The following is a 72,089-nucleotide window of genomic DNA, read 5'->3' on the forward strand; positions in this document are numbered from 1 at the left end:
TCACCTGCGCTAAAATATAAACAGAAATATATTACTCTGAAATATATATATTTTTTTTAGTACCGCTTACAGTTCTGGTACGTTTAGAGTTCTCAGTAAAGGATCATGGCTAGAAGCCGGGCACGTACGTACACTTAAGCATGTGGTTACAGAAATACTTGTTAAGTCCACCAGGCACTTTTCTTCAACATTGCTGAAACCTGTAAACAACAAGAACACTTCGCACAAAGTCAGTCTCACGACTTATTAGTACAGTTAGCAGACAGACTCTTCAGCCTGGGTATTTGCCATCCCAGCCACGCCTGTTGGACTGCTTCCAAGGCTGGGACATGTAGAGGGGTCCATGGGACTGTGTCCCCTTCAATGTACTCACTCGGGTGTTCCAATTTACTTGGGATAATGGTGGGGCTGATAGTAACCACCATTTGTATGGCAGCCGCTTGCACCACTGGGGGAATAGTAGTTGGTGCCTGTTGGTCCGGCCAAACCTCCTCTGCGGGAGTAGGCCGAGGCACTTTAGTTGGTACCTGCTGATTAGGCCCAACTTCCTCGCCAACAGGAGTAGGCCTGGACACTTTAGTTGGTGCCCGCCGAAACTTTGGTGCCATGACAGGTGCCTCGGGCAAATAGACCTCTTCTTCCTGGACGGTACCTCGGACTTTAGGTGGTAGCTAACCGAAGGGATCTGCGTCCCAGTCGTCCGATGGAAAGTAGGCAAACGGAATCTGAGTTGGGTTTCTCCGCAGCCGCCCACTCTCCTCTCATGCTTTGTACAGGAGTATACTCGACGATCTCCCCGCTCTCTAGAGAATGCAATGATGGGGGGAGATAGCTTCTCTGCACTGCCCGACGATTGACCAAGATGGTCCCACCATGACGACAGTCTATGAGGGTGCCAAACCCCCGCACTTTGTTGAATTTTACAACTGTGGCTCTGTGGCGTTCCAGAGGTGGCTCTCCTTCTCAGGGATGGTCCAACATCCTGATGTACAGGGCCTCTAATACTTTGGTGTCTTGTTGCTTGTCTTGTCGCACCTCATATGGCAGCAGCTTCGGCCCATATTCCTTCAATTTCAACCCTCCTACAATTTCGGCCACTTGGGCTTCTCTCTTAGCCCTCTTGGACTGGGCCGTCGGAACTGGGGGATAGGGCTTCCCTGGCAAGGGAAATAAGGAGCTTCCTCATGTATTGCATAAATGCGGGCTCATCGTCCAATAGCCACTGCGATAATTTGGGGAACAGGGCGTACAGCAGACTTCTGGACCTGGGGGGTTGGCTCTGGGCTAGACGGAGGGCTAGAGAAAGCAGCCTCAGCCGGGGTACTCACTTCTGACTCCTCTGTATGGATTTTGGCCCAGGACCCCCAGGTCCGGTGGTGAGGGGACAGCCTCAGTGGCGATGATCTGCAGGAAGATGCCAGCGTTCCCTCCACCAGGGTTGCTGGCCAGTCTCCATCGTCCTCGGGCAGCCGGACTTGGTAGCAGGCCTCTTCGGCCCTGATGGAGATGCGCTGTAGATGATCTGCCAGCTCCTGAAACATTTGCGCCGTGGCAACTTTCCGGGTCTCAGGCACCATTTTGGGACTCTCCGATCTCGTGCTTGCCTGTTCCGCCATGTTGCTCCACTTGCAGACTTCCGGCAAACTGAGAGGATCCGATGCAGTGCTGACTTCTGCTTTCCTGGCAACAAGGGGCGGATCTTCACAGTTCCACTTACAGCAACATGGTTTCCACGCCCAGGGGGCGTGACGTTGACCAGCGCGAGACATTTTCGCACACTTCTCTGGCAAATTTTTAACCCTTGCAAGTACAGACATCACTTTACAACATAACATAGCTTCAGACCTGATTTTGCACATGGTCGGTACAGTACTTAAACACTTCACAATGGCAGACACAGTCATTTCTTTACCTTCCCCTCTATTTCACAAGCGCCTCGGGTTAAACAATTTTTACAGACCAAGTCCCGTACAGTTGCTGGCACAAATTTTATCCACATCGGAGTGCGGTTTTCTGACAATTCTGGACACAATTCAGACTGGGGTGGGTACTTTAGGCATCAGGCGCATAGGGTCAGATGTTATTAACCCTAAGGGGCAGATGGCATTAACCCCTTGTGTTCGTGATGCCAGGGCGTGGTTTAACCTCTTCACCACCCGAAGGTATACCGCTGGATCCTGGGCTTCCCACAGGGGCAATAATGACTCCGACGCCAAGTTACGGAACAAGGTAGCTTTACTGAGTTAGACAGGTGTAACAGTCTATACAGCTTGGCTAGGCCCACGGAGGGGGCAAGGTACTTGAGAGGCCTTAGGGCTTGCTGGGACTTATAGTGGACTTGGACCATTTGTATGCAGGCCACGCTGACTTGAGACAGGATGCCTTGGACTGACTTGACTATGACAGACTATGACTGACTTCACCCCATTTGTAGCTTACCAGGCCTTGACTTGACCCGTGGGGCAATGGACTGACTTTAGGCCTCCTCTGGACTCCAGACACATTCTGACAGGACTTGACCGCACTGTTCCTCAGCAAAGACTTGATCTAATCTGCTAGCTAACTCCTCCCAGGGCTTATATGGGGGAGACTAGGAGGGGTCCCATTGGTCACCCTTAGGTCACATGGTCACTGGTACCTCACTGGCTCACAATCACATGACAACAGGTTAATTACATGTCAACTGTTCTTAAAGCTATAACACATTTTAAATATAACACATTATATAAGACACTTATACCATAGAACAAGTGCAGGGGGGGCCCAGGGGACACAGCATGGAGGCTGCCTGACAGATAAGGTAGCGGTAATTTTATTGAAGAGTGGGCGGAGTATAAAAACCGGGAAAGTGTGAAATAAATATGGCAACCTTGGGAGGGCGTTCATTTTGATAACATTTACTCTACCAACCATGCGCCATTTTTCAAAATCCCTAGTAATCACAGAGGGGAGCGGGAGGAAGTTAAGAGAGAAAGTATCCAATAGAACAGCAGGGACCTGAATACCCAGATATTTAATGGACCTACTCACCCATTTAAAAGGGAAATTTCTCTTCAACAGTTCCAACGTGACCTGAGGTCACATTCAAGGCTACACTCTTGTCGACATTTCTCTTAAAAGGGTACTCCGGTGGAAAACTTTTTTTTTCAATCAACTGGTGCCAGAAAGTTAAACAGATTTGTAAATTACTTCTATTAAAAATTCTTAAATAGGCACGGTCAGATATAAAAACTTTTGATATATTGTAAAGCATGCAAAATCAATAGGTTTTGCCATTGCTTTCATTAGAAAATTTTCAGTATTTCATAGTGAAAAAGCCAGTCAAACAACTGCCCCTCCTGCCTCCTGGAATGCATTCAGTGCTTCTGTGAACACTGCTTCGTCCTGGACTCCAGGACGTTTTGGAGGGGCTGTACACACTGCAGAGACTCATGGGAAGAGAAGGGGAGGGGGGCAGGAAGACTGCTGCCGGGATCTCACACAGCAGACATCAATGAGAGAGGCAGAAACATGCATTGTAGACGAAAATTAAGTGTCCAAGCATGTGTGTGTGTGTGTGTGTGTGTGTGTGTATATATATATATATATATATATATATATACATATATATATATGTGTGTGTGTGTATGTGTGTATATCAGTGTGTCTATCTAATGTGTATGTGTAAGAATATATGAAGCCTGTGTGTGTGTGTGTGAGAGAGAGAGAGATAAAGGGGGGCTACCTCCAGCTGTTGCAAAACTACAGCTCCCAGGAGTTTTAGTTTTGCAACAGCTGGAGGCACCCTGGTTGGGAAGCACTGGACTGAGGAGAGGGAGGGGGAGTGGCTATCACAGTGAGTACCCGCCCCCCTGCTTCTGGGGGATAAAATTAAGGTATTTCAGAAATAAAGCTAATTCTGAGAGAAATGTAGGTCACAGACACATACAAAGTACATGTACATGATCAGGATGAGATACTGAGCAACATATAACAGTTTTGTTTCTTTGAGTGATCTGACGGGTACGCTTTAAAGGAAAACTGTCAGTAAGCTTCCCCATACTAACCAGAGGTACTGGCTGGTAGTGCAGGGGACGCTGATGAATATGCTGCCTACCTTGCTCAGTCCTGCCGGTCGCCCGTTATCTTCATTCTTCTGTTTATGCAAATGAGCTGCTTACTGTCACAGGCAGGGTTACCAAGCATCTTCGGGCTTCTATTGATAAGCTGGGTGGCGCTGCGGACGAGCAGCGTTGACGCCAGAGTGCCCGAAGATACGTTTGTGTATATGTATGAAGACTTAAAGGGGTACTCCGTCCCTAGACGTCTTATCCCCTGTTAAAAGGATAGGGGATAAGATGTCTAATTGTGGGGGTCCCACTGCTGGGATCCCCATAATCCCCCTGCAGCACCCGGGATTTTAAAACAGTGTGTTTAGGAATTCTGGGTTCCTGCGGTGGGGGTTGTCACGTCACGCCCCCTGTGATGTCAGGCCACGCCCCTCCGTTCATGTCTATGAGAGGGGCGTGTCACCACGTGGTGTGACATCACGAGGGACGTGGTCATAATGTCACAATCATGGCCGCCATAAAGTTCAAAATGCTGGGGCATGGGAGTACCCCTTTAAGGGGAACATTGATAAAAGAAGTGAGTATAATTAAATAAAAAAATACCAGAAAAAAAATAAAAGAAGAGAGAGAACAAGAATTGAGTAGAAGTGAGGAAGTTTATGTAAAAGATCCAAATAGTATAAATCCACAGGAATGGATAAATACCCAAGATAGACTAAATTAACATCATATTAAAGGGGCTGAAAACAAAAGATTATTTCAAAAACAGAAGGATTATGAGGATGGGGAAAAAGCGGGAAATCTTAGCAGAGATTAGTAGAACACAACAAGGGATAGGCCATATTGGGGATCTTAGAACGTCACGTCCCCTAATGCAAGTCTATGGGAGGGGGCTTGACGGCTGTCACGCCCCCTCCCATAGACTTGCATTAAGGGGGCGGGGTGTTACCTCATGATAGGGTGGGGTCGTGGCGTCAAGAGCCCTGCCGCCGGCTCTAAGCGTTTGGAACATTTTGTTCCAAACGCTCAGCAGCGGAGTACCCCTTTAAGATAAGCACTAGACCAGATGGCAAATGACAAAGCCCCAGGTATAGATGGGATTCCAGATGAAATATATAAAAATTATGAGGAAACATTACACCCAAAATTGTTAGATATCTTCTTAGAGGCTAGTGAGCTGAGAACCCTACCTGCATCAATGTGGGAACTGTAGTGGTGATGACTCTGAAAGCAGATAAAGATCCTCAATTACTTGAATCCTATAGACCAATTTCATTATTGACAGCCAATGTTAAAGGGGTATTACGGTGGAAAACAAAATTTTTCCAATCAACTGGTGCCAGAAAGTTAAACAGATATGTAAATTACTTCTATTTAATAATATTAAACTTTCTGGTGCTTATCAGCTGGTGTATGCTCCACAGGAAGTTGTGTATTTCTTTTCTGTCTGACCACAGTGCTCTCTGCTGACACCTCTGTCCATGTCAGGAACTGTCCAGAGCAGGATAGGTTTGCTATGGGGATTTGTTCCTGCTCTGGACAGTTCCTGACATGGACAGAGGTGTCAGCAGAGAGCACTGTGGTCAGACTGGAAAGAACTACACAACTTCCTCTGGAGCATACAGCAGCTGATAAGTACTGGAATTTTAAAATAAAAGTAATTTACAAATCTGTATAACTTTTTGGATCCAGTTGATTTAAAAAAAAAAAAAAAAATTGTTTTCCACCAGAGTACCCCTTTAACCCCTTAACGACGCAGGAAGTATATTTACGTCCTGCGCTGGCTCCCGCGATATGAAGCGGGGTCGTGCTGCAACCCCGCATCACATCGCGTCGGTCCCAGCGCTCATCAACAGCCGGGACCCGCAGCTAATACCACACATCGCCAATCGCGGCAATGTGCGGTATTAACCCTTTAGAAGCGGCGGTCAAAGCTGACCGCCGCTTCTAAAGTGAAAGTGGAACTATCCCGGCTAGTCAGTCGGGCTGTTCGGGACCACCACGGTGAAATCGCGGTGTCCCGAACAGCTTACAGGACCCAGAATGACTGCTCCGTGCCCGAGATCCAGGCAGGAGCAGTCAAGCGTCGATAACACTGATCACAGGCGTTTTAATACACGCCAGTGATCAGCATGAGAGATCAGTGTGTGCAGTGTTAGGTCCCTATGGGACCTATAACACTGCAAAACAAAAAGTAAAAAAAAAGTGTTAATAAAGGTAATTTAACCCCTTCCCTAATAAAAGTTTGAATCACCCCCCTTTTCCCACAAAAAAATAAAACAGTGTAAATAAAAAAAATTATAAACATATGTGGTATTGCCGCGTGCGTAAATGTCCGAACTATAAAAATATATCACTAATTAAACCGCACGGTCAATGGCGTATGCGCAAAAAAATTCCAAAGTCCAAAAAAGCGTATTTTTGGTCACTTTTTATACCATTAAAAAATGAATAAAAAGTGATCAAAAAGTCCGATCAAAACAAAAATCGTACCGATGACGGCGCAAAAAATTAGTCCTCATGCCGCCCTGTACGTGGAAAAATAAAAAAGTTATAGGGGTCAGAAGATTACATTTTTAAACGTATAAATTTTCCTGCATGTAGTTATGATTTTTTCCAAGTACGACAAAATCAAACCTATATAAGTAGGGTATCATTTTAACCGTATGGACCTACAGAATAATGATAAGGTGTAATTTTTACCGAAATATACACTGCGTAGAAACGGAAGCCCCCAAAAGTTACAAAATGGCGTTTTCTCTTCGATTTTGTCGCACAATGATTTTTTTTTCCGTTTCGCCGTGAGTTTTTGGGTAAAATGACTAATGTCACTGCAAAGTAGAATTGGTGACGCCAAAAATAAGCCATAATATGGATTTTTAGGTGGAAAATTGAAAGGGCTATGATTTTTAAAAGGTAAGGAGGAAAAAATTAAAGACTGAAAAACCCTGAGTCCTTAAGGGGTTAAGCTATAAGGTATTGGCAAATCGATTGGAAGTTATCACCACTATAGTTCATGGAGATCAAACAGGCTTTATCCTCAATAGATTAGCCTCTAGGACAGTGATTTCCAACAGGGGTGCCGTGACGCTCCGGTGGGAAAGATGGCGCAGACAATTTTTTTAATTTTTTTTTAATCTCCTGCCCCGATCTGCTCGCCTGTGACTCACGTTGCCTCGGGGGGGGGGGGGGGGGGGGAGGGAAGACGGGAAGGGGATGAATGCACCAAGGGGGATTCTTCACGGCCCCCCCGCAGAAGGGCATAGAGATGGAGAAATAGCTCAGCTTAAAGCGCAACTGTCATGAAATTTTGGTGCAATAACCTGCACACAGCCTTTGTACTGTGTGCAGGTGGTGGGTATAGCAATATTTTTACCTAATATTTGCTGGCTTTCAGGACTGCAAAAAAGGCTTTTATTCAAAGCCACTGACGGTCGGATAGGAGTGGCGCGAGGTACGCGATGCCCCACCACGCCCACCCCCACGTCTACCCTGTATGTCCGCGCTGGGACCTATGTCTGATTGACACACAGATCCCAGCGCATGCGCCCTTCAGCTAACCTAACCTGCGCGCCGCTGTGCGTCATCCAGCAAGCGCTCGCTCTCGCCGCCGTCTTCCTCCTCAGTCCACCTGCGCAGTGCTAGGTGCAGAGAGCGCGCTTCCTCTCTGCACCTAGTATAGAGAACTAACCTGATTGCACACTGCTCTGCGCAGGCGCACTGAGGAGGAAGACGGCGGCGGGAGCGAGCGCTTGCTGGATGACACAGCGGTGCACAGGTTAGATTAACTAAAGGGCGCATGCGCTGGGACCTGTGTGTCAATCACACAGAGGTCCCAGCGCGGACATACGTGGTGGGGTGGGCGTGGCATCGTGTGCCTCGCACCACGCCTATCCGACCGTCAGTGGCTTTGAATAAAAGCATTTTTTGCAGTCATGAAAGCCAGCAAATATTAGGTAAAAATATTGCTATACCCACCACCTGCACAGAGTACAAAGGCTGTGTGTAGGTTATTGCACCAAAATTTCATGACAGTTGCACTTTAAATAAGGTCCTCCACCCTCTTACCCCTTTCACCCTTGTCTGCCCCCTGTCCACCCCTCTGCCACCCATGTACACTCCTCTATACCCCTCTGTCACCCTCCCCCCCCCCCACACCCATGTACACTCCTCTACACCCCTCTGTTACCCATCTATACGCCCCTGTATTCCTCTTCACTTGTAAAAGGTGAATCTGGAGGCTAATGCTGGTCAAGTGCGGAGCCTAATATATTTGTTTTGCAGTTTTAATGGTAAAGAATTGTGGCTGGAAGAAATGGTGATGATGGCCTGGACCAGAGTAGACGCTGATTAGACAAGACGTCATTTGTGAGTTGCTGTATAAAGCAGCACTGTAATCTACATACCCACAGATATATAGGTATTATGCATTGTAGATTGTTTTTGAATATACAAATAGCACAGAATAGGAATTGGTGGTCGGTGGCGGTCGCTTCCTTTGGCAAAGCCTTTGATTTGGTGGAATGGTCCTACTTATGGGATACATTGAGTAAATTTGGCTTTGGGTTGTCATTTATAACATGGATACAATTATTATATACAGTACCACAGGTGAGATGAAAGAATAAATGGTAAAATCTCGGATACATTTCCACTCTTTAGGGGCACAAGGCAGAAGATGTCCTCTGTCACCGCTCATTTGCAATAAGAATCGATAATTGAGGGGCTCCGATACGGAGACATGAAGGATAGTGTGGCATTATAAGCAGACAATCTGCTTGTAGTTTCTTGATTGGCAAGAGTCCTTACCGGACGCAATACGACTTATTGATAAATTTTACATGGCCTCGGGCATAAAGATTAATTGGCAGAAATCGCAAAAACGTCCTCAAAATCATAGTTTGGCGTTTTTATTGGGAAAATCTTGGCGTTTTCCTCCCATAGAAGTCTATGGGAGTGAAAAAACGCCAAAAAAAACGCCATGGGGGTTTTAACTTTGGCATTTTTGCTGGCGGTTTTTATTTTTTTTGGACTTTAGCGATCCCAAAAAGTGATGGAGATACCTTTTTTTTAAATAAAATTTCGTAGGGTACCATTAAAATATATATTTTTTTTAACCCCTTAACGACGCAGGACGTATATTTACGTCCTGCGCCGGCTCCCGCGATATGAAGCGGGATCGCGCCGCGATCCCGCATCATATCGCGTGGGTCCCGGCGCTAATCAACGGCCGGGACCCGCGGCTAATACCACACATCGCCGATCGTGGCGATGTGCGGTATTAACCCTTTAGAAGCGGCGGTCAAAGCTGACCGCCGCTTCTAAAGTGAAACTGAAAGTATCCCGGCTGCTCAGTCGGGCTGTTCGGGACCGCCGCGGTGAAATCGCGGCGTCCCGAACAGCTGATCGGACACCGGGAGGGCTCTTACCTGCCTCCTCGGTGTCCGATCGACGAATGACTGCTCCGTGCCTGAGATCCAGGCAGGAGCAGTCAAGCGCCGATAATGCTGATCACAGGCGTGTTAATACACGCCAGTGATCAGCATAGGAGATCAGTGTGTGCAGTGTTATAGGTCCCTATGGGATAACAATGATCAGGATGAGAGATCAGTGTGTGCAGTGTTATAGGTCCCTATGGGATAACAATGATCAGGATGAGAGATCAGTGTGTGCAGTGTTATAGGTCCCTATGGGACCTATAACACTGCAAAAAAAAAGTAAAAAAAAAGTGTTAATAAAGGTCATTTAACCCCTTCCCTAATAAAAGTTTGAATCACCCCCCTTTTCCCATAAGAAAAATAAAACAGTGTAAAAAAAAATAAAAATAAACATATGTGGTATCGCCGCGTGCGTAAATGTCCGAACTATAAAAATATATAATTAATTAAGCCGTACGGTCAATGGCGTACGCGCAATAAAATTCCAAAACTTTTTATAACATTAAAAAATGAATAAAAAGTGATCAAAAAGTAAGATCAAAACAAAAATCATACCAATAAAAACTTCAGATCACGGCGCAAAAAATGAGTCCTCATACCGCCCCGTAAGTGGAAAAATAAAGTTATAGGGGTCAGAAGATGACATTTTTAAACGTATAAATTTTCCTGCATGTAGTTATGATTTTTTCCAGAAGTGCGACAAAATCAAACCTATATAAGTAGGGTATCATTTTAACCGTATAAACCTACAGAATAATGATAAGGTGTAATTTTTACCGAAATATGCACTGCGTAGAAACGGAAGCCCCCAAAAGTTACAAAATGGCGTTTTTTTTTCGATTTTGTCGCACAATGATTTTTTTTTCCGTTTCGCCGTGCATTTTTGGGTAAAATGACTAATGTCACTGCAAAGTAGAATTGGCGACGCAAAAAATAAGCCATAATATGGATTTTTAGGTGGAAAATTGAAAGGGTTATGATTTTTTAAAGGTAAGGAGGAAAAAACGAAAGTGCAAAAACGGAAAAACCCTGAGTCCTTAAGGGGTTAAACAGGGATCAATTTATGTGTGCGGGCAGGGAACTAAAAATGTAGCCGACAATAATAAAAGTGTATTGTGTGTTTGTTTTTCACATTTTTAAGGTAGTACTACTACTCCCAGCATGGAACACACTCTTCCATGATGGGAGTAGTAGTACCTGTACAAAATTGACAGATCGCCCCGAGTCCGTTGCAATTCTTCTGTATAATTTATAGATGCGTCCGGCCGCTCTTCTATGGTCTCCTGCACTGACGTTTATATACACCTATTCATACTTCCCGCAGAGAGCTGTGATTGGCTGGAACCATCTGGCAAATCACAACTCTGTGGTAAATATAAATATGTGTATATATACGTCGGTGCAGGGGATCAGAAGAGCGGCCGCCACATCTATATATTATACAGGATGATCACAACGAGTGTCAGGAGTGACACTCACTGCGATCTTTACTTAATGCAGGTACTACAGCTCCCAGCATTTAGCAGAGTGTGCTCCATGTTTGGGGCAGTAGTACCTGCATTTAATAGACAGATCACAACAGGTGTTAGAAGGGACACTCGCTGTGGTCTATTAATGCAGGTACTACAGCTCCCAGCATGGAGCAGAGTGCGCTCCATGTTGGGAGTAGTAGTACCTGCAGTTAAGGAAAGATCACAGTGGGTGTCATTCCTGACACCCGATGCGATCATCCTATCTATTGCAGAGGTGCGGAGCAGCTTTCTTCTGCGCTCCGCATCTCTGCACTATACTCCGGCCGGACAGTGATATGAAGAGAACATCACTCATTCATATTTCCCTCTGATAGCTGTGATTGGCTGCAACCATCCGGCCAATCCCCACTCGGAAAACATGAGTAATGTGATTTTCTATTCTAGTACAGAGCAGAGATGAGAGCGTTGTATAGAGCCACTCCGCATCTCTGCTATATTATGGACGATCGCATCAGGTGTCAGGAGTGACACCCAGGGCAATATGTCTATTAGTACAGGTACTACTACTCCCATTCATGGAACAATCTATTCCATGCTGGGAGTAGTAGTACAACCAAAAAAAAAAAAAAGTGAAACACACACACACACTATTAAAATTTACAAAAGTTTTGTTATGAAAATGTTGTTAAATTATTTCCATCCCTACTGTATCCTTTTTTTCCCCCTTCTTTTGGTACCCAACAAAAAAAAAAACGCCAAAAAGGGGCCAAAAAATAAAAAATGGCAAATTACACACAAAAAGGTAAAAACGCCAGTAAAAAAAAAAAAAAACGAGGGAAAAACAGGGTTTTTCTGGCGTTTGGAAGACTAAAAAAAAAAAAAAAACCTCAGTGGAATCCTAGCCTAAAGAAGACCAAATAAAGGAAGTATGGGTGGGACAGGAAGGGCTCTGTGCAGGCTCCTGACTGGTCAATCATCCTGATGTGCGAGCTGGAAGAATGTCACAGAGCCTCACTGCTCGTCCTGGGCGCACAGGGCCCCGCTTGTATTACAAATATACATATAACTGTATTATCTACATTGCATAAAAAGTTTTTGTTAAAAGGGGTACTCCAGTGGAATTTTTAATTTTTTTTTTATCAACTGGTACCAGAAAGTTAAACAGATTTGTAAATTACTTCTATAAAAAAAATCTTTATCCTTCCAGTACTTATTAGCAGCTGTATGCTACAGAGGAAATTATTTTCTTTTTGAATTTCTTTTTTGTCTTGTCCACAGGTGAGATGAAAGAATAAATGGTAAAATCTCGGATACATTTCCACTCTTTAGGGGCACAAGGCAGAAGATGTCCTCTGTCACCGCTCATTTGCAATAAGAATCGATAATTGAGGGGCTCCGATACGGAGACATGAAGGATAGTGTGGCATTATAAGCAGACAATCTGCTTGTAGTTTCTTGATTGGCAAGAGTCCTTACCGGACGCAATACGACTTATTGATAAATTTTACATGGCCTCGGGCATAAAGATTAATTGGCAGAAATCGCAAAAACGTCCTCAAAATCATAGTTTGGCGTTTTTATTGGGAAAATCTTGGCGTTTTCCTCCCATAGAAGTCTATGGGAGTGAAAAAACGCCAAAAAAAACGCCATGGGGGTTTTAACTTTGGCATTTTTGCTGGCGGTTTTTATTTTTTTTGGACTTTAGCGATCCCAAAAAGTGATGGAGATACCTTTTTTTTAAATAAAATTTCGTAGGGTACCATTAAAATATATATTTTTTTTAACCCCTTAACGACGCAGGACGTATATTTACGTCCTGCGCCGGCTCCCGCGATATGAAGCGGGATCGCGCCGCGATCCCGCATCATATCGCGTGGGTCCCGGCGCTAATCAACGGCCGGGACCCGCGGCTAATACCACACATCGCCGATCGTGGCGATGTGCGGTATTAACCCTTTAGAAGCGGCGGTCAAAGCTGACCGCCGCTTCTAAAGTGAAACTGAAAGTATCCCGGCTGCTCAGTCGGGCTGTTCGGGACCGCCGCGGTGAAATCGCGGCGTCCCGAACAGCTGATCGGACACCGGGAGGGCTCTTACCTGCCTCCTCGGTGTCCGATCGACGAATGACTGCTCCGTGCCTGAGATCCAGGCAGGAGCAGTCAAGCGCCGATAATGCTGATCACAGGCGTGTTAATACACGCCAGTGATCAGCATAGGAGATCAGTGTGTGCAGTGTTATAGGTCCCTATGGGATAACAATGATCAGGATGAGAGATCAGTGTGTGCAGTGTTATAGGTCCCTATGGGATAACAATGATCAGGATGAGAGATCAGTGTGTGCAGTGTTATAGGTCCCTATGGGACCTATAACACTGCAAAAAAAAAGTAAAAAAAAAGTGTTAATAAAGGTCATTTAACCCCTTCCCTAATAAAAGTTTGAATCACCCCCCTTTTCCCATAAGAAAAATAAAACAGTGTAAAAAAAAATAAAAATAAACATATGTGGTATCGCCGCGTGCGTAAATGTCCGAACTATAAAAATATATAATTAATTAAGCCGTACGGTCAATGGCGTACGCGCAATAAAATTCCAAAACTTTTTATAACATTAAAAAATGAATAAAAAGTGATCAAAAAGTAAGATCAAAACAAAAATCATACCAATAAAAACTTCAGATCACGGCGCAAAAAATGAGTCCTCATACCGCCCCGTAAGTGGAAAAATAAAGTTATAGGGGTCAGAAGATGACATTTTTAAACGTATAAATTTTCCTGCATGTAGTTATGATTTTTTCCAGAAGTGCGACAAAATCAAACCTATATAAGTAGGGTATCATTTTAACCGTATAAACCTACAGAATAATGATAAGGTGTAATTTTTACCGAAATATGCACTGCGTAGAAACGGAAGCCCCCAAAAGTTACAAAATGGCGTTTTTTTTTCGATTTTGTCGCACAATGATTTTTTTTTCCGTTTCGCCGTGCATTTTTGGGTAAAATGACTAATGTCACTGCAAAGTAGAATTGGCGACGCAAAAAATAAGCCATAATATGGATTTTTAGGTGGAAAATTGAAAGGGTTATGATTTTTTAAAGGTAAGGAGGAAAAAACGAAAGTGCAAAAACGGAAAAACCCTGAGTCCTTAAGGGGTTAAACAGGGATCAATTTATGTGTGCGGGCAGGGAACTAAAAATGTAGCCGACAATAATAAAAGTGTATTGTGTGTTTGTTTTTCACATTTTTAAGGTAGTACTACTACTCCCAGCATGGAACACACTCTTCCATGATGGGAGTAGTAGTACCTGTACAAAATTGACAGATCGCCCCGAGTCCGTTGCAATTCTTCTGTATAATTTATAGATGCGTCCGGCCGCTCTTCTATGGTCTCCTGCACTGACGTTTATATACACCTATTCATACTTCCCGCAGAGAGCTGTGATTGGCTGGAACCATCTGGCAAATCACAACTCTGTGGTAAATATAAATATGTGTATATATACGTCGGTGCAGGGGATCAGAAGAGCGGCCGCCACATCTATATATTATACAGGATGATCACAACGAGTGTCAGGAGTGACACTCACTGCGATCTTTACTTAATGCAGGTACTACAGCTCCCAGCATTTAGCAGAGTGTGCTCCATGTTTGGGGCAGTAGTACCTGCATTTAATAGACAGATCACAACAGGTGTTAGAAGGGACACTCGCTGTGGTCTATTAATGCAGGTACTACAGCTCCCAGCATGGAGCAGAGTGCGCTCCATGTTGGGAGTAGTAGTACCTGCAGTTAAGGAAAGATCACAGTGGGTGTCATTCCTGACACCCGATGCGATCATCCTATCTATTGCAGAGGTGCGGAGCAGCTTTCTTCTGCGCTCCGCATCTCTGCACTATACTCCGGCCGGACAGTGATATGAAGAGAACATCACTCATTCATATTTCCCTCTGATAGCTGTGATTGGCTGCAACCATCCGGCCAATCCCCACTCGGAAAACATGAGTAATGTGATTTTCTATTCTAGTACAGAGCAGAGATGAGAGCGTTGTATAGAGCCACTCCGCATCTCTGCTATATTATGGACGATCGCATCAGGTGTCAGGAGTGACACCCAGGGCAATATGTCTATTAGTACAGGTACTACTACTCCCATTCATGGAACAATCTATTCCATGCTGGGAGTAGTAGTACAACCAAAAAAAAAAAAAAAGTGAAACACACACACACACTATTAAAATTTACAAAAGTTTTGTTATGAAAATGTTGTTAAATTATTTCCATCCCTACTGTATCCTTTTTTTCCCCCTTCTTTTGGTACCCAACAAAAAAAAAAACGCCAAAAAGGGGCCAAAAAATAAAAAATGGCAAATTACACACAAAAAGGTAAAAACGCCAGTAAAAAAAAAAAAAAACGAGGGAAAAACAGGGTTTTTCTGGCGTTTGGAAGACTAAAAAAAAAAAAAAAAACCTCAGTGGAATCCTAGCCTAAAGAAGACCAAATAAAGGAAGTATGGGTGGGACAGGAAGGGCTCTGTGCAGGCTCCTGACTGGTCAATCATCCTGATGTGCGAGCTGGAAGAATGTCACAGAGCCTCACTGCTCGTCCTGGGCGCACAGGGCCCCGCTTGTATTACAAATATACATATAACTGTATTATCTACATTGCATAAAAAGTTTTTGTTAAAAGGGGTACTCCAGTGGAATTTTTAATTTTTTTTTTATCAACTGGTACCAGAAAGTTAAACAGATTTGTAAATTACTTCTATAAAAAAAATCTTTATCCTTCCAGTACTTATTAGCAGCTGTATGCTACAGAGGAAATTATTTTCTTTTTGAATTTCTTTTTTGTCTTGTCCACAGTGCTCTCTGCTGACACCTAATGCCCGTATCAGATACTGTCCAGAGCAGGAGAAAATCCCCATAGCAAACCTATGCTGCTCTGGACAGTTCCTGACATGGACAGAGGTGTCAGCAGAGAGCACTGTGGACAAGACAAAAAGAAATTAAAAAAATTTCCTCGGTAGCATACAGCTGCTAATAAGTGCTGGAAGGATAAAGATTTTTTTTATTTTTTATATATAAGTAATTTACAAATCTGTTTAACGGATGTGCTGCTGCCTGTTCCCAGAGTGTGCCTCCAGCTGTTTCCCCGTGTCCTGCTCGCAGCAGCAATCTGCCACTACGAGCTGACAGAGGGAGCTGCGTGTTTCAGTGTACTCCAGACATTGCAGTCATTTTTGGCCTAACTCAGGGAGCAGAGGGATCGGACATGATGTCTGGAGAGATGCGTATCCACGCACGACTCCCTTTGTGTCTGTTCGTAGTGGCAGATTGCTGCTGGGAGCAGGACACGGGGAAAACAGCTGGAGGCACACTTTAGGGACAGGCAGTAGAGCATCTGCACAGTCGAATATGCGTTGGATGTGCTACGTGTGACCCTACTCTTCATGTGAACTGTCATCTGCACATCCACCTCTGGTCTTTTTCAACACGATGCACATAAAACACAAAAACAAGAACTGTAAATAATAATAATAAAAAAAAAAGTTTATTTAAAAGAAACACAAGTAATATTTTTTACATCTGAGTGAATCAAAGATTCAGTGACACACAAGGCAACCCTTGGTGACCAGGAAGAATAATACTTTGACGCATTAAGGACAGCAAATGACGGGCCATCCGCTACTCTTTAGCAAAGATAATAAAACATGGGCAGCTAATACTTGGGTGAAGTGCGGCTTACAATTTGTCCACATATCCAAACTCTCTGACCCATCACTTTGTAACCTTAAAACAACATAGCTTTAGAGTGCACCTGTTGCTTTAAAAAAAAAAAATTATAAAAAAAAAAAAAACAACTGAAGAGGTATTCGTGATTAAGGCTTATTCAATTGTATGATACAGAAAAATACACATTGCAAAAGTGTATGATTCTGCATTCAAGTTTCCAAAATCTGCTTGCTGTCAGTGAATGGAAATTGGGACTATTTGCTTCTTAACCACTTAAGGACCTAGGGCGTATGGATACGCCTTGACGTCCTGGTACTTAAGGACCCAGGGCGTATCCATACGCCCGTGGGAATTTCGGTCCCCGCCGCGCGCCGGGCGGGGACCGGGCCGGGGTGACTGCTGATATCAATCAGCAGGCACCCCGTGCAAATGCCCAGGGGGGTCATCTGACCCCCCCCCGTCGGCGATCGGCGCAAATCGCAAGTGAATTCACACTTGCGATTTGCGCCGATTCCGGGTCATACGGGTCTATTGTGACCCGGTGACCCGGAATAGAAGGGGGATCGCGGTTGTCTAAGACACCCACGACCCCCCTGTAGGCATAGGAGTAAGGTGGCAGGGTTGCCACCCCTCCTATCCCTGCTATTGGTCTGCTATTGATCGTCAGAGGCGACGACCAATAGCAGACCGGGGGCGGGGGGGTTAACTTTCGTTTTCCCCGTCCTGCCCACCCACAATAGGCGGGGCAGAACGGGGAACCGAAGGGGAACGGGCGCCGACGTCCACTTACCCGTCCGGAGGCTGCGGCGACGTTGATCGGCGGGCGACGTCACGTGCGTCTGAAGAGGACGGCTGCCGGGATCCTACGGAAGCCGGTAAGTAGATCTGGAGGGCTACAGTCTGAGACCGTGGTCTCTAACTGTAGCCCTCCAGATGTTGCAAAACTACAACTCCCAGCATGCCCAGACAGCTGTTTGGGCATGCTGGAATATGTAGTTTTGCAACAGCTGGAGGGCTGCAGTTTGAGACCACTATACAGTGGTCTCTAAACTATATCCCTCCAGATGTTGCAAAACTACAACTCCTAGCATGCCCACATAGCTGTTTGTTGTCTGGACATGCTGGGAGTTGTAGTTTTGCAACATCTGGAGGTCCACAGTTTGGAGATCACTGTGCTGTGGTCTAAAAACTGTAGCTCTCCAGATGTTGCAAAACTGCAATTCCCAGCATGCCCAGAAAGCAAACAGCTGTCTCGGCATGCTGGGAGTTGTAGTTGGGTACCTCCAGCTATTGCATAACTACATCTCCCAGCATGCCCTTCGGTGATTAGTACATGCTGGGAGTTGTAGTTTTGCAACAGCTGGAGGCACACTGGTTGGAAAATATCGAGTTAGGTAACAGAACCTAACTGAAGGTTTTCCAACCAGTGTGCCTCCAGCTGTTGCAAAACTACAACTCCCAGCATGCACGGTCTGTCAGTACATGCTGGGAGTTGTAGTTTTGAAACAGCTGGAGGTTTGCCCCCCCTTGTGAACGTACAGGGTACATTCACATAGGCGGGTTTACAGTAAATTTCCTGCTTCAAGTTTGGGCTGCGGCAAATTCTTTGCCGCAGTGCAAACTCCTAGCGGGAAATTCACCGTAACCCGCCAGTGTGAATGTACCCTAAAAATACTACACTACACTAACACCTAATAAAGGGTAAAACACTACATATACAGCCCTTACACTGCCCCCCCCCCCCAATAAACAATTTAAAACGTCTTGTACGGCAGGGTTTCCAAAACGGAGCCTCCAGCTGTTGCAAAACAACAACTCCCAGCATTTCTGGACAGCCACTGACTGTCCAGGCATGCTGGGAGTTTAGCAACAGCTGGAGGCACCCTGTTTGGGAATCACTGGCGTAGAATACCCCTATGTCCACCCCTATGCAATCCCTAATTTAGTCCTCAAATGCGCATGGTGCTCTCTTACTTCGGAGCCCTGTCGTATTTCAAGGCAACAGTTTAGGGTCACATATGGGGTATCTCCGTACTCGGGAGAAATTACACTACAAATTTTGGGGGGCTTTTTTTCCTTTTACCGCTTGTGAAAAGGAAAAGTTGGGGGCTACACCAGCCTGTTAGTGTAAATTTTTTTTATTTTTTTACACTAACATGCTGGTGTTGCCCCATACTTTTTATTTCCACAAGCGGTAAAAGGAAAAAAAGACCCCCAAAATTTGTAACGCAATTTCTCCTGAGTACAGAAATACCCCAGATGTGGGCGTAAAATGCTCTGCGGGCACACAACAAGGCTCAGGAGTGAGAGTGCACCATGTACATTTGAGGCCTAAATTGGTGATTTGCACAGGGGTGGCTGATTTTACAGCGGTTCTGACAAACGCAAAAAAAAAAAAATACCCACATGTGACCCCATTTTGGAAACTACACCCCTCACCGAACGTGACAAGGGGTATAGTGAGCCTGAACACCCCACAGGTGTTTGACGAATTTTCATTAAAGTTGGATGGGAAAATGAAAAAAATTATATTTTTTCACTAAAATGCTGGTGTTACCCTAAATTTTTCATTTTCACATCCTGAAATAGGAAAAAAGCCCCCCCAAATTTGTAAACCCATCTCTTCTGAGTAAGAACATACCCCATATGTAAATTTAAAGTGCTCTGCGGGCGAACTACAATGCTCAGAAGAGAAGGAGCGCCATTGGGATTTTGTAGAGAAAATTTGTCCGGAATTGAAGGCCACATGTGTTTACAAAGCCCCCATAGTGCCAGAACAATGGACCCCCGACACATGTGACCCCATTTTGGAAACTACACCCCTCACGTAATATAATAAGGGGTACATTGAGAATTTACGCCCCACAGATGTCTGACAGATTTTTGGAACAGTGGTCCGTAAAAATGAAAAATAAACTTTTTCATTTGCACAGCCCACTGTTCCAAAGTTCTGTGGGGTGTAAATACTCACTGCACCCCTTATTAAATTCTGTGAGGGGTGTAGTTTCCAAAATGGGGTCACATGTGGGGGGTTCCACTGTTCTGGCACCACGGGGGGCTTTGTAAACGCACATGGCCCCTGACTACCATTCCAAACTAATTCTCTTTCCAAAAGCTCAATGGCGCTCCTCCTCTTCTGAGCTTGTAGTTCGCCAGCAGAGCATTTTACGTCCTAACATGGGGTATTTCCATACTCAGAAGAAATGGGGTTACACATTTTGGGGGTCATTTTCTCCTATTACCCCTTGTAAAAATGTAAAATTTTGGGGAAAAACTGCATTTTAGTAAAAAAAAAAAAATTTTTCATTTACACATCCAACTTTAACGAAAAGTCGTCAAAAACCTGTGGGGTGTTAAGGCTCAGCGGACCCCTTGTTACGTTCCTTGAGGGGTGTAGTTTCCAAAATAGTATGCCATGTGGGTATTTTTTGCTGTTCTGGCACCACAGGGGCTTCCTAAATGCGACATGCCCCCAAAAAACCATTTCAGCAAAAGTTGCTTTCAAAAAGCCAAATGTGACTCCTTCTCTTCTGAGCATTGTAGTTTGCCCGCAAAGCATTTTACATCCTAACATGGGGTATTTCCATACTCAGAAGAGATGGGGTTACAAATTTGGGGGGGCATTTTCTCCCATTACCCTTTGTAAAAATGGTAAATTTGGGGGAAAAACTGCACTTTAAGTGAAAAAAATTTTTTTTTCATTTACACATCCGACTTTAACGAAAAGTCGTCAAACACCTGTGGGGTGTTAAGGCTCACTGGACCCCTTGTTACGTGCCTTGAGGGGTCTAGTTTCCAAAATGGTATGCCATGTTGGGGTTTTCTGCTGTTCTGGCACCATAGGGGCTTCCTAAATGTGACATGCCCCCCAAAAACCATTTCAGCAAAATTCCCTCTCCAAAATCCTATTGTCGCTCCTTCCCTTCTGAGCCCTCTTGTGCACCCGCCGAACACTTGACATACACATATGAGGTATTTCCTTACTCGAGAGAAATTGGGTTACACATTTTGGGGGGATTTTTCATCTATTACCCCTTGTAAAAATTCAAAAACTGGGTCTACAAGAACATGCGAGTGTAAAAAATGAAGATTTTGAATTTTCTCCTTCACTTTGCTGCTATTCCTGTGAAACACCTAAAGGGTTAACACACTTACTGAATGTCATTTTGAATACTTTGAGGGGTGCAGTTTTTATAATGGGGTCATTTGTGGGGTATTTCTAATATGAAGGCCCTTCAAATCCACTTCAAAACTGAACTGGTCCCTGAAAAATTCCGATTTTGAAAATTTTGTGAAAAATTGGAAAATTGCTGCTGAACTTTGAAGCCCTCTGATGTCTTCCAAAAGTAAAAACACGTCAATTTTATGATGCAAACATAAAGTAGACATATTATATATGTGAATCAATGTATAATTTATTTGGAATATCCATTTTCCTTACAAGCAGAGAGCTTCAAAGTTAAAAAAAATGCAAAATTTTCATTTTTTTCATCAAATTTTGGAATTTTTCACCAAGAAATGATGCAAGTATCGACAAAATTTTACCACTAACATAAAGTAGAATATGTCACGAAAAAACAATCTTGGAATCAGAATGAAAGGTAAAAGCATCCCAGAGTTATTAATGTTTAAAGTGACAGTGGTCAGATGTTCAAAAAATGGCCGGGTCCTTAAGGTATATTTGGGCTGGGTCCTTAAGGGGTTAAAGGGGTACTCTGCCCCTAGACATCATATCCCCTATCCAGATGATGGGGGATAAGATGTCTGATCATGGGGGTCCCGCCGCTGGGGACCCCTGCAATCTCCGTGCTGCATCGGCGTTCGTTTAGAGCCCTGCTTGTGATGTCATGGCCACGCCCCCTCAATGCAAGTCAATGGGAGGGGGGCATGAGGCAGTCACGAGTTTCCACCCCGCATCACCAGTCATCCAGCATGGAATGATGTTTGCTCTGTGCACCGGATGTCTGGGGTGCCGCAGCAGAGATCATGGGGGTCCCCAGCGACGGGACCCCCCAGATCAGACATCTTATCCCTTATCCTTTGGATAGGGGAAAAGGTGTCTAGGGGCAGAGTACCCCTTTAAGTCCTTAGGTCAGTTTCACTTGAACATAATACAGACACAGTTTTTGCTTATGTATTACTGCTAAAAGTCCCAGTTTGACTGTAATTCTGATATAAACCAGTGCGCCTCCAGCTGTTGCAAAACTACAACTCCGAGTATGCTGGGAGTTGATTAGCAACACCTGGAGGCACATTGGTTGGGGAACACTGAACAAAGTTCATCGGACTTGCAGTCAGTCAGGGCGTAATTTCGAAGGAAAAATGCATCTGTGTAATGGAAGAATGGGGCACTTGCCCACAGCAACCATCAATCAGATTGCTTCTTTCATTCTTAAAGAGGCCTGTGGAAAATGAAAGAAGTGATCTGATTGGTTGCTATGGGCAACTGCTCCACTCTTCCTCTGCACAGGTTTTGATAAATCTCCCCCTTAATGTACATTAACATTAAACAATGAATAACCTTTATAGAGGGAGGGAATGAAGGCTAACAAAAAAACAACCCACAAATATATAAAAAAACTAATGTTAAGGCTCCCATGGAGGACTCTTTCGGCCATCAACTTCAGTTTCTACGTGGTAAAGAACGTCCGCTAGTGTGTGCTCGGTCACCGCCTTCCAGGCCATGTCACTCATCTGAAGGAATAAAATGAGAATAACACACACTTAAAAGGAAGCCAATTTCAGTCAGCACATTATAATGCAAAGATTTATTCAGATGGGCACAGTCATTAAAACTAATTTCTGCTATTGTACTCCTTATGGTAAATGAAAAATATTTAAAAGTTTTCTATGTTTTATTTGTGTTTAAAAAAGCTGCCACTAGGTGTCTCCTGCTAGCCTGGCACAAGTCCAAAATCAGGAAATGCTGAGGGGTGTGTGCAGCCTTATCCAATCATAGCTCATTTCACACTGTGAACTGCTCTGGGCTGTGTGTAGCAGAGAGAGGGAGGAAGTTCTCCTCTGTATGGCTTCAGATGATGTCATGCCTGCTGTGAATCTGAGCTGAAAATACAGAGCAATATCAAGGTAGAAAACTAAAAAAAAATAAAATAAAAAAAATAAAGACATGATGGGGGCAGTGAATTGGGAGGATGATAAAACTTAAGATCATGACAGGTACTCTTACCTAAAAAAAAAAAAAATTATTATTGTACATTTTGGACTAAAATTATCATTGGTTAAAGAAAAAGATCAAAAAGTAGCATGCATCACAAAAATTGTACCAATAAAAAAATTAAAAAAGTATAGCTCGTCCCACAAAAAATAAACCCTCACAAAAGGCGTTGGACGAACAAAAAAAAAATAAAAAAAAGTTATGACTGTTAGAATATGGCCACAGAAAAAAAAAAAAAAAAAAAAAAAAAGAGAGAAAAAAAGCTATATAAAATTGGATATCACCCTAATCGTACCGACCCAACGAATTAAGATATCATCATTTTTACCCCCAGTAACAACCAAAAATAAAAAATGCCCGAAAAGTTCCACTTTTTCAACATTTTTTCACAAACAAATCTGCATGCATCAACAAAGATTTACTACTAATATAAAGTACAATATGTAATGAAAAAACTATTTCAGAATCGCTTTGCATAGTAAAAGCTTTCCAAAGTTATTACAACTTAAAGAGACACATCAGATTTGAAAAATTGGGCCTGATCATTTAGTTAAAAACCGGAGGCGTCCTTAACCTGTTAAGGCGTCCTAGTACTTAAGGACCAAGTTTTCCACTCACAAATAATTTTTTGGTTTTGCGACATATTTTATGGTAAAATAAAAGATGTCATTACAAAGTACAATTGGTCACGCAAAAAACAAGCCCTCATGGGTCTGTAGATGAAAAAATAATAAGAGTTATGCCTCTTAAAAGGAGAGGAAGAAAAAACAAAAACGCAAAAATGGCTGTGTCCTTAAGGGGTTAAAAGAAACCTGTAACATAGAAAGTTTAGTCCAATCTGCAGGCATCATGTTATAGAGCAGATTCATATACAGTATCTTCTAAAGGGAGTCCACCCCTGCGCATAAGGGAGTCCACCCCTGTCCACTCACATTTTTTGTAAATATTTTCATGTGAAAACACTAAAGAAATAACCCTCTGCTACAATGTAAAGTAGTGAGTGCACAGCCTGTATAACAAACCTTAAAAGGGGTTCTCCGGCCCCAAGACATTTTATCCCCTATCCAAAGGATAGGGGATAATATGTGTGACCGCGGTGGTCGCAACACTGTGGACCCCAGCAATCTTGCATTCGGCACGCACCGCGCTGTCAGCTCACAAACTGCCGGGTGCGACCACGGGGCCGGAGTATCGTGACGTCACAAATGCAAGATTGCGGGGGTCCCCAGCGGCGGGACCCCCGCGGTCACACATCTTATCCTCTATCCTTTGGATAGGGGATAAGATGTCTTAGGGCCGGAGTACCCCTTTAAACAGAGCAACAACATGCATGCTCGATCCATTCAGGACCTCAGTTCTGGATATCACGGGGGTCCCAAAGATCAGGCACTTCTCACATATTCTGTGAATAGGGGGATACATGTTGATTGTGGGAAAATCCCTTTGAATAAATATTTAGTAAATAAACTCTTACCGGATGGAAAGACAGATCCTTTGGTGGATACTTGAAATGAGGTCCAAAATTTACAGAAACCTATAAAAAGAAATAGAAGTAAATGATTTCACATACGCTATTATTTTGCATTGATAAAAGTTGAATTTACTGTGTACTTACTGTGCAGCCTTTGTAGAGGGATATAGCCGGGTAATATACACCTTCAAATACATCTTTGTAGGCCACTCCCTGACTGACTCCATTCTTATAAAATATGATCTATATTGGGGGGGAAAGCAGAAGAAATCACAAAGAGTTAAAAGGGGTACTCCGGTGGAAAATAATATTTTTTAATTTTACTTATTTATTTTTTAATCTACTGGTGCCAGAAAGTTAACCAGATTTGTAAATGACTTCTATTTAAAAAGTCTTAATCCTTCCAGTACTTACCTGCTGCGGTATACTACACAGGATGTTCTTTACTTTTCGTTCCTTTTCTGTCTGACCACAGTGCTCTCTGCTGACGCCTCCGTCCATGTCAGGAACTGTCCAGAGCAGGAGAGGTTTGCTATGGGGATTTTCTCCTGCTCTGGACAGTTCTTGATATGGACAGAGGTGTCAGCAGAGAGAACAGTGTTCAGACAGAAAATAAATTCAAAAAGAAAAGATCTTCCTCTGGAGCATACAGCAGCTGGTAAGTACTGGAAGGGTTAAGATTTTTAAATCACAGTAATTTACAAATCTGGTTAACTTTCTTGCAGCAGTCGATTTAAAATAAATAAATTAAAAGGAACTCTAAACCTAGAAATGAGCAGCAGGTAATGTTTCTTGGTCAGTAAGATTTTCTGTGTTTTTCTAAAACAGTTCAGAAATCCTGCAGAGAACACGGGGGCAGATTTTCTGCTGATCTGTTCCCTTTTTGGCTGGGAAGCGACATAGTGGGCGGAGCTTCACCATCTTTGTGTCTTACTGAAGACAGGGCAGAGGCGAGAGGCTCCTGCTGCAGTTAGTGGTCTTTAAAGCTGCCTGTACACATGGGATAACCTTCATTCAGCCGACACCTTTCTCAACCGATAGCCTTCTATACACGTGAGCGTTTGGCACGACTTATCTCTCTGACAACAATAGAATCAAGCAGTTGAATTACAACATGCCCAATCCTGTTCTCCCCCAAATCTGTCGGGAAGCCTCATACACAGCCAGCTGGCCAGTCTGGGCAAACAAAAAAACATTAAATCAGTGGGTTCAGACGGCTTTTTTTTGGGAGACACTGGCTGATCTTCTGTGACACTTTTTTTTATCTGTATTGTTAAAGGGAGGAATAAAATGGGATCAAAGGGAGAAAAGATTAACCGTTTAACGCATTCTGCCATACATGTACAGTGGGAATGTGCTGGGGAAGTATGGAGCAGGCTGAAGAGTTGCTCCACATGTGGTGGCTGTGTATTACAGCTGACAACGGCCATCAGTGGCCAGGTTGGGAGTCTTCTTAGCTGTTTAACCCCATAGATGCTGTGGACAACAGAGACCATGGCATCTAGGCATTAGACAGAGAAGGGGGGGCTGTCACCGGATTTGATTGCTGTGAAAACCCAATTGTACTCGCCCTACAGTCAGGGGCCTAGTGACGGTCACCAGGCCTGCCATGATTGTACTCCTATTACCCTATTACACCCCGTACTGGGAGTGTTGCCATAAGGGAGAAAAGGGAAAGGTACAGTACATCAATGCTGCAAACCCCCCCCCCCCCCCCCCCCCCCCCCCGATTATAAAGTGATGGAAGAGCCTAGTGTAAAGGAATCACTTTAACCCCTTAAGGACCAAGTATTTTTCTGTTTTTGCACTTTTGTTTTTTCCTCATTACTTTTTAAAAATCATAACCCTTTCAATTTTGCACCAAAAAAACCATATGAGGGCTTTTTTTTGGAGCCACCAATTCTACTTTGTAATGACATCAGTCATTTTACCCAAAAACCTACGGCGAAACGTAAAATGAAATCATTGTACAACAAAATTTAAGGAAAAAAAACCCCGCCATTTTGTCAATTTTGGGGGCTTCCGTCTCTACGCCGTACCTTTTTCGGTAAAAATGACCCCTTATTATTCTGTAGGTCCATACGATTAAAATGATGCCCTACTTATATAGGTTTGATTTTTGCAGGACTTCTGGAAACTACATGCACGAAAATTAATACATTTAAAATTGTCCTCTTCTGACCCCTATAACTTTATTTTTCAGCGTATGGGGCAGTAGGAGGGCTTGTATTTCGCACAGTGATCTGAAGTTTTTATCGGTACCATTTATGTTTTGATCTGACTTTTTGATCGCTTTTTATTCATTTTTTTTATGGTATAAAAAGTTACCAAAAATACGCTATTTTGGACTTTGGATTTTTTTTTTTTAAGCGTACACCATTGACTGTGCGGTTTAATTAACAATATATTTTTATAGTTCAGACATTTACGCACACGGCAATACCATATATGTTTATTTTTATTATGTTTATATATTTTTTTTATATGGAATTTGGGAAAAGGGGGGGGGATTTAAACTTTAAATAAGGAAGGGGTTAATGTGTGTTTTTAAACTTTTATTTTTTTATTATAAATTTTTTAACACTTTTAGGACTTTTAGGAGGAATCATTAGATTCCTCATACAGATCAGTGTGGTTCCATAAAACCACATTGATCTGTGTGCTCTGCGCTTGATTGATAAGGCTTGGTCCTGCCAGGCTTTATCACTCTCAGTGCAGGAGCAGACATGAAAGGAGAGGTAAGCTCTCCGGCAACCTCAGAAGTGGATCGCCCCCCCGCGATCGCGCTGTGGGGGGGGGGGGAATAAAGGCACCTTTAGACGTCACTGTCAGCTTTGACAGCAGCGATCTAAAGGGTTAATAGCCGCCCGCGGCGATCGCCGCATGTCGGCTATTAACGCCAGCCCCCAGCTACAAGAATCAGCTGGGGGCCGGACGGTATGACGCGTGCTCGAGTTGGGAGCCTGAGTCATGCCCAGATAACGGCACAAGGACTAGTATAGACGTCCATGGTCACTAACAGGTTAAAAGATTGGGAAACCCTCTTATAACCAAAGAAACAAAAAAAAAAAACTCACCTCACTGCCTGGGGTTTGCTTCAAGTTCTTTTCTGCTTTATCTACAAAGTCCTTCTCTTCAAAGTACAGATAACTCTTGAATTTAATCAAGGCCTAAGAGAGAGAAAACAGATGTAGGAAAATAATGATTTACACCGTCCATACCACGTGGTAATGTGCTATACTAGATCTGTGTTCCAGCTGTTGCAAAACTTCAACTCCCAGCATGCCCGGACAGCCAACGGCTGTCCGGGCATGCTGGGAGTTGAAGTTTTGCAACAGCTGGAGGGCCACAGTTTGAGACCACTGCTTTACCTTGTCTTTGTAAGTGTCAGGAAGAGCCAGTGCAGTCTCTGTGTCATCCGGGAGGCTGATATAGAACCCCAGCGTGTCTCCCTGTCCATAGGAATCAGAATAGTGTTTTCCAATTGACTGATGGAATTTGGTTCCTTTCTTGCTGCGCCAGGAATAGCTGAACTTGTCATAACCTAATGGAGCCTGAAGATTACCTATGGAAAGAAAAAGTAGGGTTATCCCATTCCATACCTTTACCTTACCGGCTTCCAATATTAGGCATCATTTAAATGGGCACTGTCAGATACCAAAACTTTTGATATGTTGTAAAGCATGTATAACCAATAGGTTGTGCAATTGCTTTCATTAGAAAATGTTCAGTATTTAATATTGAAAAATCCAGTCAAACAACTGCCCCCCTGCCTACTTGGACACATACTAGTCCTGCTGTGTCCATGCGTCATCACCTATGTCATGGACACACTTCCTTGATTGACAGCTGTAAGCGCAGGGCTCAGAGCTGGAGGGAAAATCCTCCCACTGTCAGCTTGTGTCCCGCTACTGTCAGTGAGGACAAGCTGGGAGTTGTAGTTTTGCTAATGATAGGGGAGATGTGAGCAGACAGCATACTGAGGGAGGGGGGCGGGACTCCGCTCGGTGCCGGATGACTGCTGACTACAGACACCACGCCCCCTCCATTCATGTCTATGGGAAGAGGAGTGACTGCTACCCCCTCCTATAGACATGAATGGGGGGGGGGGCTTGACATTAGAGGGCAGAAGCTCCAAGCTTTCGTGTTCTGGACGCCGCCACTATGGGCCCAAATATTTTTTGGTGGAGTGCCCCTTTAAATAATGGGAAAAAAAAATGGAAGTCCAGAGCAGTCCGTGATATTTACTTACATGATGCACACAGTACAACAAAGTTGCATGGTGGTGACGCGTTTCGGCCGGTCATGCCTGACCTTACTCATAGTACCTACCCCTTACTCATCATACCTACCCCTTTAAATATAGTTTGTTTCCAGGCCTATTCATTCTTGGACAGTGTTCACACTCTGCGGGTTAGAATTATATGTTTGCATTTATCCTCAGCAGTCTAGCTTGGATAGTTTGTTTCCAGACTTGCAATTTATAACTGAGTCAATATAGCGTGTCACAACCTCTGCATTATTATTTTATTTATTTTTTCTCCAGGTTTTTGCTATTAGTAATTGTATTGGTTTAAGGTGGTAATATTTTAATCGGGCAATGCATTTGTAGGATTTACACTCCGGGTAAAAGGCAATTCCGAATATACAAACCAGGTTTTCTGTATGGTTTTTGGACTTTTTAGTATTACGTCATCATCATGTGACCAGTAACTTAAAAGGGGCACTCCGGTGGAAAACACATTTATTTAAATCAACTGGTGCCAGAAAGTTAAACAGATTTGAAAATTATTTCCATTTATAAAACCTTCCAGTACTTAGCTGCTGTATGTTCCACAGGAAGTTGTAATTCTTTCTGCAGTTCCTTTCTGTCTGACCACAGTGCTCTCTGCTGACACCTCTGTCAGTGTCAGAAACAGTCCAGAACAGGAGAGGTTTGCTATGGGAATTTGCTCCTGCACTGGACAGAGGTGGCAGTAGAGAGCACTGTGGTCAGACTAAAAAGAATAACTCAACTTCCCGTGGAGCATACAGCAGCTGATAAGTACTGGAAGGATTTTTATATATAAAAGCAATTTATAATTCTGTTTAACTTTGTTAAAAAATTCCACCAGAGTACCCCTTTAACCTTTTAAGGACGCCGGACATATGCATACGCCCTACATCCCGAGTCCTTAAAGGGGTAATCCAGTGGTGAACAACTTATCCCCTATCCTAAGGATAGGGGATAAGTTTGAGATCGCGGGGGTCCGACCGCTGGGGCCCCCTGCGGTCTCTCTGTACGGGGGCCAGGCTCTCCAGCCAGATAGCGGGTGTCGACCTCCGCACGAAGAGGCGGCTGACACGCCCCCTCAATACATCTCTATGGCAGAGCCGGAGATTGCCGAAGGCAGCGCTCCGGCTCTGCCATAGAGTTGTATTGAGGGGGCGTGTCGGCCGCCGCTTCGTGCGGAGGTCAACACGCCCCCTTCCCGCAGGCTGTCGGGGCTCCGTACAGGAGATCGCAGGGGGCCCCAGCGGTCGGACCCCCCGCGATCTCAAACTTATCCCCTATCCTTAGGATAGGGGATAAGTTGTTCACCACGGGTCACCACTGGACTACTCCTTTAAGGATGTGGGGCGTATGCATACACCCGTGGGAATTCCGGTCCCCGCCGCTAGCCTGTTGGGGATCGGAATGTCTGCTGAAATCATTCAGCAGGCATCCAGGCACATCGCCGAGGGGGGTCCTGAGACCCCCCCATGTCGGCGATCGCAGAAAATCGCATGTCAATTCACACATGCGATTTTCTGCTATTCCGGGCTGATCGGGTCTCTGGTGACCCGATCACCCGGAAAATAGGGATGAATGGAGCTGTCAGGGACGGGGAAATGAAAGTGAAAGTAAAGTGATCTTTACTGTGATCTTTACTGTGGCGACCACTAGGAAGGCCAAACTGCAACTCCCAGCATGCCTTTGGCTGTCTGGGTGAGTTGTAGTTTTGCAACATCTGGAGGGTCACAGTTTGTAGACCACTGTTACAGTGGTGCCCAAACGGTAGCCCTCCAGATGTTGCCAAACTACAACTTAGCATGCCTAGACTGCCCAGGCATGCTGGGAGTTGTGGTTCTGTAACATCTGTCCCTTCAGATTTTGCAATTTTCATGAAACTTTTGAAAATTGCTGCTCTACTTTGAAGCCCTCAACATTTTTTCAAAAAGCAAAAAATTGTCCATTTTATGATGCCAACACAAAGTGGACATATTGTATTTGTGAATAAAAAGGAGATTTTTTTTTTAGACTTACCGTAAAATCTCTTTCTCGAAGGATCCATTGGGGGACACAGACTCTGGGTATATGCTGCTGTCTCTAGGAGGCTTGACACTATGGTAACCAATAAGTCGGCTCCTTCCAGCAGGATATACTCACCTCCAGGCCACTGAGCAATTCAGTTTAGTCTCAGAGCAATAGGAGGAGGAGACCTAGGTAAGAAGAAACGACCTTAGGTAAGAAGGACGGATCTGGCCTGAAAACAACCTTGTCCTGATGAATTATCAGGAAAGGAGGACAGCAGGAAAGAGCTGCCAGTTCAGATACTCTCCTAATGGAAGTAATAGCTATAAGAAAAGCCACTTTCCAGGATAGTAGGCGAAGGGGAACCTCCCTAAGAGGCTGAAAGGGTGCGTCCTGAAGAGCGCCTAGAACTAAGTTCAAGTCCCAAGGGGGAGAAGGGGACCGATAAGGGGGGGGGGCAGCATGTGCCACACCCTGAAGGAAGGTCCGGACATGCGAATTGGAAGCCAGAGGACGCTGAAAGAGAATGGAAAGGGCCGAAACCTGACCCTTAATGGAGCCGAGAGCCAGCCCTTGTTCCAACCCCGACTGCAAAAAGGAGAGGAGACGGGGAACGGAAAAGGTAACACAGGGCACGGTGATAAATTTTTGCAGAGGAGGGCTTGCGAGCCCTGAGCATGGTGCAGATTACCTGGGAAGAGAAGCCGCGGGCCCTTAGAACCGCAGTCTCAACCGCCACGCCGTCAAATGCAGAGACTGTAAATTGGGGTGGTAAAGGGGACCCTGTGACAGTAGGTCTGGACGAAGTGGAAGGCGGAACGGGTCATCGTCCAGAAGCCAGACCACGTCGGCGTACCATGCCCTTCAAGGCCAGTCTGGAGCCACCAAAATGGCGGGGACTCCTTCTGTCTTGAGCTTCCTCAGAACCCTGGGAAGGAGGGGGAGAGGAGGGAACAGGTAGGGCAGTACAAAGCCCGACCACGGAATTACTAGGGCATCCACGGCTAGAGCCAGGGGGTCCCAGGACTTTGACACAAACCTTGGAATTTTCTGGTTGTATCGAGACACGAAGAGGTCCACCCAGAGGTCGCAGATCTGCGCGAACACTTCCGGAAGAAGAGACCACTCTCCGGGGTCGGCTGAGGACCAACTGAGGAAATCCGCTTCCCAGTTGAGCACTCCTGGAATGTGAATCGCCGAAATGGCTGGAACTACTTTTTCCGCCCAGAGGAGGATCTTTGTCACCTCGGACATGGCTGCTGAGCTGCGAGTGCCGCCCTGGCTATTGATGTATGCCACAGCCGTGGCATTGTCCGACCGGACACGGACAGGGTGGCCCTGAAGCAGGGACTCCCAATGCTTCAGACAAAGATAAATCGCCCTCAGTTCCAGGATGTTTATGGAAAGAAGGGGTTCTTGGGGAGGCCAGAGGCCTTGAACCATCTGATCCCTGAAAACACCCCCCCAGCCCGACAGGCTGGCATCCGTCATGACCACCTGCCAGTGGAGGGGGAGGAACGAACGCCCCTGAAGAAGAAGGGGGGAGCGGAGCCACCAGCGCAGAGACCAACGGGTCCGGGGAGGGAGAGCAATCTTGCGATCGAAGAGGACGGTAATGAAACTGGGCAAAGGGTACGGCCTCCATGGCTGCCACTATCCGACCCAGGACTTCCATGCAAGTACGGATGGTGACCGGGGATGGTATCCGGAGGGAACAGACTCCCGACAAGAGGGCCAGACGTTTGACCGGCGGGAGGCGAATCAGAGTCGAACTGGAGCCCCAAGAAGACCAGAGACTGGGTGGGGGAGAGAACTGACTTGTCTCAATTGACCATCCACACGAAGCAACATACAGGTCTGAAGAGTGAGGCTCACATTCTCCAGAAACTGGGCTCTAGTGGAGGCCTTGATGAGGAGGTCGTCCAAGTAGGGTATCACTAAGACCCCTCTGGACCGTAACAGAGCTACCACATGCGCCAGAATCTTGGTAAAGACTCGTGGCGCTGTGGCCGGACCGAAGGGGAGAGCCGCAAATTGATAATGACCTTCCTGAACCGCAAAGGGGAGGTACCGCTGGTGTCCAGGAAAAATTGGAACGTGGAGGTAGGCATCCTTGATGTCCACCGAGGAAAGAAAGAAACTCCCCTTGATCCATAGATGCCACTACCGAACGTAGAGATTCCATTTGGAAATGGCGGATAAGAAGATTATGTTGGTTGAGACGTTTGAGATCCAGGATTGGCCGCACAGAACCGTTTTTCTTGGGAACCACGAAAAGATTGGAATAAAACCCCTGTAATTGTTCCCTTGAAGGAACTGGGACAATGACACCCTGGACGAGAAGGGACTGAAGAGCCTCCCGAAATTCCCTCGTAAGCAAGGGAGATCGGGGCGCATGGGACTGGAAAAAACTATCCCTCGGAAGGGAGGCAAATTCTAAACGGTATCCGTTGGACACCATGTCCCTGACCCAGGAGTCCTGAATGTGCGTGGTCCAAACGTCTCGAAGCAGCAAGAGGCGACCTCCCACCCGAGAAAAAGCTGCGGAAGGGGCGTCCCTTCATGCAGAAGTGGGTTTGCGGTTGCCCGATTTGGCCGCAAAATGGTCGGGACGGTTGGTGTCCGACTTCCACGAGGGACGCGCCTTGAAAAAGGGAACCTTCTTGTCCCGTGGAGGCGCCTGGCTGGAACCATTAGAGGGGCCAGAAGTCCGAAAGGAAGAAGACTTCCTGTGCTAGACTTGTTTTGAGGTAATAAAGAGCTCTTGCCACCTGTCGCCTCAGAGATAATCTCATCCAGGCGCTTGCCAAAAAGTCGGGAACCAGTAAAAGGAATCTCTGTGAGAGACTTCTTAAATGCAGCATCCGCGTTCCAAGTTTTAAGCCAAATGGAACGACGGAGGGCCACTAGATTACCGGTGGCAAAGGCAGCACAGCGAGCTGAGTGCAAGGAAGCAGAACACAGGAAATCTCCAGCTTTGGAACATTGGAGGGCCAGAGCAGACAGTTCTTCCGGGGGAGAACCTGAAAGAATGCCCTGACGGAGTTGGGAATGCCAAACCGAGAGGGCCTTAGACACCCAGGTGGAGGCAAAGGCAGGAAGCAGGGAAGAACCCGCTGCTTCATACTTCGCTAACGACTCAACCTTTTTGTCTGCAGGATCCTTGAAGGCAGCTGCATCGCCAGCGGCAAAGTAGTAGCTTTAGAAAGGCAGGAAGCCGGAGGATCCACCGACGGAGAGGAAGTCACTTTGGAGACAAGGTCCTTGGCGAAAGGATATCGCGCTTGGACTTTCTTCAGTCCCTGAAACTTCTTCTCAGGGTGCTTCCAGGCAGATTATAGAATGGCCTCAAATTCAGCGCGAGAGCTGAACACTTTGGGTGCCGGTCGGGCACGATGAAAGGATACTTCTGGAGCTGCGTCCGAAGTTCCTGGGTCCTCTAGGTTAAAGGTGTCTCTTATGGCCATAACCAATGAGTTCACCGTGTCCACTGAGTCCGAACGGTCCTCCGAGTCGGATGCCGAATCAGAACCCTCGACCGCTAGCTCTCCAGGAGAGTGCAAACGAGTGGAGGCGGCCCTGGAAGAGGGAGACTCCGACCTGGTATGTGGCTCAGGAGAGCAAGAGCGGTGACCACGGGCACGTCCTCTGGAAGAGTGACGCGTGTGGCCTGAAGAAGTGGTCGGGCGAGACCTGCAAGAGGAACGGCCGTGTCTACCAGAAGACTCCTGGGATGAGTCAGAGGAGACACCCCTATTACGCTTATGCGAAGCGTAGGGAGAAGGGGAACGGGACCTTCTAGAGGGCCGGTGAAGGGTAGACCTCTCCAAGGCAGTCACCACAGAACGGGAGACCTGTGCCAAGTCGGATATAGACTGGGAGAGGGAGGAAACCCAGGCTGGAGCAGGCAGAACAAGTGGGTTCAGCAGAACCTGGCATTTTTGCAGAGCAGTTTTTACAAGCATAATGGGTAACTAATATTCCCGATATCTGCTTCGAGGTAGGAACAGTTCTGGGCACAGACATGACAAAAAAAAAAAAAAAAAAATTAACAGTCTCACCCAAGTCTGTGTCCCAAGGCAGCTGCTGTGAGGAGAACTCCGCACCGTGCTGATGGAAGAGAGAAAAGACGCCGGTCAATAGAAGAAAGAGGCCGGGTCAGGGCAAGGAGCTCTGTAATTGGCCCCTGCACGGCCCCAACGCGCGCACAGCGATGATTGGTGGCTATTTCGCGCTGCTGAGGAGCTTATGCGGCCAGGTGGGCGGAGCTAACGTCCGCCGAAGGATACAGTGGGACTCACTCAGCAATGGCGCCCACTCCGAACCCCGAGTGCACATGCCGCCTGTAGTGAGTTCCTGTGCGCCCGGGGACAGAGCGGGCGAATTGCCGTCGGCAGCCGCGGCTGCCGAAAGTGAAAGTAAAAAGCGCATCCGGCCGCAAGGAGAAACCTGCGGCGCGTGCACTATAAAACACAACGTTTAAAATATAGTGCCCCTTTACTGTGCCCCCGTACTGTGTACTGTAGCCACTGCTCCCGCAATAATAAAAAACAATCCCCCTGCAGGGAATAATAAGATATCTCAGGTCCAGCCCCAGCTTCTGCAGGATAGGGCCAAAAACACAGGTCTCCAGCTGTTGCAAGACCTAGGGAGAGAAAGATACTCACCTCATGCTGAAGAACTTACCTAAAGTCTTCAGAGTGTAGTCTTCAGTCAGCATTTTCACCTGCGGCAAGCCAAGCTCCTAGCGAGGCGAACAGGGAGGTAGGGGGACCCGGACCCATGAGGTACAACCCCAAGCGCTGACCGTTGGCGAGAGGGGGTTAACAGTACATCCAAGATGCCTGCCACCTCTCGCAATGGGGAAACAGTGAACCGAGGTTCCCGAGTCCCCACCTGAAAACAGAAATAAAAGGAATAAAGCACTAACACATTCCCTAAACCTAAGAAAATAAAAAATATGAGACCTGGTCTGGAGAACACCAGACCAGTGTCCACCTCCTTAAAGGACAACTTCAGCGGCATTACACTCATCCCCTATCCACAGGATAGGGGATAAGTGTTTGATCGCGGGGGGGTCCGACCACTGGGACACCCCCCCCGATCTCCCATAGAGATGTATGGAGGAGGCGTGCCGGCCGCAACGTCATGCTGCGGCTGGCATGCCCCCTGCACAGGACAGCCGCGGCCCCGTACAGGAGATTGCCTGGGGCCCCAGTGTTCGGACCCCCCGCGATCAAACACTTATCCCCTATCTTGAGGATCGGGGATAAGTGTTTGTAACGCTGCAGATGTCCTTTAAGACACTAAGCAAAAACTGAATTGCTCAGTGGCCTGGAGGCGGGTATATCCTGCTGGGAAGAGACGACTTTTTGGTTACCATAGTGTCAAGCCTCCTAGAGAGAGCAGCATATATCCAGAGTCTGTGTCCCCCATGGAGCCAATAGAGAAAATAAAATTTATTTGGAATTTCCATTTTCCTTACAAAAGTAGAGAGCTTCAAAAGTTAAAAAAATGCAAAATTTTCTAAATTTTCATGAAATTTGGGGATTTTTCACCAAAAAAGGATGCAAGTAACGCCGCAATTTTACCACCAAAATAAAGTAGAATATGTGACGAAAAAAAACAAATCTCAGAATCAGAATATTCGGTATAAGCGTTTGAGTTATTAATTCGTAAAGAGACGGTGGTCAGAATTGCGAAAAAGGGCTCAGTCCTTAAGGTGAAAAGGGGCTGCGTCATTAAGGGGTTAAGCATTTTAGTTATGTGTCTAAGCATTATGTACTCTATGACTGAGCTTGGGATTGAGTGAAACAGAGAAATTTTACCTGTTTGTACCGGTTTCATGTGAACGTTTTCTACAAATAAAGCAAGATTGTAGGTTCATCTAACTGGTTCCAGATATTTCCTTATTCGGGCTGCGGCACAGTACTTTCAAAGCGAAATTCCGCTTAGGAAATATGTTGTGTGAATAGGCCCTTACAAGCTGTGAGAGGGGTAATTTAAAGAAATAAAAAGAAAAGAAAAAGTTCCTATCCAGAGGTGAAAGTATCAGGCTGTGAGCTTTCTTGCTTTACTACCACTTTTCTTGCTTTTTTGTTTTACTACTTTTCTTGCTTTACTACTCTGGGTCATAAGACCGAATTTAAAAAAAAGTCGTAAAAAATGAAATACCAGGTCAATAAATTGACAGACAGGAGGAATAGCAGAGGATCTTCTAGTCAAAGATGTCCCAGAATTCTTATTTTGTGAAGTGAAGTATTTGCTATCAGACTTGTCCCATCACCTTTGGAAAGCAATTCAGTTTCAAAACTGCACCCCCTCCTTTAAATATATAAAAAAAAAAAAAAAAAAAAAAAAAAAAAAGAGAAATCGAATGTAGAGGATAAGAGGTCAATGAGATGACGATTTCAGAAATGTCTTTTTGCGAGAGATGTTTTCCGAGATCCCGCTCTTTAAAAGGGGTACTCCACTGGCCAGCCTTTGGAACTAAATGTTACGAATGCTTTTTTTTTTGCACTGCCATGGTTGGCCACGCCCCTCATGACAGTCACGCCTCCCAATGCAAGTCTATGGGAGGAGGCGTGACCGATGTCACGCCCCCTCCCATAGACTTGCATTGAGGAGGCGTGACCGTGATGTCACGAGGGGCGTGGTGAACCCACGCATGACAATAAAAAAAAAATAAAAAAAGTGTTCAGAACATTTTAGTTCCAAACGCTGGCCAGTGGAGTACCCCTTTAACACACACAAACATACCTAAAGCCTGTGACCAGCCCAGCCGGGCAGATGTATCTGGTGGCAACTCATCGATAAATATCTCAAAATACCAGGATCCTTTTCTCACTCCGTGGGATGCCCTCACCATGGAGTATCCCTTCTCTCCCAAAACAGTGAGGCGATCATCGGAGATCTTCAATTGAGGAGCTGGAAAAAAATAAAAAATAAATTATATATCCTTTAATAAAAAATATTAAGAGATCTGCTGTGCCAGTAAATGAGTACAAGCAGCACTTCGTCACCTCGGTCATGTAAAGCGAGCAGCACCCTCTCATATAGACAGGCTCTGTACAAGTCTCCTGGAATAGGTTTACCAGCCCAGCAGTCCAGCTCTAGCTTCTCTGGGTCAGGTGCGTGTGGGTCCGGCTCTGCCAGGATGTATCTATAGCCATCTTTATTGAACGGGTGCTCCAATGGGTAGCCATGGGGAGGCAGGCGTTGTGCAGCAAACAGAGGATCACTGCAAAGAGAACGCCAACACATTATTCACATGAATATAGGAGGATTACTGACAATGCTCTGGATTCTATACAGCCTGGACATCTAAGACATAATACCGCCTTTTCTTTAAATTTTCTATAAACTGTTGGTATACAGAACAAATATTACACGGACACTTAAAAGGGGTTATCCAGGAAAAAACTTTTTTTTATATATCAACTGGCTGCAGAAAGTTAAACAGATTTGTAAATTACTTCTATTTAAAAAAATCTTAATCCTTTCAGTACTTATGAGCTGCTGTAGTTGAGTTGTTCTTTTCTGTCTAAGTGCTCTCTGATGACACCTGTCTCCGGAAACGCCCAGTTTAGAAGCAAATCCCCATAGCAAACCTCTTCTAAACTGGGCGTTTCCCGAGACAGGTGTCCTTAGACAGAAAAGAACAACCTCAACTTCAGAAGCTCATAAGTACTGAAAGGATTAAGATTTTTTTAATAGAAGTAATTTACAAATCTGTTTAAACTTTCTGGAGCCAGTAGATATATAGAGATATAGATATATAGAGATATAGATATATAGAGAGAGATATAGAGAGAGATAGAGATATCTATCTATCTATCTATCTCAACTGGCTCCAGAAAGTTTAAACAGATTTGTAAATTACTTCTATTAAAAAAATCTTAATCCTTTCAGTACTTATGAGCTTCTGAAGTTAAGGTTGTTCTTTTCTGTCTAAGAGAGAGATAGAGAGAGATATAGATATAGATAGTTTTTCCTGGAATACCCCTTTAACCCCTTCAGGATCGGTCAAATTTTAATTTTTGCACATTCGTGTTTTTTCCTCCTCACCTTATAATAGCCATAATTCTTATGTTTTTTTCCATTTACACACCCATATGAGGGCTTTTTTTTTCCTGCAGGACCAATTGTACTTTGTAATGACTTTACACGGTCATTTTTCCCTAACGTATACTCCAAAAGCTGGAGGAAAAAAAGAAAAAAAAAAAGAAATAACACAAAAACTATTTTGCCAGCTCCTTTTTAAGCCGTTTACCTTGCAGTCAGACTGATATGTTGTTATCTTAAAGGAAAACTGTCAGCTTGCTCCCCCCGCACTAACCAGTGGTACTTGCTGATAGTGCAGGGGACGCTGATAAGTTTGATGCATACCATGCCCAGATCCGTCCCGCTGTTCGGCCGAAATCTTTGATTTTCTGTATACGCTAATTAGGTGCCAACTGGCACAGGCGGGGTAACTGGCACTGACGTCAGCACCGCTGGTCCGCAGCACCGCCCAGCTCATCAATATTCCTCCCCTCCCTCCACCTCTCCCCACTCTGTAATGAAGAGGCGGAGGGAGGGGAGGAATATTGATGAGCTGGGCGGTGCTGCGGACGAGCAGCGCTGACTTCAGAGTGCCAGTTACCCCGCCTGTGCAAGTACCGCTGGTTAGTGCGGGGGCAGCAAGCTGACATGTTATCTTATGTTATCTTTGACTGCACAGTAAATGGCTTAAAAAGGAGTTGGAGTCTTGGGGGTACCGGACGTGCAGATAAGCACCTATCTCCCAGCTTTCTGTCCCAGCGAATGGGATGGTCCCATAGACTTACATTGTAAGTCCACACCCAGCAGATGTTCCCTCTGAAAAGGTTACGTGGGCGAGTCCAGAGACCTTACCTTCTGGTTTTTTTGGCTGCACTGGAAGAACTGCCATCCTGCTGCTTACGCTTCGCTCCTCTACCTTTTGCTGAGCTGGCAGCTGCAGACCCTAAATACAAAACAAGGTAACAGCATGAGATGAGTGCATATGACTGAATATAGTAACCACTATGGGTGCTGAATTCATATGGATTTGCAAAGCCAATATGGAACTCAGCAGGAGCTGTGTAAAATTATATGTAGTGAGCTCCCCCTAGTGGCAGGCAGATGCTATGACAATCTGAGGGCAAGCAGTTCAGTGGCTGAGCCCCTCTCATATCACAGGCCCGTGGCAGTAGCATGGTCTGCCTCTAAGACTAATTCAGCACCTGATTTGTTAGGTTAATGCTAATTTGGATAAGAAATCCTCCAGCCGAAACACTCAGTTCTGAACGAGTTAAACAAAGACATTGGCTGAACCAAGCACAATACAATGAGATCTCTTACCATTTAATCCACCTCCACTGGACACCGCGCTGCTCTGCCTCGTAGTATCATAAGCCGGGCCAATATTTCCCAAGTCCTAAAATAAACAGAGTATTCAGTAACAGCCTTTCTACATGGGCCGATGCTGCCCTGATGATGAGAACTGGCTACCAGTCTCGTTTTTCTCCCGTCAAAAAAAAAAAAAAAGGATTAAAAAAAAAAGGGACAATAACAGGTACAAACAGATGTTATTCGTTTATATCCGTTATTGTTCAGTTAATAAACCAAAAAATGTAATTATTTTTTGTTCCGAGCATGCTCAGAAGTAAAAACGGATGGAAAAAACTGATTGAAATTGATGTAAAAGGGTGACATGAAAAGGCTCATCCGTTTTCTATAGACTTTACTGTATCCGTTTTTTTCTTCCGTTTTTGACAGGAGAAAAAAAAAAAAATACTGCATGCACAGTCTTTTCTCTCGTAAAATAAAAATGGAAACGAGTGCAGACGGGTGAAAACGGACGTGAAAGGATTGTAAAAATCCCATTGACATCAATCTGTTCACAATCGGATTGTAATTTGTTTACAAGCAGCAACAACTGAACCGACACAGAAAATAAGAAAATTTGGGGGCAAACGGCCGTGTGAACGCACCCTTAGTGATAGACACTCGTTTACCGATCCTTTACAAGGCTCAACTGTGCGGTGCTTTTAAAGGGGTACTCCGGTGGAAAACATTTTTTAAAATCAACTGGTGCCAGAAAGAGTTGTAAATTACAAATTTGTAAATTACTTTCATATAAAAAATCTTAATCCTTCCAGTACTTCAGCTGCTGTATGCTCCAGAGGAAGTTGTGTAGTTCTTTCCAGTCTGACCACAGTGCTCTCTGCTGACACCTCTGTCAGTGTCAGGAACTGTCCAGAGCAGCATATGTTTGCTATGGGGATTTGTTCCTGCTCTGGACAGTTCCTGACATGGACAGAGGTGTCAGCAGAGAGCACTGTGGTTAGATAGAAAATAACTTCCTCTGTAGTATACAGCAGCAGATAAGAAATGGAAGGGTTAAAATTTATATATAGAAGTAATTTACATATCTGTACAACTTTATAGCACAAGTTGAAGAGTTTTCTACCGGAGTACCCCTTCAAAAGGAAAATGGTCACATTGAAAATGCTGGTCTTACTCAGTGATTGGCAGCGCTCTCTACATGGCCACTTTTACACACATACAGCTGTCAATCACGAAGTAGGACCACCCACATGACTACTTAGCCCAGAAAGAGCAAAGATTTACATCAATAACTGATATGATTTCATGGAACTTTTCCTAAAAAAAAAAAAAAACTGCATATCAATCCGCTGAGCTCCTCCTCTAACATGACACTTGTAGATTGGACGGTATTTTCCTAGTAAAGGGTTCCCTTAAACAGGAGTGTGGAAATAAAAATAATAATTTTAAAAACGGAGTAGAATCTACTTGTCCCTCATAACAATTTACTTGTCCTGGTACAAAATAATCTTAACCCAAATAGTATGTAAATAAGGTCTTTTATTAATAAAAACTTGATAGGCAGACCAGTATGTCACCCCATTAGGTGGATAGGGTTCCTGATAAGTAAGTCCGCCCCACTAATGGAATACTGCAGTGCAAAATAACTGATCCTGACCACTGGGAAACCCTTCCCCCGATCTCTTGTAAGGGGCCCAGGCAGGAATGGGGGCTTGTCCACATGACGCAGCGGCCGACATGCTTCCCCCCCCCCCATGTATCCCATAGATAGATGTCATGCCTCATACAAGAGATGGGGGGGGCCCTCTTGTCCCAGTGGTCCGACCCCCGCGATCTATCACTTATGGGGATAAGTTATTTTGCATTACAGTATTCCTTTAAGTAGGTAGTCCCCTTTAGGTAGGTATGTCCCTTTTTTAGGTAGGGATCAAGTAGGGCCCCCTGCGCCATTATATTCCCTCCCCCCCCCCCCCCGATGCCCCATTATATTCCCTCCCTCTGATGCCCCCTGCGCCATTATATTCCCTCCCTCTGATGCCCCCTTCGCCATTATATTCCCTCCCCCCCCCCCCCGATACCCCCTGCGCCATTATATTCCCTCCCCCCCCCCCCCCCCCCCCGATACCCCCTGCGCCATTATATTCCCTCTCTCTGGTGCCCCGTGTCATTATATTTCCCTCTCTGATGCCCCTTGTGTCATATTTCAGCCCAACCCCCCCTCTCCTCTCCTGTACCACATTATTTACCAACCCTCACCTCCTCTCTGATCCCCCAATACCTGTCCTCCGACCCCATGTGTGCTCCGGCAGGCTCAGGGGCTCGGTGGTCACTGTTGTTACTGGACCGCATCTTCGGTCCGGACGGAGGGGCGCGTGCCTACGCCTCGACGATGTTGTCCTGCGCGGTTCGCTATAGGTTGCAGCGCACAGCTGCAGTCTATAGGAGTTTAGTTACAAGGCAAAATTGATTGCCCCATGATATGTGAATTCTTCCGGCATTTAGTGCTGCTTGCCCGAAGCAAGGCTAAATGCTGAACTGCATGTCCCGGGCAATACAATTTCCACATCCCTGCTTAAAACTCATCAACGTCGGCCATACAAAAGATTCAGCCAGCGAATGGGCAAACGCTTTATCGCTGTCCCTTATACATAAGTCAATTATCAGGAATTAGCTTTGCTGCATACACTCATTCAGCTGATAACCCGCCCATGTAAAAAGGCATATTCCAGGGAAGTAAATATATATTATAATAATAATATATATGTTATGTTCCCTGTAAATGATCCTGCCTGATATGCATGGTTCCTGTGGCCCCTGTTGTCTTCCCTGGCTGCTTGATATTTTTTGCCATCCTTCCCTCCTCTAGCATGAATACTACATTTCCCAGCAGTCATTGCATCTCTTCTCTCACCGCTGTCTAGCTCCCTCTCCGAGAACAGCCCCACCCTACTGCTCTGTGAGTAGAGACAATCAGTGTGTGATTGGCTGAGGCTGCACACACCTCCCGGCTCTCAGCACTAAAGGAAGAATGACTCAGAGCAGGGCAGAAACCACACGGTCTGTGTCTTTCCGGATTGTGGGGTCTGCTTTCAGAGAGGGACTTTGACAGAGACACAGTGAATGGTTGGATGATTTATTTTCCTCACTCCCTGCATGTAAGTGACAACCAAAAGAGGGGAAACTGCTCTATATGGCTACTGATTAATATTTAGACAAATAGGGTGATGAGAGGGAAAGGTTGGACTATGGGTTTAGTTCCCTTGAGTGCCCCTTTAACACAGCAGATAGAACTAACAGAGAAAGGAATTTAGTTTTGACATTTTATACTGGATACAAAAGGTTGTCCCAATAGGAAAACTCCTGTTCTAAATGTCAGTTGTGCACACCGAGTTCTTCAAGGTCAGATTCTGCAATGAAGAATTTTACTGCAAATCCACATCTAAAATCTGCATGCAAACACAATTATTTTATGTGTGGATTTGCTGCAAATTGGTGCAGATTTAGTTTCCCATTCTTCTAAAAGGGTAGAATGTGCATTGCATCCATGTCAAGTACGGTCTCCTCACTGAAATCAATGACGGAGAATCAATGTTTTTATAAAAAATAAAATAAACACAAACACAGGAGTGCACATGGTTGCAGATTTCCCATTGACATCAATAGGATGCACTTTTCAAACAAATTTATAAACACAGAATCTGCATGGAACATAAACTTAAAGGGATACTCCACCCCTAGACATCTTATCCTCTACCCTAGGGGATAAGATTCTGCGTTTAAAATTTGTTTGAAAAGTGCATCCTATTGATCGCAAGGGTCCTGCCGCTGGGACCTCCGCGATCTCCCTCCAACACCTGGCGTTCTAGACAGTCTGCTTAGAATGCTGGGTTCCCATGGCGGGGGTCGTGATGTCACAACATGCCCCCTCTCATAGACATGAATGGCGTGGTGTGCTGTAACGACCCCCGCCAAGGGAACCCAGCGTTCTAAGCAGACTGTTTAGAATGCCAGGTGTTGCAGGGAGATTGGGGGGGTCCCAGCGGCGGCCCCCCTGCGATCAGACAGCTTATTGCCTATCTTTTGGATAGGGGATAAGATGTCTTGGGGGGGGGGGGTACCCCTTTAATGTGAACATACCTTAATCCCTTAAAGGGGTAGTCCAGTGGTGAAAAACTTATCCCCTATCCTAAGGATAGGGGATAAGTTTGAGATCGCGGGGGGGTCCGACCGCTGGGGCCCCCTGCGATCTCTCTGTACGGGGCCCCGGCTCTCCGCCGAGATAGCGGGTGTCGACCCCCGCACGAAGCGGCGGCCGACACGCCCCCTCAATACATCTCTATGGCAGAGCCGGAGATTGCCGAAGGCAGCGCTTCGGCTTTACCATAGAGTTGTATTGAGGGGGCGTGTCGGCTGCCGCCTCGTGCGGAGGTCGACACGCCCCCTTCCCGCCGGCTGTCGGGGCTCCATACAGGAGATCTCGGGGGGCCCCAACGGTCGGACCCCCCGCGATCTGCAACTTATCCCCTATCCTTAGGATAGGGGATAAGTTGCTCACCACTGAATCACCACTGGACTACTCCTTTAAGGACCACTAGTTTTTCCGTATTTGCACTTTCGTTTTTTCCTCCTTACCTTTTAAAAATCATAACCCTTTCAATTTTGCACCTAAAAATCCATATGATGGCTTATTTTTTGCGCCACCAATTCTACTTTGCAGTGACATCAGTCATTTTACACAAAAATCTACAGCGAAACGGAAAAAAAAATTGTGTGACGAAATTGAAGAAAAAACGCCATTTTGTAACTTTTGTTACAGAAAAATGTATATGTTTAAAATTGTCATCTTCTGACCCCTATAACTTTTATTTTTCCACATATGGGGCGGTATGAGGGCTCATTTTTTGCGCCGTGATCTGAAGTTTTTAGTGGTACCATTTTTGTATTGATCAGACTTTTTGATTGCTTTTTATTCATTTTTTCGTGATATAAAAAGCGACCAAAAATACGTTATTTTGGACTTTGGAATTTTTTTGCGCGTACGCTATTGACCGTGCGGTTTAAATTATATATTTTTATAGTTCGGACATTTACGCACGCAGTGATACCACATGTTTATTTTTATTTACATGGTGTTTTTTTTTATGGGAAAAGGGGGGGTGATTTTAACTTTTATTAAGGAATGGGTTAAATCACATTAACTTTTTTTTTTATACTTTTTTTTTTTTGCAGGGTTATAGGTCCCAAAGGGACCTATAACACTGCACACACTGATCTTATACCCTGTTGACTGCAAAGCCATAGCTTTGCAGTGATCAGGGTTATCGGCGGTCGATTGCTCAAGCCTGAATCTCAGGCCTGGAGCAATCAATCGCCGAGGGGACACGCCGGAGGCAGGTAAGAAGACCTCCGCTCGTGTACGAGCTGATCGGGACACAGCATTTTCACTGCGGTGGTCCCAATCAGCCCCGCTGAGTTTTACTTTCCGTTTAGACGCGGCGTTCAAAGTTGAATGCCGCGTCTAAACCAAAAGTAAAACTCAGGTAAAGGGTTAATTAGCCCCGGGTCCCGGCATCAGATACATGCCAGGACAGACCCGATATGACTCGGGGTCACTGAGTTATATCGCGGGAGCCGGCCATGGACGTAAATATAAGTCCTTGGTCGTTAAGGGGTTAAAAATCGCCAGCAGTTGGCACCACAGTCCACCGTCTAATATCATTGGGGGAAGCTCAGAGTAACCACATAGTATTAAACGACACCCATCCAAATGAATTGGCAACAATTCTAAACATGGTGTTGCCACATCCAAAGGGAGGTGCCCTTTAAAAAAAAAAATAAAAAAAAATAAATAAAGTGTCTCTCCTCTCTGGTTCACAATGAAATGACCTGAGCGGCAGACTCCTTTCCCTGCTTCTACAAGATGCAGCGAGCTTTAGCACAGCTCCATTCCAGTAAACAGTTCTCTGCGCAGCTGGATGGAAAGGAGCGCTGCTGTACAGACGTAAACCTTAGATGGGGATGCAGCGCTAAATCAGTACTGCGCCCTCTTCACCCAGTGATGACATACCCTAGTGGTACGCCATCACATTTATTTTGATGGGAATACTACTTTAACTTTGGTCACCTGGTCGAGCAGTCCAAATTTTGGATAATCCTCCTCTGGATCTTTGCTGCCTGGATCTGGATGCTCTTTCACTAAAAACACATCTCGTTCTTTTGTCTGAGATAAAAAAAAAAAATATAAATGAGTAAAAAAATAAAATTAAAGTGAGATTGTCACAGAGCAAGGCTGGGTTCACACTACGTTTTTACAGTACGGGAATCGGATCCAAAAACCGGGAGTTCCTGTATCCCAGCCGGACCTGTATCTAATTCATTTCAATCAGACGACCGGGGTCAAACGGTGACTCCGGTCGGCTAATTTTTCCCCCCGTATCTGGTTTTGTGTCCGGACCTGAAACCACGGCATAACACTGTTTTATGTCCGGTCATAAAACCGGATACGGGGGGCGGGGGTTGAAAGAAAAAAAAAAGAAAAAGAAAAAAAACGCTGACCGGAGTGACCGTTTCACTCCGATCGCCTCATTGAAATGAATTAGATACGGGCCGGGCCCAGCTGGGATATGGGAGCGCCTGGTTTTCATTCCCCCCCCCCCTGGCCGGATCCGGTTTCCGCACTGTAAAAACGTAGTGTGAACCCAGCTTTAGGGACAGTCCTTTTTTTCTATTGCAAACGATGGACACTTACCATAGTCTTCACTATACTGTTAGGCCAGGTCATTTTTCCAGGCCGCTGTCGAGTAGTCAGACTCTCCCAATACTTATCAATAAATGGTATTATATCCTGGGTGACGGGAAACAAGAGAATAAGCATCACGAAAACTAAGTATTTCCTTTGCCGTTACGGATTTCCAGCTATACAAGATTTACAACCCTAGAAATTTGGCATTGATTTGACTAGTTGATCTTGCATTGTGTAACGCAGTGTTGCCCAACCAGTGTACCTCCAGCTGTTGCAAAACTAGAACTCCCAGCATGCCCAGACAGCCAACGGCTGTCTGGGCATGCTGGGAGTTGTAGTTTTGCAACAGCTGGAGGCACACTGGTTGGGAAACACTGGTGTAACATATCAAAACTCCCACTGTCTAATTTGAGAATCAAACAATGAGGTAACACCAAAAAAACCTGAAGTAAAGATTGTGAATCGATAGTCGACATGGTAGGGACGATGATGTGAAAATATAAAAGTACAACACAATCCTGTTAATAATTGTTACCTACAAGACTATACATGCCAGTTAGGGCTGCACGATTTGGGAAAAATGTCGTCTTATTGAGATTGTCACATAAACAATAAAATTGCAAACAAACAAATGGTAAAATCCCCCCCCACCCATATTTAACACCTTCTCTTATTTCATGTCTATCATCCTCCTTAAATGGGTACTGTCATTAAAACTAATGTTTGCTATTGCACTCCTTATGGTAAATAAAATATCTTTCGAATGTACTTTGATAAAAAAAAAAAAAAAAAAAGGAAGTTTTCTATGTTTTATTTGTGTTTAAAAAAAGCTGCCACTAGGTGTCTCCCTACTTGTTCAGAGCACATTTTCCCCATGTCTTGAACAGACTTTGGACTCCTGCTGGCCTGGCAGAAGTCCAAAATCAGGAAATGCTGAGGGGCGTGTGTGCAACCTTAGCCAATCAAAGCTCATCTCACACTGAACTGCTCTGGGCTGTGTGTAGCAGAGTGAGGGAGGAAGTTCTCCCCTATATGGCTTCAGATAATGTCACCCCTGCTGGGGAACGCCCCTTCCCAGTCTGTGAATCTGACTGAGACTGAGCAGAAAATGTAAAGCAATAATCAAGGTAGAAAACTAAAAAGTTGTAAAAAATAAAGGCAGGGGGTGGTTTATCATGATGGGGGCAGTGAACTGGGAGGATTATAAAATCTAACAAGATCATGACAGGTACTCTTTAATGCTGGGGCATGGAGGAAACAAAAAATAAATAATTGATGTTTACCTAGTTCCCCGGTAGTCTGCCGCAGATCTTATTCTCCTCTGTGCAGTCCCGATTTGTTTTTTTGGTGCTTCCTTCTTCAGAAACAGCTGGTTGCAGGACCTGCCGCTCAGCCAATCACTGGTCGGGACAGGACACCGATGTGGCCAATGATTAGCCGAATGGGATGGTCCAACAGCAAGCTTCTTGTTTCTGAAGAAGGGAGCACAGAAGACACCGGGACTGCACAGAGGAGAAAGGCATCTGTGCCAGCCCAACAATGGACCCGGGCTACATAAGCATCAGCTTTTATATGTGTGTGTCTCCCCCCCCCCATGTCCTGGCACCATATTAAATGCACATGGGGGTCAGGTCGGGTCTGGGCCAACGCCAAAATTCAACTGCAAGGTAATTATCTCAGAATATGGCGGGCACGTAATCGTGAATGGCTAACATCACATTCCATTGTTCTTGCGATAAATTGTGCAGCCCCAATGCATGTATGGAAAAAAGAAGAAGACGACTTAGTGCTGGACGATATGACCTAAAATTAATATCACAGTATTTTTTTACTATCACGGTATTACCGCCTGCCCTCCCCACGAGCAGGGTCCCTGTGCCCACTAGCTGTGTCAAATGTGCCCCCCGCAAGCGCTACCATCACCGCTAGCCGGGTCCCTGTGCCCACTAGCGGTGTCACAAGAATTCCGAGCGCGGCTCTGTTCCCCGTCAGCTCTTAGGGTACGGAAAAAAGATTTAAAAGCCTCGCGCGCAGTACTACGTAAATAGCGTAGGGCTAACGCTAGGCTCCTAGCGCTGCCTACGTTAACCCTACGCTATTTGTGTAGTGCTGCGCCTGCGCAGTACTACGTTCCTGCGCGCGAGGCTTTTAAATCTTTTCCTGTACCCTGAAAGCTGACAGGGACGGGAAACAGAGCCGCGCTCGGAATTCTTGCGACACCGCTAGTGGGCACAGGGACCCCGCTAGCGGTGATGGTAGAGCTCGCGGGGGGGCACATTTGACACCGCTAGTGGGCACAGGGACCCCGCTAGCGGTGGGGATTGATCGTGCTCGCGGGGACACAGTAAATGGATTAGCCGCGCTGGGCTCTACAATTCATCCGGAGGGTGGGGGAAGGGCCCGACCGGTATAGCGGTATGGGCAAAAATCCATACCGTGGGAGAAAAAAAAAACAAAAAAAAACGGTATCCGGTTCATACCGGTATACCGCCCAGCACTAAGAAGAAGACTACAGCCAGAGTTGTCAACTTCACCTTGTCTTTGGAAAACATAGTCTTAGGATGTTCATCCTGGTTTCGGGAATGCCACGTTAAGTTGGCCAAAGTGGTAAGACACATTTCCTTCAAGTCTATAACACAAAGTTATAATAAAGTGGATTAGGATTTTGGATTTACTAAAATAGTTGCCAAATAAAATGCAGGTATAAAAAAGGAGTGAAGACATCGCTGACATTCTAAAAACACATAGGACTCCTCTATGTGGATACATTAACACACTGTTTTTCAACCAGGGTGCCTCCAGCTGTTGCAAAACTACAACTCCCAGCATGCCCGGACAGCCAAAGGCTGTCCGGGCATGCTGGGAGTTGTAGTTTTGCAACAGCTGGAGGCATCCTGGTTGAAAAACACTGCACTAACATCCTACGTTAAAGGAGTACTTCTGTGTAAAAATATAATATTTTTTATATATATATATATATATATATATATATATATATATATATATATATATATATATATATATATTTATTTATTTTTATCAACTGGTTAAACAGAAAGTTAAAACAGAATTGTAAATTACTTCTATTAAAAACTCTTAATCCTTCCAGTACTTATTAGCTGCTGAACACTACAGAGGAAATTCTTTTCTTTTTGGAACACAGTGCTCTCTGCTGACATCTTGGTCCATTTTAAGAACTGTCCAGAGTAGGAGAGAATCCCCATAGCAAACATATGCTGCTCTGGACAGTTACTAAAATGGACACTAGTGCTGATATGACCAAAAATGAGTATCACTGTATTTTTCTAAAGTATCAAGGTATCACAGTATTTTATTTTATTTTTTTACATTGAAACTTGCATTGAGGTGGCGTAGCAGAACTAAATGGGCTTTTGGAACTAAATGATCTGAATGCTGGGGCAGTGGAGTACCCTTTTTAAATAGATGTAACAGACAACCCTACAGCCTCCAGCTGTTGCAAAACTACAACTCCCAGCATGTTTGACTATATAGTATAGGTCAGTGTTTCCCAACTAGGGGTGCCTCCAGCTGTTGCAAAACTACTACTCCCAGCATGCCCGGACAGCCGTTGGCTGTAGGTATAGTATATTATACAGACCCCTGTCCATCCCAGAACCCTGACTCACCTTCCCAGTTGCTGCAGGGACCGTCCGGGGAGGGTGGTCTGGGCCCTTCCATCCTTCCTGTAGTGTCCGGCGGCATTCCGGGTGGAGGGTAAACCAGTCCGGGCTGTCTTTCTCCGGGGGTCCTCTTCTCCACTCCGGACAGGCTCCGGCCTAGTAACGCTGCATAGACGCCGCTGTGCAGTGATGTCCGTGCGCAGCGACGCACCTGACGTCACGGCGTAGCAGCGTCTATGCAGCGTACTAGGCCGGAGCATGCCCGGAGTGGAGAAGAGGACTCCCGGAGAAGAAGGACAACCCGGACCGGTTCACCCTCCACCCGGAATGCCGCCGGACACTACAGGTAAGTTGAATTTTTTTTTTATTGACTCGGAGGGTGGGGGAGGGGCCCGACCGGTATAGCGGTATGGGCAAAAATCCATACAGTGGGAGAGAAAAAAAAAAAAAACGGTATCCGGTTCATACCGGTATACCGCCCAGCACTAATGGACACAGATGTCAGCAGAGAGCACTGTGTTCCAAAAAGAAAAGAATTTCCTATGTAGTATTCAGCAGCTAATAAGTACTGGAAGGATTAAGATTTTTTTTTAATAGAAGTCATTTACAAATCTGTTTAACTTTCTGGCACCAGTTGATAAAAACAAAATAAAAAAAATAAATAAAAAAAGGTTTTCCACCGGAGTACCCATTTAATGTAATGCATTGGTCACCAAAGTCTTATGTCTGAGGTCTGTCTATGTTTCTATATAAAGGGGTATTCCCATCTCCAACATTTAGGGTATATCCATAGATTAGGTTAAAACTGCCTAATAGATACAGGTCCGATCTCTGGGACCTGTATCTATCAAGAATGAGGGCCCCCCTTCCCTCCCCCGACCCATCTGGCCTATTTGCAGCAGTTGGATGTCGAAACGGCTGTTTTATGCAGTTTACATAGCTCCTATTGAAGGAGAATTATTATACCCAAAAACATGTGTTTGTGTGTGTGTGTGGGGGGGGGGGGGGTCCCCATCACTGGGACCCCCTGCAATCTCCCGTACGGGGCACCGGCTCTCCCTGGAAAAGGAGCACCAAGACAAAGCGGTGGCCAACATGCCCCTTCCATACATCTCTAAGGGAGAGCAAAACAGCTGGGGACTCCACGATCTCCTGAACGGGCCACCTGCTTTCCCCGTGATTGCAGGGTCCCCAGCAGTTGGACCCTCCGTGATCTAAAACTTATCCCCTATCCTGCGCATATATCTTCTTTAACCACTATAGCAGTTATATAAACCGCATAAAACAGCTCACTTGGCTGCCACAAGCAGGGCGGATGGGGCCAGGTGCCCACCTTTAGGACCAGTGTCTACCAGACATTTATGGCATATCCCGTGGATCAAGATGGGAATACCCCTATATGAGTATACAGTGGTCCCTCAAATTACAATATTAATCGGTTCCAGGACGACCATTGTATGTTGAGACCAGGACTCCGTGGAAACCTGGTAATTGGTTCTGAAGCCACCAAAATGTCATCCAAAAAATAGGAAAAAGTGAGGATTAAAGAAAAATAAGTAGATAACTAATACAGATAAAGCAAATCCTGATATATAAAAGTAAGAAAGATCTGCTGGGAGCTGTAAATCAGCCTTTGGCTGTCCAGGCATGCTGGGAGTTGTAGTTTTGCAACAGCTGGAGGCACCCTCTTTGGGAAACACTGGTCTATGTAGAGGACAGGAGCTTCTTCAGGGTCCTGTACAGAACACGCAATGTCCTAAAAAAAGGAAAATGGAGCCGCCCTCACCTGGTGTCCAAAGGAGCAGCTAACCCTGGCCCAGATAAAGAGTACAGAACATGTAATACCTCCCTGTACTGTAGGGGGCGCTACCAGACACCAGTCAGTGCATGCACTTCAGTAATACAGGGTTTACCAGTGAATGCCCATTTTGATTGGTCGGTTCTTGCAGCCAATGACATGTTTCACAGATCTGGACTGTCTGTACATTGTATGTTGAGTTACAATGGTCCAGAAAAGACTATTGTATGCTGTACAGTGATCCCTCAACTTACAATGGCCTCAACATACAATGATCTTTTCTGGACCATTGTAACTTGAAACCAGACTCAACATACAATGTACAGACAGTCCAGATCTGTGAAACGTGTCAATGGATGGAAGATCTGACCAATTAGAATGGACATTCACTGGTAAATCCTGTATTCCTGAATTGCATGCATTGACTAGCTGTCTGGTAGCGCCCCCTACAGTACAGGGAGGTATTACATGTTCTGTCCTCTTTACCTGTACCAGGGTTAGCTGCTCCTTTGGACACCAGGTGAGGGCGGCTCCATTACTTTTTAGGACACTGTGTACTGTACAGGACCCTGAAGAAGCTCCTGTCCTCTACATAGACAGTGATTACAGCTCCCAGCAGATCTTTATTATTTTTATATGTAAGGATTTGCTTTATCTATATTAGTTATCTACTTATTTTTCTTTAATGTTCACTTTTTTTCCCTATTTTTGGATGACATTTTGGGGCTTCAGAACCAATTACCAGGTTTCCATATTATGGTCTCAACATACAATGGTCGTCCTGGAACTGATTAAAGTTGTAAATTGAGGGACCACTGTATACAAAAAGAGGTTGTTGCAGAATTTGATACTGTCCCAGGCACGTCCTGATGCGTAAAGGCCCAGGCGGCAAGGGTGTACCTGTACATCCGATGTCCCCAAGGGTTAAGGCACAGCAAGAGTACAGTTAATATAACAAAGTGACCTAACTGAACCCCTGTAAAGGGGTTGGCCACTCTATACACAACTACTCGTGTATAAAGTGGCCAACCCCTTTACATTTCAGGACCAACAATAACTCCACAGGAGTATACTGGAGGGCTCGTCTGTCACCAGTGGTAGGGATTTCCCAGATTCTACTTAGAATTGTGCCTAAATGAATTTAGGATTGGGGTCTAAATGAAAACAGAAAACGCTGGCTGCCATAATAATGGACGCTCTTATGGCTGCTGACTTACTGGCTTGCTTTCTCAGAAAGTATGTGTTTCCGCTGTGATGGCACATGTTGCAATGGAAGCTGTAATTGGTCATAAACGGAAGACATGACCTGCACAAAGAGTAATGGTTTATTAAAGCATATTATTTATATAGTGTCAGCACTTTGCAGGTACATGAGGATGCATACAGACAGTATATAAAGCGGCTCATTACATACGTGGTATCTATGCCGAATGTTTCTGCTCCAAACCACTTCAAACAGATGCCACATTGTAACTCGATCTCGCCAAGCTGGCGGCCATTTTCTTCATCCACTGATCCTGCTTGGTTGTCCATGACTTCACCTTCTGCTGTCGAGTCCTAGGACAGACAAATAAGTGGTCACCCTCCATATATGAGCCCCACCAGCAGCTTACTTTGTGCTATCCCTAGTCATCTTTAGGGTGGGGTCACACGTAACATATTTGACGCTGCAGATCCGCCGATGACCCAACCCTTAGAGTACGTTCAGACGAGCGGATTTACAGCGGATTTTATGCTGCGGATCCACCGCTGAAGGACCTCTATATGCTGCCTTTACATGTGCCTGCTGGGAACGGCAATACACCACTACATGCACACTAGGGATGCAAGAAAAAATAAATAAAAAAAATCGATTCGCGCGATTATTTCATTTGCCGATACTGAATCGATTCAAAATACTTTTGAGTCGATTCTTTTAGGGATGTGGAATTTGTATCTCCTGACGCCTGGAACAGCATGTCCCGGGCATCAGGAGATACAAGTTCCACATTTGTGGAGCCGGGCAGGGCCGGATCTGACACGGTGGCGCTCTGGGTGTACGGAGCGGGCTCCGACTCGTGCCCGCTCCGTACTTTGCGACCCCTGGCTGATTTCAGTAGCCGGGGGCCGCTGATGCATCACCGCCGCTAGTATCCAGCATGCGGTGCTCTGCATTGTGTATGGAGCGGGCTCCGGACTCGTGCCCGCTCCATACTCTGCAGCCCCCGGCTGTTCTCAGTAGCCGGGGGCTGCCGCTAATAGCCAGCATGCGGCGCGACTGGCTATTAAAGGAGTACTCTGGCGCGCACTTTTTTCCTTTTATCCCGTCCGGGCTGCAAAATAAAAGAAAACGCACTCTCTCTTACCTGCCTACGCTCCCCCGGTGCTCCGGTACAGGTGTTCGGTCCCCGGGCTGTATTCTTCTTACTTCCTGTTAGCCCGGCACGTCACACAGAGCTTCAGCCTATCACTGGCCGCAGCGATGTCCCGCCTCGGCCAGTGATAGGCTGAAGCTCCGTGTGACGTGCCGGGCTAACAGGAAGTAAGAAGAATACAGCCCGGGGACCGAACACCTGTACCGGAGCACCGGGGGAGCGTAGGCAGGTAAGAGAAAGTGCGTTTTCTTTTATTTTGCAGCCCGGACGGGATAAAATGAGAAAAGTGTGCATTGTACTACTAGATCGCCGCTGTCAAAGCTGACAGCGGCGTCCAAAGGGATCTGTGAATGCTCCCAGGTGGGCGATGTATCGGGATATATCGTGATGTATCGTCACCTAGACGGTATCGCGATATATCGAATCGCCACACTGGTATCGCGATTCGAATCGTATCGCCAAATTCTTGGCGATTCACACCCCTAGTGCACACACACTGAAGCGAAATGCGATTCGCAGCGCATGCACAGTGTACTCGCACACATCGCGGCCGCTCCCCCTGCTCAATGAGCCAGGCCGAGAGCTGCCGCAATGTGCGACTGTCTTGCGCATGCGCGCGGCGACTCGCACATCGCAGCGTGTCTGCTCATAGCGGCGTATGGCCGCTCTGAGCAGCCAGATGTAAAGGCAACATATAGGAGGTCCTACAGCGGCAGATGCGCAGCGAAATACGCGCCTACCCTTGCACGAAGTGGCGGCCAACACGCCCTCTTTAACCTGTCCAGGACCAAGGGTGTACAGGTATGCCCAGACAGCCTGGTACTTAAAGGGGTATTCCAGGAAAAAACTTTTTTTAATATATCAACTGGCTCCAGAAAGTTAAACAGATTTGTAAATTACATCTATTAAAAAATCTTAATCCTTTCAGTACTTATGAGCTGCTGAAGTTAAGGTTATTCTTTTCTGTCTAAGTGCTCTCTGATGACACGTGTCTCGGGAAACGCCCAGTTTAGAAGAGGTTTGCAATGGGGATTTGCTTCTAAACTGGGCGTTTCCCGAGACACGTGTCAGAGAGGGCTTAGACAAAAGAACAACTCAACTTCCGCAGCTCATAAGTACTGAAAGGATTAAGATTTTTTTCAATAGACGTAATTTACAAATCTGTTTAACTTTCTGGAGCCAGTTGATATATAAAAAAAATGTTTTTTCCTGGATAACCGCTTTAAAGTAAAACGGTCAGCTTTATCTTTTGGATAGGAGATACGCTGTCATCCTTCACTCTACTCCTGAAAATAAATGGCGGAGACATTGCAGGCAAAGATAACAAATGGGGACAGACTGCACCGAAGGAGCCTGCGCCAGACGGTGACTTACCAAAGCGTCCTTTTCGTTGGAAGACTCCGTGTCCTGTGTAGCTGCTGAGCTCAGCTGTATGGAGTCCCTGCAAGAACAGGAGAATACAGTCAGGACACGATAAAGGACACACGACACAGACCCTTACAGCTCCGCGCATGGATGGACCGCTAGCGTGCAGTACAGGTTCCGCCATGAGTTGAAGCTTAGCATAAGGCAGTGTTTTCCAAACAGTGTGCCTCCAGCTGTTGCAAAACTACAACTCTCAGCATGCCCGGACAGCCTTCGGCTGTCCGGACATGCTGGGAGTTGTAGTTTTGCAGTAATATTATGTCAGAGCCATAAAACAAATGAACTTTCCAAATAGCGGCTAACGGATTACAGCGGTGGACGTCATGGTGACCCTTAGGGAATATTCACACTGTGGAATTCCGCACAGTGAACGTCAGCATCTGTGTGAATGGGTTTCCGCGAGACCTGTTCACACTGCGGAATTTCAGCCATGGACAATTGTTCCGCGCAAAGAAAGAACATGTTCATTCTTTGCGCGGAAGTCCGCGGGCACTGCCTAGCCGTCAATGGTGATGGCGCAGTCCCCTGTGGTTCCCCCACCGCCGCCAACTGCCAGACTGAATCTCCGCTCGCTGAATTCCGCGACATATACATAGTGCGAACATACCCTTAAAGGGGTACTCCCGTGGAAAACTTAATTTTTTTTAAATCAACTGGTGCCAGAAAGTGAAACAGATTTGTAAATTACTTCTATTAAAAAATCTTAATCCTTTCAGTACATTTTAGAGGCTGTATACTACAGAGGAAACTCTTTTTTTTTTAGATTTCTCTGATGTCATGACCCCAGTGCTCTCTGCTGACCTCTGCTGTCCATTTTAGGAACTGTCCAGAGCAGCATATGTTTGCTATGGGAATTTTCTCCTGCTCTGGACAGTTCCTAAAATGGCCAGCAGAGGTCAGCAGAGAGCACTATGGTCTTGACAGAGAAATAAAAAAAGAAAAGCATTTCCTATGTAGTATACAGCCCATAAAATGCACTGGAAGGATTAAGATTTTTTTTTTATAGAAATAATTTACAAATGTTTCGCTTTCTGGCACCAGTTCATTTATAAAAAAAAAAAAAAAGGGGTTTCCACCGGAGTACTCCTTTAATAATTCCCTTATGATCCCCAACCTGCGGCTCTGAAACAGCTTCAAAAACTACAACTCCCAGCAGTGTTTCCCAAACCAGAGGTCCTCCAGCTGTTGCAGAACTACAACTCCCAGCATTTAGCAACAGCTGGAGGCAACCTGGTTGGGAAACACTGACCTAAAGTATTCCAACCCGAGAAAACTACAACTCCCAGCATGTCCCGACAGCCCCTGGCTATGTTCTGTAGAACTTCCATATTTTGGTAAAACCAAACTGTGTAGCTCCTGCTGTTGCAAAACTACAACTCCCAGCATGTCCGGAGAGCCAAAGACTGTCAGGGCATGCTGGGAGTTGTAGTTGTGCAACAGCTGGAAGGCCTCAGTGGTCTCCAAACTAAGGATCTCCTGCTGTTGCAAAACTACAACTCCCAGCATGCCCAGACAGCCTTCGGCTGTCTGGGCATGCTGGGAGTTGTAGTTTTGCAACCGCCAGAGGTTGGAAAATAGATTCTCACAGCTGAATGATTGTTACAATTGCATCCAGTCTAGACAATGTAAACAGCACAGAGGGTTTGTTACAATGTATCATTCCGGGGACAGCTGCCTGGCTGGCAATGAGGGAGCACAGACCCGGGCACATAGCGGTGTATGACAAAGCAGGATGCTGGGACTTGTAGTCCCTCGGCCTTCAGTAATAATACAGGGGAAATTCATGGGCTGCAGCCTACCCAAAGCAACGTTCCTCCCCCTCCCCATTCTCACCCGCTCCGGTTGTCCACGCCCCCAGTCGGGCTAGACCCGGATCCGACAGCTGCTGCTCCACCTCCCGCCTCTACACCCTCCTTCTCCGCCACCGACGCCATCTTCATACACAAAAACCACGTGTCCGCTGCCCCGGGGCGGAGCCAGGGGGGCGGGGCGCGGCCGAGCATGCGCACATCGCGAGAGTGAGTTTTCGGCCACGTTTGGTAAGGGCAAGGCTGATGTTTTCCCTTAGTGTGAGAAAAGCGCGGGAAAGATAAAATGGAGGACAGGGAGCTGATTGTCAGTGAGGTGGAATACGCTCTTCTGTATTGACTGTGATCATAGGAAAGAAAGTGATGGGGTGGAAGGGAAGGATAAAGGTTGACTTAACCCCTTAAGGATTCAGGGTTTTTCAGTTTTTGCACTTTCGTTTTTTCCTCCTTACCTTTTAAAAATTATAACCCTTTCAATTTTCCACCTAAAAATCCATATTATGGCTTATTTTTTGCGTCATCAATTCTACTTTGCAGTGACATTAGTAATTTTACCCAAAAATTCACGGCGAAACGGGGAAAAAAATCATTGTGCGACAAAATCGAAGAAAAAACGCCATTTTGTAACTTTTGGGGGTTTCCGTTTCTATGCAGTGCATATTTGGTAAAAATGACACCATATCATTATTCTGTAGGTCCATACGGTTAAAATGATATCCTACTTATATAGGTTTGATTTTGTCGTACTTCTGGAAAAAATTATAACTACATGCAGGAAAATGTATATGTTTAAAAATGTCATCTTCTGACCCCTATAACTTTTTTATTTTTACAGGTACAGGGCGGTATGAGGACTCATTTTTTGCGCCGTGATCTGAAGTTTTTATCGGTATGATTTTTGTTTTGATCGGACTTTTTGATCACTTTTTATTCATTTTCTAATGGTATAAAAAGTAAACAAAATTACGCTTTTTTTGACTTTGGAATTTTTTTACGCGTACGCCATTAACCGTGCGGTTTAATTAATGATATATTTTTAGAGTTCGCACATTTACGCACGCGGCGATACCACATATGTTTGTTTATTTTTTATTTACACTGTTTTATTTTTTTATGGGAAAAGGGGGGTGATTCAAACTTTTATTAGGGAAGGGGTTAAATGACCTTTATTAACACTTTTTTTAACTTTTTTTTTTTTGCAGTGTTATAGGTCCCATAGGGACCTATAACACTGCACACACTGATCTCTCATGCTGATCACTGGCGTGTATTAACACGCCTGTGATCAGTGTTATCGGCGCTTGACTTGACTGACGTCGATTGGACACCGAGGAGGCAGGTAAGGGCCCTCCCGGTGTCCTGTAAGCTGTTCAGGATGCTGCGATTTCACCGCGGCGTTCCCGAACAGCCCGACTGACTAGCTGGGATAGTTTCACTCTAAATTTAGAAGCGGCGGTCAGCCTTGACCGCCGCTTCTAAAAGGTTAATATCGCACATCGCCGCAATCGGCGATGTGTGGTATTAGCCGCGGGTCCGTTGATGAGCGGCGGGACCGACACGGTATGATGCGGGATCGCGGCGCGACCCCGCTTCATATCGCGGGAGCCGGCGCAGGACGTAATTATACGTCCTGCGTCGTTAAGGGGTTAACCCCTAGAGGCGCAGCTCATTTTTATTTTTGCATTTTCTTTTTTACCTCCTTGGGCTTGATTTTTTGTGGGACCTTTTGTACTTTATAATGACATCACCTAGAGGACACATAAATGAACTTCCTGTGCCTGCTCACAGTGTTTGTAGCTCGCTCAGGAGCTGAGTGGCCTTCATGCCTAGTGGGTCCCCACTGCTATCAGCAACCAGGACCCACGGCTAATGTGGACAACGCCGATCTGGTCGATGTCCGGCATTAAGCCTTTAGACGCCGTGATCATATTGATTGTGGTATAAAATTTTTAAAAATAGTTATCGTTAACTAATGGGCTGATCGGGACCACTGCGATGAAATCGGGGGGTGCCGATCAGCTGGGAGCACAGACGCAGGTCTCTTACCTGCCTTTCATCTGTGCGATTGGTGCTCTAGTAATGGAGCGACAATAACACTGATCAGTGCTGTGCTATGGCACAACATTGTTCAGTGTATGCGATAGAAAGATTACTTGTAATAGTCAATGGGGGCTAAAAAAAAAAAAAAGTGAATAAAAAAAAAATTATAATAATAATATATCAAAAGGATAGGGGATAAGATGTCTGATCACGGGGGACCCCCGCGATCTTCCTGCAGCAGCCCGCATTCTATACGTAGCTGTGTCTGCAGTTTCGGAAAACGCCAGGCTTCCGAGACGGGGACCTGATGTGACGCCACGCCCCCTCCATTTATGTCTATGGGAGGGGGCGTTGCGGCCGTTACGCCCCCTCCCGTAGAAATGAATGGAGGGGGCGTGACGTCACATCCCCGTCTCGTAAGCCCGGTGGTTTCCGAAACTGCAGACGCAGCTACGCATAGAATGCGGGCTGCTGCAGGAAGATCGCAGGGGATCCCAGCGGTGGGCCCCCCCGTGATCACTTATTACCAAACCCCTGGGCCTTAGCCCGGGGTATAAACCCCTATTGAACAACCCCTAAAACTTAATTTTTACTGTGTACTGTTAAAATATTATTAATCCCAATAATAGTAAAACTGGTAACCAGGTGACCTAATAATAGATTAAATTGATTTAAGGAGAGGCAATCCCTCCAAGGTAGCTGTACTGCAGCCCTTCAGTGGCTGCTATGTTCACAGTCAACTGGTACCGCTTAAAATAAAGCTATGCAATTGCCGCCTCTACATGTTTCGCCATGTCACCGGCTTTCTCAAGAGGAAATTTACAGTACATTTTGTGGTAAAAATGAGTAATGTGTTTGCTTCACCGATTCTACTTTGTAATGACATCACTCATTATACAACACAATCTACGGTAAAACGAAAAGAAAAAAAAATATATATATATATAATTTGTGGGACAAAATTGAAAAAGAAAAAATTTTGCAACCCAGTGCACTTTTTGGAAAAAATCACACAATTTTTATTCGGTAGGTCCATACGACTAAAATGATACCCAATTTATATAGGTTTTATTTTACTACTTGTAAAAACATATAACTTTTTGTACGAAAATTATTATGCTTAAAATTTTCCTCTTATGACCCTTATAACTTTTTTTTTACGTAAAGGGGATATATTAGGGCAAATTTTTTTGTGCCGTGATCTGAATTTTTTTTTATCAGTACCAGTTTTGTTGTAATGGGACTGTTTAATCACTTTTTATTAAAAAAAATTTATGATATATGAAGTGACCAAAAATAGACAATTCTGGACTTTGATATTTTTTTTATGTGTACGCCATTGACCGCAAGGTTTATTCAACATTATATTTTAATAATTCCGATTTACGGAGATTTGCGGGGTCACCACATATGTTTATGTTTACTTTTGTTTACATTATGTTATTTAAAAAATAGGAAAAGGACTGTGATTCAAACTTTTATTAGGGAAGGGGTTAATTCACATTTATTAGTTTTTTTTAAACTATTTTTTTTGTCTCCATAGGGAACTATTACATGCGATCATTGGATTACATACACTGTTTAAAGGGATATTTAGACATCTTATCCCCTATCCAAAGGGACCCCCGTGATTTTGCACGCCGCACCCCGTTAAAATCAGTCCCCGGAGCGTGTTCACTCTGGGTCTGATTACTGTCGATTATGGGGCTGGAGCATTGTGATGTCATGGCTCTTCCCCGTGTGATGTCACACTCCGCCCCCTCAATGCAAGCCTATGGGAGGGGGCGTGACAGCTGTCACACCCCCTCCCATAGACTTGCATTGAGGGGGCGGGACGTGGTGTCACAACTCCGCCCGTGTGTGATGTCATGCCCCGCCCCCTCACAATCTTCCGTTCCCGTGGTCGGGAGCCAGAACCTCCAGCGCTGCCGGAAGCAGATACAGGTGGGTACTGCATGCTATATTGCGGGGGTCCACAGCAGCGGGACCCCCGCGATCAGACATCTTATCCCCTATCCTTTGGATAGGGGATAAGATGTCTAGGGGTGGAGTACCCCTTTAATTGTACACTGTTCAATGCTATGCCATTGCATGTCATTGATCAGTGTTATCGGCGCTCCATTGCTTTAGCCTGCGATGCAGGACACACGGACACAGCAGGGAGCTCACTCTAGAGACGGTCATTGGCTTTATGTGACCCTACCCTTAGACAGCTTAGAGGGGAATGATCACAAAGGTCTTTACACCATGATCATTCCCCCGCCATTTCTGAGATATGGGCCCAGATTTATCAAAGAATGTCTACAGTAGAGCTATTTTCCCACATTTATTTGGGTGGTGGGTTTGACTAGCGTGCATCTTATTTATCAAGAAGGTGCAGCAGGATGATTAATTTTGCACAGCTCTGCTGTGGTGGGGAAAGCTCCACATACCACATACACTTTTTTCTAGACGCTTGTGAGGGAGGGAAGTAGACACTTTCCCGGGTCCTGAAATTGGCAGGTTAGGTGTTTTTACTTTCACAGAGTTGCTGGGACATTTTTACTTGCATTTTAGACGCTACAATCAAATTTGATTGCGGTGTCTAAGGGGTTAAAGACGGGCATGACCGTGATCGGTGATTTCGGGCATTAGAGATGGGTCCTGGTGGCAGATAGCCGCCAGGATCACCCAGCTAGGACCTGTGTCAGCTCCTGAGCGCGTGTCATAGAAGGGGAGTGGGACGCTGTTGTCCACAAGAGGTTAAAGGGGTACTCCGGTGAAAACCTTTTTTCTTTTAAATCAACTGGTGGCAGAAAGTTAAACATATTTGTAAATTACTTCTATTAAAAAATCTTAATCCTTCCAGTACTTATTAGCTGCTGAATGCTACAGAGGAAATTCCTTTCTTTTTGGAACACTGATGACATCACGACCACAGTTCTCTCTGCCGACGCCTCTGTCCATTTTAGCAACCATGCATGGCAGATGTATGCTAAGGGCAGCATGGTGGCTCAGTGGTTAGCACTACTGACTTGGGTTCAAATCCCACTAAGGACAACAATAAATAAAGCGTTATTATTATTATAATAACGTCAGCAGAGAGCACTGTGCTCGTGATGTCATCAGAGAGAATTCCAAAAAGAAAAGAAATTTCTCTGTAGTATTCAGCAGCTAATAAGTACAGGAAGGATTAAGATTTTTTAATAGAAGTAATTTACAAATATGTTTAACTTTCTGCCACCAGTTGATTTAAAAGAAAAAAGGTTTTCACCGGAGTACCCCTTTAAATTGCGAAAGGTAGAAGTGATTCTCACGCCTACTGGTAGGTGGTGTAGTTTTGCACCTAAAAAAGTACATTTGCGCACAAAATAGCAACTTTTGACAAAAGTCGCAAATGATAAATACGTGACTACTGCATGGTCAAAAAGAAAAAGTTCTACGAGTAGACAAAAAGAGTAAAACTGTTTATATCAAAAGACGCATAAAAGTCTCAAAATATGCTGCATGAGCCTGAACTGCGCCTAAACATAGACAAAAAAATGCTCTAAAAGCAATGATAAATCTCCCCCATTGTGTTTTGTAGTCCCTCGGGGTGAGAACGTGATTATAATAAGGATCTGTTCGGTGTGGTTGATGTGATGGAAGGGCATGCATATTTAAAGGGGTACTCCGGCCCTAAGACATCTTATCCCCTATCCAAAGGATAGGGGATAAGATGTCTGACGATGAGGGTCTCGCTGCTGGGGACTCCGGCAATCTTGCATTAAGCAGTCACCTATTTGAGCTGCACGCCGCGCTACCAGCTCACAAACTGCCGGGTGCCAACCATGGGGCCGGAGTATTGTGACGACTCCGCCCCCGTGTGACATCACGACCCGCCCCCGCTATGCAAGTCTATGGGAGGGGGCGTGACTGCCACGGAGATGTCACGTGACGATATTCTGGCCCGTGGTCGGCACCCGGCAGTTTGGGAGCTGGCAGCGCGGCTTGCAGCTCAAAGAGGTGGGTGCTGAATGCAAGATTGCAGGGGTCCCCAGTGGCGGGACCCCCGCTGTCAGACATCCCCTATCCTTTGGATAGGGGATAAGATGTCTTAGGGCCAGAGTACCCCTTTAATGTCCAAGTAAGTGTAGTGAGCTTTAGCCTCGGTGAACTTTTGTTTCTACACTGTTGTGTGTTTTACGTCATCTATATTTCCAGACCTCTGAGGAAGCTCTATGGAGCAAAACATGTCAGGAGGACTATTTGTGTTTACATTTTAATTTTCTATGTTGCTGGAAGAAGCATAAAAGCCCAGTTGGACTGCAGCCATCAGCTCTACTTGCACAGAGGCATGTAGCTGCCCTCCAGCCATCAAGCAAGGAGATCAGTACCCAGCGCTGCCGAGGCCCCGATGACGTCCCAACCCCAAGGGTCCGGTGGCCAAAACTTTTTTTATCACTTTTAGATGCTGCCATCAACTTTCTTGCGGGATCTGAAGGGTTACTCCTTACCATGTATTAAAGGGACACTCTGATGGAAAAAAATTTTTTCGCTCTGGAAACTTCCTGATATGGACAGAGGTGTCAGCAGAGAGCACTGTGGTCAGACAGAAAAGAACTTCCTATGGTGCATACAGCAGCTGATAAGTACTGGAAGGATTAAGATTTTTTAATAGAAGTAATGTACATCTGTATAACTTTCTGGAGCCAGTTAATATGTTTTCCACTGGAGTACCCCTTTAAGCATGCTTCATACACCCTGTCCTCAATGGGTTGTGCCTTTAAAAAAAATTTTTTTCAATTTATAAAATTGTCCCCAAATAAAAATGTAAATCGTCTCAATTTCCCATTTTTTTAATAAATAAATAAATCTACAAAAATATTATAATATGTCATATTGCTGTGTATTAAACATCCAAACTATAATAATATGATGTTATTTATCTGGCCCGGTAAAACGTGGAATAGTCATGGAATGAAAAAGTGATCAGAACATCCAATCTCTCCCAAAATGGTACCAATAAAGACTACAGATCATGGCGCAAAAAACAAGCTTTGTCTCTAGAAAACCAAAAACACTATGGCTCCTGTAAGGTAAAGAAAAAAAGAAAAAAGCCCATAAATATTACTAATCATAATAAAATAATGTTTGGGGGCAGCACAGCCCTTAAAGGAGTACTCCGGTGGAAAACATTTTTTTTAGGTCTTTATATGTCAACTGGTGCCAGAAAGTTAAACAGATTTGTAAATGACTTCTATTAAAAAATCTTCACCCTTCCAGTACTATTTAGCAGCTGTATGCTACAAAGAAAATTCTGTTCTTTTTTAATAATTTATTTTTTTGTCTTGTCTACAGTGCTCTCTGCTGACACCTGATGCCCGTATCTGGAACTGTCCAGAGCAGCATAGGTTTGCAATGGGGATTTTCTCCTGCTCTGGACAGTTCCTGATACGGGCATCAGGTGTCAGCAGAGAGCAGTGTGGACAAGTCAAAAAAAAAAGAAATAAAAAAAAGAACAGAATTTCCTCTGTAGTATACAGCTGCTAAAAAGTACAGGAAGGGTAACTGAGTTAGTAATGTCAAAAAAGATATTACTAGTTTTATCAGTTTCAGCCAGCAGAGGGCAGCATAACTTCTGCATAATGAGGAAAGGATGACGAGCTACCACTGGTAGTTGCCTCTATGACAGGAGGATGTGCTCTACTGGGGGCCTTAGGGGCTTTTTCTACATCCTTTCTTGGCAGATTTGTGACTATTGTGCCCTGTATGGGAACAGTATGGCACCAGGAGTATGGCAATAGCTGTATGGGTACTCTATAGCTACATATCAGCAATATATAGCGGAAGCTTCACACATTACCTTTCAATGGGTGAAATACAAGAAATGGCCACTGGATGGCAGTGTATGTGGGTACTGTAGGGAACATAGGGGGGGCATAGGGCAAATGCACTGAAAATGTCATCTGTGACTAGGGTTGCCACCTGGCTGGTAATGGACAGTATTTATCCAACCAATCCATCAGCTCCCGGAATGTTGCACCATATACTATACCAGTGTTTCCCAACCAGAGAGCCTCCAGCTGTTGCAAAACTACAACTCCCAGCATGCCTGGACAGCCGTTGGCTGTCCGGGCATGCTGGGAGTTGTAGTTTTGCAACAGCTGGAGGCACCCCTGATTGGAAAACACTGACCTATATACTTCAATATAGTCCAACATGCTGGGAGTTGTAGTTTTGGTTTGGGACAGCTGCTGAGCCACAGGCTGTCCGGGCATGCTGGGAGTTGTAGTTTTGCAACAGCTGGAGGCACCCCTGATTGGAAAACACTGACCTTTATACTTCTATATAGTCCAACATGCTGGGAGTTGTAGTTTTGGTTGTATCAGGGAATGCTGGGAGTTGTAGTTAGTAACTAACTGGGATTCCCGAATTTAAAGGGGTATTCCAGGAAAAAACTTTTTTATATATATATCAACTGGCTCCAGAAAGTTAAACAGATTTGTAAATTACTTCTATTAAAAAAATCTTAATCCTTTCAGTACTTATGAGCTTCTGAAGTTAAGGTTGTTCTTTTCTGTCTAAGTGCTCTCTGATGACACCTGTCTCGGGAAACGCCCAATTTAGAAGAGGTTTGCTATGGGGATTTGCTTCTAAACTGGGCGTTTCCCGAGACAGGTGTCATCAGAGAGGACTTAGACAGAAAAGAACAACCTTAACTTCAGAAGCTCATAAGTACTGAAAGGATTAAGATTTTTTTATAGAAGTAATTTACAAATCTGTTTATCTTTCTAGAGCCAGTTGATATATATATAAAAAAATTTCCCTGGATAACCCCTTTAATAAAAAAAAAAGCGATCAAAAAAACAACAAAAATTAGCCCTCATACAGGCCCATATAAGGAGAAATAAAAAAGTTATAGGGGTCAGAATAGGACAACTTTTCCCCTGCATATGTGTATCCTGTGATGTCACGCATATATAATTAATTATGCAAATTAGCATGGCCGGTATTTATTTATATATTTTTTTTGCAAGAAAGGTGACGACTCTATCTGTGACTGACACTGTTATTAGGACCAATAGAAAAAATAGTCAAACAGAAAGTGTTAGAGATGAGCGAACTTACAGTAAATTCGATTCGTCACGAACTTCTCAGCTCGGCGGTTGCTGAGTTTTTCTGCATAAAATAGTTCAGCTTTCCGGTGCTCCGGTGGGCTGGAAAAGGTGGATACAGTCCTAAGAAAGAGTCTCCTAGGACTGTATCCACCTTTTCCAGCCCACCGGAGCACCTGAAAGTTTTACTAATTTATGCAGGAAAAGTCAGCAACCGCCGAGCCGAGAAGTTCGTGACGAATCGAATTTACTGTAAGTTCGCTCATCTCTAGAAACTGTATTCTGTTTTTCAGGTTTCTGATGTGGAAGAATTATTTTACCTGATTTTGAACCTTGGAGGCATCCATCTCATGGACTTCTATAAGTAAAAAATAAAGGTATAGTTGCATGTTTTTGTGACGGAATGTATAATGCAACTACCAATGTTTTATCTTGGAATATGACACTAAACATGGAGAAGATACCTCTTGTTAAAGGGGTACTCCAGTGGAAAACTTTTTATTTTTTTTATTTCAAATCAACTGGTTCCAGAAAGTTAAACAGATTTGTAAATTACTTCTATTAAAAAATCATAATTCTTCTAGTACTTATCAGCTGCTGTATAATCCAGAGGAAGTTGAGTTGTTCTTTTCAGTCTGACCACAGTGCTCTCTGCTGACACCTCTGTCCATGTCAGGAACTGTCCAGAGCAGGAGAGGTTTGCTATGGGGATTTTTTCCTGCTCTGGACAATTCCTGGACATGGTGTAGTCAGACAGAAAAGAAATCCAAAAAGAAAAGAACTTCCTGTGGGACATACAGCAGCTGATAAGTACTGGAAGGATTACAAATTTTAATAGAAGTAATTTACAAATGTGTTTAACTTTCTGGAACCAGTTGATTTAAACAAAAAATAAATTAATAAATGTTTTCCACTGGAGTACCCTTTGACCTTTCCAGCATAATTGTGGTACCCACGAGAAGGATGGGTGGAGTGGTCCAGGCCAGCTGAGGGTAGCAGTATATTGTGGTGTCATGTAGACAGGGTGGTCTTACTAATTTGATGCGTCCTCCTTTGAGCTCTTGTCATTTTTGGAAATGGAGGTCTACGCAATTTAAAGGGGTATTCCAGGAAAAAACTTTCTTTTATATATCAATTGGCTCCAGAAAGTTAAACAGATTTGTAAATTACTTCTATTAAAAAAATCTTTATCCTTCCAATAATTATCAGCTGTTGAAGTTGAGTTGTTCTTTTCTGTCTGGCAACAGTGCTCTCTGCTGACATCTCTGCTTGTCTCGGGAACTGCACAGAGTAGAAGAGGTTTGCTATGGGGATTTGCTTCTACTCTGGACAGTTCCAGAGACAGGTGTCATCAGAGAGCAATTAGACAGAAAAGAACAACTCAACTTCAGCAGCTCATAAGTACTGAAAGGATTAAGATTTTTTAACAGAAGTAATTTACAAATCTGTTTAACTTTCTGGAGCCAGTTGATCAATAAAAAAAAGTTTTTCCCTGGATAACCCCTTTAAAGGAAAACATGTCATCATTGTCACCTGCACTAACCTGTCAGTAAAAACAGGTAGTGAAGGTGACACTGATAACAGCCATACTTACCAGTCCCCGCTCCGTGCTCCCATTCTCCCGCTATCTTCCTGCACATTTTTTCATTCTGGGGCCGCTTTGGGGCAGAGCTTCCTAACATCACCACTGGTGCTTCTCTGCTGGGTCCCGCTGTTTTTTAATGGGATTCTGCTGATCTGTGCATACTGCGGAATCACCACAGCGCAATTCCATCGGCTGAAAGTACGTCTGCCCCAAGAATGAACATGTTTATTCTTTGGCTGGAATTCTGCCATACTCCAGTGCCGTCTATAAAATGGCGCAAGTCTGCACGATCCTACTGTCGTCGACTTTGGCAGACCCTGCTGAAAGCAGACATTCCGACTATGGAATGTCTGCAGTGTGAATAAGCCTTTAAAAAGATTAACCCCTCAGCCACCCAACAATTTTCTTCTTTAGCAGCTGGGTATCAGGACACTGAATAATGGAGCTATTTCGGGGTAGAAGTGCCAATACATACTAGTTTAAGGGTAGGGAGGGTCATACATAACGGATCCGCAGCGTATTTTACGCTGTGGATACGCCAGTAACCCGACCCCTAGTGTGCCTCCAGCTGTTGGCATCCCCCCACCTCGCCCCGCCCCCTGGCCTGCTCGCAGTGGCAATCCGTGGAGCAGCCGCGATGACTGAGTACACTGCGCATGCGCGCGTCGACTCGCAGGCCGCTGTGTGGCCAGGGGGGTGGGGGGGGGGTTGTCAACAGCTGGAGGGACACTAAAATAAAATACACTGTGTAAAATACACTGCGGATCCGTTACGTGTGACCCTACCCTAAAGCTTATATTGGACGCAGTCCAGTTTGGCCCAGAGGACACAGCTAATTTTTATTTCTGTGTTTTCATTTTCTCCTTTCTTCCTTTTAAGAGCCAGAACTCTTATTTTTCCATCCACAGACCCATATAAGGTCTTGGTTTTTCCACGACCAATTGTACCTAGTAGTGACACCTTTCATTTTACCATAAAATGTATGGCGCAACAAAATTATTATTTAGGGCGGAAAATGTAAAGGTTTCGTTTTTAAGCAGTGCTCTTTATGGTAAAACAAATGTGTTCTCTTTATTCAGTTGGTCAATACGAATAAAATGACAACTATGTTTACATGCTTTTCTACTATTGTACTACTTTTCTAAACTTTTTAAAACTAAATAATTAAGTTTAACTTTCTTATTTTTCGGTATACAGGTCTGTAGTTTTTATACTGCATTTCGTATATGCAACTTTTTGATCACTTTTTTATTCCTTTTTATTCTGGGACGTGATGTGACCAAAAATCAGCAATTTTTGACTTTTTTCTTTTCGTTAAACTTACATCGTTCACCATATGGGATCTCTAAGGTTATATTTTAATAGTTCAGACATTTCCACAAGACAATATGTTTATCTTTTTTTTTTTTTTTTATTATTATTTTTTACAATGGGAAAAGGGGTTGATTAAATGTTTTATTGGGGGGGGGGGCTTATTTGCAGTTATTAAAAACTGTTCCTGTTTAGTGCTATGCATTGGCATAGCAATGATCAGAAGGCAGACCATACAAGCGAATACCCGGATCGGCTGTGGAGCAGTAGAGCAGAGCTCTGGCTGGCTTCTTCACTCATCAGACCCCCCAAAGTCATGCTGTTGTTTCTCCGATGAGCCCCCCTAATGCTTCAGATCTGACAAAGCCCCCCTAATGCTGAAGGGTTAATGGTGGGCATCAGCATGATTGGTGGTGTGGATATGCGCTCGCTTCATAGTTCAGATGCCTCTTAGGACATACATGTACATCCTGGTGTGCCAAGTACCATATAGCCAGGGAATACAGGTAGGTCCTGCTTCTCTGGGGGTTAATAACCAATGATCATATTAGCCGACCCTCACACCATCATCATCTGGAAACAAGTTGACTGTATACAACATTTTATTTGGTAGTCAGACCAAAGATCTTTAGCTCAGGAAAACATTTTCAGGAAAGTTCTCAGAAAGATGTCATGATCATATATGGTCATTGTAAACAACTGTAATGGCCAATATGGACTAAAATGTTGTGTCTGTGAAACAATTGTTCATCAGAAGATTGTTCATTCAATGGTTCTTCAATCGTCAACTTACTTCTACGGTATCTCATGTTAATACCATCCCAATTGTACATTTTTTGTTCTGTTTCTTTCCCTGTTCAATTTGGAAAATATAACAAATTTCTTTACGGCGAGTAGGGTTGTTTCTTTTTTTTTTTTTTTACAACTTTTTGGCTGTATGGCAGGATTTTTAGGCATTCAAAACCACTTTAGTTATGAATGACTGCAAATCCTTCCCAATCATAGAGAAGGAACCTAAAGCAACAGAGCAACATGTTTTGTGTGAGCCCGGTATTGAGCAGGTGGTCCCCAGTGGTTTCATTGCCTCAGGTGGTGAGATATGTCTCGGTGCACTGGGCTCTCCACACATTTCCACCTGCCTGTATGTGACCTTAACATTTATTTCTGAGTCTGACACAGCTGCCCAGGAGGGTGTATGCCTCTGCCTCTGTATTTGACCACCTGTCTATTGGAAGCACATGCATATCCAGTGACTGGTAGTTCATAGAGCAGCTGAGATGGCACTATGTTCTATCCAAACATTTTGGTTTCACTGCACCTAGGGTCATAGATACTAACCCAGCTAAAATTTAGTTGTTAGCTGTCCAATATCTCTTTAGGGGAAAAAAACTAAAAACTTTTTACTAGTGTGAAATAAATCCCTCAGTTAAAAGTTTTCAGATACACTGCATAGTGAAAGTATTCGCCCCCTTGAACTTTTCGACCTTTTGCCACATTTCAGGCTTCAAACTGTAATTTTTTTCAAACATAAAGACGTAAAACTGTAAGTTTTTGTGAAGAATCAACAACAACTGGGACACAATCAAGAAAACGAACAAAATTTATTGGATATTTCAAACTTTGTTAACAAATAAAAAACTGAAAAATTGGGCGTGCAAAATTATTCAGCCCCTTTACTTTCAGTGCAGCAAACTCTCTCCAGAAGTTCAGTGAGGATCTCTGAATGATCCAATGTTGACCTAAATGACGATAAATAGAATCCACCTGTGTGTAATCAAGTCTCCATATAAATGCACCTGCACTGTGATAGTCTCAGGGGTCCGTTTAAAGAGCAGAGAGCATCATGAAGAACAAGGAACACACCAGGCAGGTCCGAGATACTGTTGTGGAGAAGTTTAAAGACGGATTTGGATACAAAAAGGTTTCCCAAGCTTTAAGGAGCTCCAAGGAGCACTGTGCAAGCAATAATATTGAAATGGAAGGAGTATCAGACCACTGCAAATCTACGAAGACCTGGCCATCCCTCTAAACTTTCAGCTCATACAAGGAGAAGACTGATCAGAGATGCAGCCAAGAGGCCCATGATCACTCTGGATGAACTGCAGAGATCTACAGCTGAGGTGGGAGACTCTGTCCATAGGACAACAATCAGTCGTATCCTGCACAAATCTGGCCTTTGTGGCAAGAAGAAAGCCATTTCTTAACCCCTTAAGGACATAGGGCGTATCCATACGCCCCCGTTTCCAAGTCCTTAAGGACCGAGGGTGTATGGATACGCCCTGAGCATTTCCGGCCCCCACCGCTAGCCGGAGGGGAGCCGGATGCCTGCTGAAATCGTTCAACAGGCATCCC

The 72,089-nt window shown here is 44.8% G+C and overlaps 1 protein-coding gene across 1 annotated transcript; it reads right to left on the reverse strand.

Moving 5' to 3' along the window:
* Positions 1 to 21,394: 21,394 nt before the first annotated feature.
* On the reverse strand, positions 21,395 to 57,905 carry ASH2L (ASH2 like, histone lysine methyltransferase complex subunit). The gene is made up of 16 exons (XM_056570902.1): positions 57,751 to 57,905; positions 55,867 to 55,933; positions 53,553 to 53,695; positions 53,356 to 53,444; positions 49,234 to 49,328; positions 46,706 to 46,801; positions 46,082 to 46,177; positions 39,970 to 40,045; positions 39,502 to 39,592; positions 37,629 to 37,846; positions 37,366 to 37,533; positions 27,704 to 27,897; positions 27,410 to 27,502; positions 24,477 to 24,575; positions 24,336 to 24,395; positions 21,395 to 22,380 (listed from the first exon to the last, which is right to left on the reverse strand). The coding sequence occupies exons 1-16, from the start codon at positions 57,855 to 57,857 to the stop codon at positions 22,273 to 22,275; spliced, it is 1,800 nt and encodes a 599-aa protein (XP_056426877.1). The 5' UTR covers positions 57,858 to 57,905; the 3' UTR covers positions 21,395 to 22,272.
* Positions 57,906 to 72,089: the final 14,184 nt, after the last annotated feature.

This window comes from Hyla sarda, chromosome 4 (genome assembly GCF_029499605.1).
Source record: "Hyla sarda isolate aHylSar1 chromosome 4, aHylSar1.hap1, whole genome shotgun sequence".
Lineage (NCBI taxonomy): Eukaryota > Metazoa > Chordata > Amphibia > Anura > Hylidae > Hyla > Hyla sarda.

What these genes read in the sequence shown, in the direction of transcription:
- ASH2L (XM_056570902.1), bottom strand. Translation starts at nt 57,857, where the DNA reads ATGAAGATGGCGTCGGTGGCGGAGAAGGAGGGTGTAGAGGCGGGAGGT. An exon ending in GGCGTGGACAACCGGAGCGG is followed by an intron (nt 55,934 to 57,750) that starts GTGAGAATGGGG and finishes CTGTTCTTGCAG; the next exon opens with GGACTCCATACAGCTGAGCT. An exon ending in CAGTGGAGGTGGATTAAATG is followed by an intron (nt 39,593 to 39,969) that starts GTAAGAGATCTC and finishes TTTTGTATTTAG; the next exon opens with GGTCTGCAGCTGCCAGCTCA.